Source organism: Caenorhabditis briggsae, assembly GCF_000004555.2.
Source record: "Caenorhabditis briggsae complete genome, chrV, whole genome shotgun sequence".
NCBI classification, from domain to species: Eukaryota; Metazoa; Nematoda; class Chromadorea; order Rhabditida; family Rhabditidae; genus Caenorhabditis; species Caenorhabditis briggsae.
This window is the reverse complement of record NC_013488.2, coordinates 13,446,469-13,516,530: the sequence shown is the minus strand read 5'-3', so window position 1 is coordinate 13,516,530 and position 70,062 is coordinate 13,446,469. Positions and strand designations below refer to the sequence as shown.

Genomic DNA, 70,062 nt, shown 5'->3' with positions numbered 1-70,062 from the left:
TCTCTGGGAAAATAGCAAGATGTCTATGTTACGGTAGTTGTCGTTGTGGGACCTTCGGCCTCGGCCACCAGATTTTCTATTCCACATCTCCAATTTTTTTGCGAACCATAGTGGTTAATAAAATGGACACCAACCTCATGTACAAACTTTTTTGAAGCGTCTCATCATAACAGAAAAAGCATAGAAATCCCCAAATAATGCTGCATACAAATGGAAGAAGAAATGGGAAAAGTTTTCGAGCTCCAGCGAAATATTTATTGCGAAAGTTGCTGGAATAGATTGAAACAGACTGGAAATAAATTGAAAACTTACAAATCTATAGTGCTGTACCGGTAGATAAAGTGACCAGCAAACATTGCCATCGAGAAACCAAAACAAGAACAATAAGCCCATATCAGGAATTTTCCGACCTCATGACTGTATTCATAATTTTTCATATCTTGGAAAACTATAAATCCAGATCCATAGGTATGAACATGTGGACCAGCAAACAAAGTTAAAAACGCATAAATCAGTTCAAATAGCGAAGTATACAACATCAACCATTTGTAGTTTCCAAGTTTTGGCGGGGATTTAAAAATTATAAGAGATGATAACAGAGAATTTACGAACAACGAGAAGATTCCACAGTATCTTTGAGTCAAAATTTCGCCTTTGATCCATTCAGCACTTGGCATATTTTGAGATGATAATTGGGTTGACTGGAAAAAGAAAGTGAAGGCTTTAAGGTTACAAAGAACTACAAGTCTAATGTTAAATGACGAAAATAAGACAGGAGGGTTCAGAAGATGTTTTCAGCCTAATGATTCATTCCAAAAAAGGATACTGATGACGACAAAAAGTAGACCATAAAAAAACAAAAGAATCCGTCATCTACTTTGATCTCTGCTGGAATTTTCCGTTGTTTTTATACTCTTAATCTTAAGAAAGCAAAAACCCAACCAACCAAAAAAAAGTGAGCTGTTTTGTTTTTTTTTCTTGTAGGAATGTTAGTGATTCATGAGAAAGTAACAAGATGGAACGAAAATATGTTGGAAATGAGTAAGATTTGAAATTGAAGTTTGTGGTTTTAGAATTTCTAGCTTCCTGAATGATCATGTGGCACACAAACTATGAAATCAAAGAAATCATTTCAGAAGCAAAACTAATTTCTTCAGCTGGCTCTTTTTAGCGAGAGAATATTCAAACCGAATGTTTTCAATAATTTATATATTCATAACTTTTAGAAACCAGAAATTTCAATAATTCAGAAATTCAGAAAGCCTTCAAATACTCTAAAAATTTTGTGACTTTGGAAACTCCAAAATTCTGAAATTTGAAACTCAAATCTAAGATACAGTAAGTGTAAGCCAGGAAGCTGAGCCCTCGGCAAGGGGCCTAGATCGACTGGTTCAAATTAAAGAAGAAGGCTATACCAGTCACTCTAATAGAAGGACACCTTGCACTTCGAGCTCAATTATCTCAGTTCCTTCAAAAGATATCAGAAATTTTTTCAACTGATAAAATGCTTGTCATAATATCAATAACATTTTATCAGTTAACAAATTTTTTATTTCTTTTGAAGGAACCGAGATAATTTATCTCGAAGTTAACAATTTCGATGAGCTTCTATTAGAGGAAATACGGTACGCCTGAACACAATAGATGGTAATTCTAGAAACATATTTGGAGTTCAAACACAAAGGCTTTAGAAAATTGGTTTTTATAAGATTACTGTAAAGAGTCCACAAGAAAACATTTGATCTCAATTGGAGAGCGACACCTGAAAGTGTGAAACTATGATCAACTGATTTTCTAAATGTATCTGATTTTCATTCTGTCTCGGCGAAAACTTAATTGAATTTTTCTTCAATCCTGACCTTCATAAATTCTGATTCGCCCCAAAATCCAAGATGACGTCACATCCTTCTTTTGAGCAGGTGTTTGTCATGTTCTATGTATTCAATAAGAGCGTCCCCATCACATTATAATATGAATTATGTGCATACATTCTCACACAATCAAAAAAGGAAAACCATTCGAGAACATTCTGAAAATGATTCGTCTATTTCCTTCTGTATTCTTGATTTCACTACAAATCGTATCCGTCTCCAGCCAATGTCGTGACCTCCATCCCTATTGTGACCTATTCAAAACTCTGGATTTGTGCACTGCAGTTGCTTCCCAACAGCCAATTATGAAATACAATTGTGCTCAAACATGTGAATTTTGTGGAAAATCCGCTGGAAGTTGTGTGGATCGTCTCTCGAATTGCGGCGAATACAAATCAACTGGGCTCTGTGAGACTGATGACAAATTAAGAATTGAGTACGCGTGTCCAATGACTTGTGATGTTTGTTCTAAGCCTGTTTGATATTCTTTTATTGAAAACTGAATAAATGAGCATGTACAAAACGAAAATCACTATCCTTAAAATTTTTTAAAGCTTGGCAGTCGATCGGTCTCTCAAGAATCGTCTCAAAATCTTTCCAGCTGCAGACTTTGGAATCTCTTCAATGAACTCAACACCTCCTTCCAGCTGCTTGTAGGGAGACACTTTTGCTGAGAAATAATGCACATAGAGAACATCAACCAGTTATTCTTGCTTACGTTTGACAAAATCTTTGACTTCTTGCTCTGTCAGCGTGTTATCAGCTCTCACAACGAATGCCTTCGGTAGTTCTCCAGCCTTGGCGTCTGGGATTCCAATAACTGCACAGTCGCGAATCTTTGGATGAGAAAGAAGAAGATCTTCAAGTTCAGCAGGTGGTACTTGAAGTCCTTTGACCTTTATGAGTTCCTTGAGTCTGTCTACAATGAAGAGGTTTCCATCTTCGTTAATGTATCCGATATCTCCCGTATGGAGCCATCCATCGATAACAGTGGAAGCTGTGGCTTCTGGTCTTCCGAGGTACCCAAGCATGACAGTAGGTCCACGAACACATATTTCTCCTCTTTGGTTCACTGGTTGCTCTCTGTCAGTTCCTGGTTCCACGATCTGAATTCAATTGAATGATGTTTAGCTGATGAATCAAAAGACGCTCTTACTCTCATGACCAAGTTCGATGCCAATTTTCCAACAGATCCGTATGGTTGATTATTTCTCAAATCTGGAAGATGACTCGCCATCGAACACTCAGTCATTCCGTATCCCTGTTGAATGTACTTCATGTTTGGATACCTCTTCTTCAACTCTTCAATCAAATCTTTTCCGGCAGGAGCGGCACCAGCCATAATCATTTGAATAGAAGACAAATCGAACTTTGCACAAATCGGATGTTTGGCCAAGAACACCATGATTGGGGGAACAAGACAAAGAATTCGGATTTTGTAGTTTTGAACAGCAGTCAAGAAGTTGTTTGGCTCGAAATGACTCATGACAACTCCAGTCATTCCTTTGAGAATACAATGGTTGAGGAGACCGAATCCATAAACATGGTAGAATGGAAGGAAAAGAAGAGCCTTCTCCTTGTAACAATCCCAGTTAGGATCGAGAACATCCAAGTTGTGGGATTTGTCGATTCTGAAAATTTGTGATTTGTTATACAAGTTGTTTGACCTTTTTTGTGATTATCAGCCCTACGTCATACCAGGTTTAAAGTGTTTGCTCTTTGTACCCGATTCTTATCATTAACTCACGCGAGATACATAGAGATCATTGAGGTAAAGTTGTAATGCGAGAGCATGACTCCTTTTGGTGGTCCGGTGGTTCCACTGGAATATGGAAGCACCAATAAATCATTATGCACATCGATTGGGACTTGGGGAAGAGCTGTGACTGGAGTAGAAACGACTTCATGCCAGGAGACAACACCAGATGGAAGAGAAGATCCAACTGGTTTTGGAATTACGATAATCTTTTGGATGTTGGGAGATTGTTTAACTGCCAGAAGAACTTTTGGAAGGAAATCTTCGTAGGTGAGAACAACTTTGGCACGAGAATCCACGAATTGACGTTGAAGTTCGTCTGAAAATAAGAATAGAATAAGATGTATGTCTTTAGAGTAAACTTACAATCAGTGAACAAAGCAGAAGCACCAGACACAGCTCCTCCGTTGATGGAACATCCAATGAAAAAGGAAGCGTAGTGCCAGACATTGGGAAGAACCACTGCGGCGACGTCTTTCTTGAATCCAATGTTATGCAGATAGACTGCCACAGCAAACGCATCTTTACGAAGTTGTTCATAAGAAAGAGAGTAGTTCGGATTGTCTCCGCTTATAAAAGCAATCTTATTCTTTCCCTCTGCAATTGTTTTGTCGATGGAATCCAGTAGCAATTCATGGTACGGACGGACCGGGATCTTAACAGGGGGGTATGGAGACTCATGTGGCATGATTGACGATGACTGGAAAAACAAAAATAATAGTAGAATGGAACAGGGAGATGGGAGAAACACCCTACAGTGTGGCCGACGGTCAAATCAGGAGAAGAAGAAAATAACGATAAGATGATTGATAAAAGTACACAGGCAAACAAGAGTGTCCAGACACATAATGGACCCTCTTTTCGGGTCAACTGTAGTCTATATTTTAAAACTATTCTTTCTTCTCAAAAAAAAGTTGAAAAAAGCATTTGAAAATAGAAAATGATCATATGATAGGGGATCGTCTTTTATCGCGTTTCCTGCACTCATAATCCTAAAGCATTTCGTTTGATTCTTAAAATGGAGAAACAGGAAAGTCTGTCAAGAAAAAGAATGTAAATAGAAAAAAAGGCAGAATTGATAAGGAAAAGTAGAAGGAAACGATTTTTGAGCATATAAAGTTGAAAAAAAAGTTAGAGACTGTTTTTACAAGAAGAACAATTACCTGGGCGATATAGGTCACTGATAAGTTACAGCCAAAACATGGTTTTGTTTTTTGAAACATGAAAAAACACCATTACGTCAGAATGCATACCCTAGCTTCAAAAAAAGCCAAAAATCTCCTGCCCTCCATCTTTTAAGGTCATAATTTGAATCAAAAAAATTTTTATCCTTTCAGTTGTAGACATTATGATGTAATGATGGTTTTTAAAAGATGAAACTAGGATATTTAGAATCGGCCACACCTATATTGATGATTCTTCAGATAGTTCACCTGAAAAAATTAAAGACTAAAATGTTGAAAAATGCTTCACTTGCATATTTGTCTTCTGGTAATTAATAAACTTTGTAATTCTGACAATACTGGGAAAATATCCCTTTTCAGATCTACTTTACCAGAAATTAAGTCGATTGAAAGTCTCCTTTTTAAATGAGACTCCCAGTCGACTTAATTGTTGTGCTTAAAAAGTTTTAAAACTCGCAGTTACTGTGAAACCTGTATTACAAGAGCCAACCGTTCCAAGGTACCTCAGGAGAGCCTTTTTATTACATGGGTTATTCTGTTAATGGGGCTCTTCTAATACAGGTTTTACGGTATAATACAAAATTTCAATAATTTTCAAGCTACTTTTCTGATTATATTTTTAAAAAAAACTCCCGGAGTTTAATCCGGATTGGTCTATCATCGAAAAAAAAAAGAACAAAACATAAGAAATGACTATCGGATCTTCGGCGGCGCGTGTTACACGAGACTTTTGACAGTTATCATCAAAAACGGAATTGTGTTATCAGTTGAAGAGAAAACGACACGATTGCATGTCATTCATTTTGTTGTAAATCAAAAAAAAATTGAAAGAGAATTTAGAATCAATGGGGTAAAAAGACATTCGATTGATCAACCTAAATTGGAAGTGATGTGCGGGGTTGAAGTTCTTATCCAGGCATTCTGATGGTGATTGCGAATCCTCCCTTGACGTTTAGAAGGCATCTGGAAGTTATTATTATTATGAACGATTAAAAGAGTGCCCGTTACTTGGTGTTTGGCTTTATCCGGACCATTGTCTCTGACTTGAGAGCATAGGTGAACCCGCTCTCCTCGACAACTGCGAAAGTGTTTTCCTGAAAACAAACCGCTTGGGTAAAATTAAAATCTTAAGCTCAAAAAATGTACCTGCAACCAAATAATCAACTCTACAGCACCGGCTTCCAAATCATATGACCCCTCGCCAAGCAACATGACTTCCGTTTTGTATTCTGGAGCCCCGTAGATTTTCACCGGACCATTCCTGAATATTTGAAGCATAAGACTTCAATACAAAAAACAATATTACTTGACTTCACTAATATGATCATAAATGAACTCTTTTCTGTTGATTGGAACGGGCAGATCAGTCCATCTCGCCTCGTATGGAGCATTGCATGCAAATGTTCCCTTTCCAGGTTTACCTAATTTTTTTATTTTTAAAGAAATATTCTAATTCTTAAATCGAACCAGTTTTAAATTCATTCGAGTTGTAGAACTCCTTAATCAATGGTGGAAGATCCTTGACGACGTCGGTCAAGAAGAACCATCTTTCAAAAAGTGTCACATTTGAGGAGCCGACAAGAAATCGAACACAATCGAATTCAGTGTTCTTTCGTTCACGCTCAACAACCAGCCCAATGGAGTTGGCGAATCGCTGTGGAGAGTGTTCGACTCTAGCTGGGAGCATGAACATCTCACCTGAAATTTCAAAGTTTATAATGTAAAAATCTTTCTGGTTTAACAAAAGAGCCTCATAAAGGAGTGACATGAAAAATGATGTTCTCGATATTCAGTTCATTTTCCTAAAGTAATTTCAGATGCTGATTACGATTCTGTTTTCAGATTTACAAAAAATGCAGCTTTAAAAAGTTATGAACAGTTTTGGGGGTGGCTTTATACTTACATTACCGGTCAGTAAAATATACAACAACTTTTTCCTCTGAATTTCGGCTATTTTGATCATTTTCAGGAGTCTGGACATCGGATTTCAAGTTTCAAAACATTTTGAAAACTTTGCATTCACAGAATTTTTGAACCGCCGTTTATGTACTGAAAACATAAAAATATATGTCTTTCAGAAATCGGCAAGTAGCTGAAATTAGGATATTTCAAACAGTTTTGTGAATTCAAAGTTTTAAACCTAGGCATCTACATCCTCCAAAGTTTTCAAAGTGATCAGAATCATTACAGCCGAGCTCAAGACTCCTGGAAAGATTAAAATCCACTGAAGAAACGGTTTTTTAAATCTTGTTGACTCGAAAAATCGCCTGTCCCCCATCTCCTTTAAATTAAAATTCTTATATCTGTTACTAAACACATTGAATAATAATAATTTATTGATTCAGGACTATCAGTCAAAACTGATAAAATCAATTTAAAAACTAACCTTGTTTAATGACCAAATCCCGAACCTGTCCTTTCTCGATCACTTTCAGAACCATATCTCCTTTTCTTTGAAAGAAGAACTCTTCTCCTTCCTCCAAATGAAAATCCTTTCTCTGGTTCGGTCCTCCTACATAGAACACCTTCAGCTGATCCGAAAACATGCATTTGTTACAGACAGGCGGCACAAAATCCCCTTGATTATCTTGAATCCATTGTGGAATCTCAATTGCGGTGACACCGGCCATTTGATCCGTTAGTTCTTGTTGTTTTGGTTGTTCTTCCGGTAGAATCTTCAATTGCACTTGCTTCTGATGCTCCTCAGAAACGATCGAAGTTGTTTGAACAACTTGCTCCTGATGGGAAATGAATAGTTTGCTGGTGGAAGTGAAACAGCTCATTCGTACGAAAAGTTTACAGAAAAGGAAGTTCGGGAGAAGAAGAAGGTGGGGAAGGAGAAGGTAGGAAAAATGGATGAATGGCAGAATTCGAAAAGAACTTTCTGACCTCTATAATTATGCGAAATGGTAGAAGAAAATGTAGGAATACAAAGAAACAACAAAACTGAAACTCTTCGAGAAAGTGTGAAAGGAACCGGAAGAAGTAAAGGGATCTCACCTGGAGTTTATATTTCTGAAATAGTTGTTCGTAACTGAGATTCTTCCGATTTCTAGAAGAACACACATTGAAACATTGCATCTCTCCGAAAATCTTCTCTTTTACCTACAAAAATCAAACGAATGATAGGAATGAGATGATCGGACACTATCAATTCTAATTAAAAAAGGGGGAGGAGGGAAAAACCAAAACCGAAGAATTCGTGTGTCTGTGATTAAAACGGGAGCGGTATAAGTGACCGATTAACGCGACGAAATGATAATGTAACATCTTCTTCTTCTTCCTCTTCTTCTTCTTTTCCTTTTCTCGATCTTCTTTATTTTTCTGATATCTGAATCTCCGCCACTTCTCTTATTATTCTTGTATCTCCTTCTTTTGCATTCAACCAAATTCTTCTATACCATTGAAAAAAGAAAATTTATCACACTATCAATAGACGAAACTGGTACCCGTTTATTTCGAAAATGTGAGAATTGTTGGTGAGAGAAAAGAAACAACATAGTTGGAAGTGGAAAGAGAGAAAGAAAATTGATAGAACCTGAGATGCCTAGACCAAGACACGAAGATTTGATGGAAATAAGCAGTTTACATGACCGTCGGAATCGGTGACTTCAAGTTTTTCTTCTTCTTTTCTGTGGGATATACGAAGAACATCGAGAGAAGTGAACCGTCCATACAGAAGAATATAACGTTGGCTAACTACAAATTTCAGAAGTTCAGATAGATAATCCAATTATCCAACTAACCAGCATGTAAAAATCATCAATCCCAATACTGTAAACAATCGCATGGAGCTCCATAACCCATGTGAAGACCACTGGAGCCAGTGGAACGAAGTCTATGCACTTTGACGTGATTGCTTTGTACTGAAAAAAGAACAAAAAGAAATTTGGAGGTATGGGGAATTGAACCCCAGACTTCTCCCATGCGAAGGGAGCGCTCTACCCCTGAGCTATACCCCCGCCGACCAAACACAGAATAACGACTTACTATGAGGTAGGGACAGACGAGAGAACCAGCGATTTGTGCGCCAGATGCAATGCGTCCAGTGAACTGAAAAGAGACGACAGACAGTTAGAGACAGTGGGGCTGGAGAGAGACGCAGACACTTACTTCTTTTCCGTCCTCGTCGTTCAAATTGTCAATGTAGAGGAAGAGCAAAGACATTGCTGCTGCAATTCCAGTCATGAGACGAATCAACTTTCGCTGAAAATTTCGAAATTGATTATTTGACAAATAGTTGCTTGATTAACTCTTTTGGTACGGTAGAAAATAAGGGCAACCACAAAAAATAGTTGCATTGAAACTGCATAAGTTTGCAGAAGAATCAGTTTTGTGTCGCGGAGAAAGACGGAATACCGGAGCCATAACGCTGACCTGAAAGACTATGAATAATGCAATGCACTGGCTTTCCAATTACAGTAATTAAAAGTTCGAAAATTGCACTCATAAAGTAAGCCAGTTCCAGTTCAGAATCGTCGTTTTTCAGTACGTGCCAAATGTGGGTTGGCAAACAGATGCTATCTCGAAAAGAACCGTATTTCTTTTTCCTATTTTCCAAAAAAGAGATCGATCGGAAAATAAAATCGGATATTGGAAGAATAGTTTGATCTGGTTGGATTTTATGGCGGCGCTGAACTATAATGTGGGATGGTTTTTGAAAAGAAAGCTGCTGTTGTTTATTTTCTAGAAAGTTTTAAGGGAAATTTAAGAAATTTAAGGAATTAAGAGAGTTTTAAAAGAATTTTTGAGGAATTCAAAGAAATGTAAACAAAAAAACAAGCTCTTCCAAATCTGTAAAAAATCTAAATTTTATTCCAGTAAGGACAGCTAATATGTTGTTTTTCAATATCTTGTTATTTCTTTTAGTTTTTACTTCTCTTTTAGCCGCGCGCGTTAAATTTTTTTTCTAGAATTCTACAGGGTGGTGCATGAACGGACTAAAGTTTGTACTAGCAGCAAATTGGAGTAAAGCGTTGTTCTGGGCTTAAATTTGGAGTGCAGAAATTCAAATAACTCATTGGTAAAATGACTAAGTTTCAAATTATTTGATCAGCTTTCAGCTGAGTTATCGCTTGTCAAAGTTGCTTCATCTTATGAAAATCACAATGCAATCCATCTTTGGGCAATCATAACGATGCCTAGACTTGAGGAATCGCTTTAAAAATTTTAGTAGTTTTGAATCTAACGTAAAATTATATTTCTACCAATTTTCGTGCTTCCAAGATACCCATGTCTAAAGATGTACTCGTTTTTATAAGTCCGGATAACTCTCCGCCACTCTGTAGTCCCAAAATTATATTACGCTTTACTGGGAGCGCCATAAAATGCTGACAGGAATTAGAAGGTCTGTCCCTTGTTATGTCAAAAAAATATTAAGGAAACTCACCCAATAACTGCACAAATGTATGGTATGGGTGTATCACTGTCGCTGCTTTGTCGTCGAACCCATTTGTAGACTGCTTGGCTGGAATGAAGATTTTCGAATCAACAAGTAATTCATAGTTGCGGCGTTTTTTTTTAGATTTTAGGAACTTTTCGGTGTGTACGTCTTTTAATGGATGATTTGAAGGCAGTTAAGATCATCAATAGTTATGATAACGTTTTCAAATCATTTCAGGCCAAGGCTGTCTGAAAGAGGGCCGCGGATTTTGGTAAAGGTATTTCTGGGGCAGGCTGGTTGGCTAAGTTTATTACCATAAGAACGGATGAGTTGGTCCACAGTAAGCTACACACGGCCCGATTTTTCGACAGAGAGCATCAAACAATCAGTCAATTAATAAAATCAGGATCTTACACAGGACTAGTAATGAGAGCAACTGCATGAAGAGCTGTAGACGTTAAAAATAGGGACCAAACGAGATTTGAGGTGTACATGGCAAACAGCCTTGAGGCGGAGACTGTACCCAAGTCGAGCTCCATCCTGAAAAATCAGAAATTCTTGAAAAAAGATCGAGAAAACGAAACAGAAACAGAGAAATACATGGAAAAACGATGTACTTCTGAATTGCAAATCGACACGACACAGAGAAGGGGCTTTTGGCTTGTTCCCCCTTTTTGAGGCCCAATATCTCAGCTTCGCATCTGAATACTTAGCCGCCAAATGGAAGAAAGAATAAGGAGATGGAAGGGTGGAAAAGAAGAAGGAAGGATGATGGCTAGAAGAAGGGTTGAAGAACAAAATAAGCAAATGAAGAAGAAGAAGAAGGTGAAACGGACATACCAGAAATTGGGAAAGGAGGTGGGACCCGAAAAAATGTATTCAAATGAGTATGTTTATAGGTGGAGGCTATAAAGCTTCCGATGATGTAAAAAGGGAATTACAACAGGTAGACGAAGGACAATTAAAGGGTCTGAAGGTTAATTAAAAGAGATTCGAGAATAGATAACTTCAAATGAAGCCTCTTCTTCGTTAATAAGGTTGAAAGGAACATGATGTTCGATGAAGATACCGTTTTTAAGTAGCTCCTTCTTGGAATTTGTGTATGATCGGTTCGAAATGAAAGTTTCACAGATCATCGCACAATCTGAAGAAGTCAACAAACAGATGAATACTGTTCATTTAGGAAAGATCTCTGATCTTTAAAAGCCTTCGAACTGGAATTCGAATTGAAATTAAGAGTTTTTTGTCTATATAAATGACAGGTACTTTGATGTTGATGTCTGATAAAATGGGAGAAAAGGGTTCCAAGAAGTTTATGAAGTATCAGGAGCAGTTGAGCAGTTCAGAAACCTCGATACGTACAATCGGAAAAAAGAAACATCTGAAAAAACGGATTCGGAATGCAAAATGAAATTCATCTGATTATCCTATCATCGTCTATCCGAACGTTCCGGTTAAGGCTTCCATTCCGTCGAAGTTTAGCCGACCGAACGACCGCCGACCCAGACGATCAGCACCTACTCAACTGACCGATCGGTCGGTGCTTCAATATTCCAGAGAGTGTTTGCGTACACAACATTTTACTTGATGGCGCATGACGCATTTTTCAACTTTTTGAATCAAAAAATGCTGCATACGCAAAAAATCTCTTCCATGTTGATGAAATTCACATGTTTGGTCGGCTGGGTCGGTGGTCGGTCGGCTAAGTTTCCCGACCAAATGGAAGCCTTACTTCCCGGTACTTTGGATAAATTTATAACGTCTTCTATTTCGCATTCTTAAAAATCACGATACATCTTCAAACCTTTCATGTGCGGAATCTTCATCGGAAGTGTCTCCATCCATTTCTTTTTCTATGTACCTTAATCAGTCTTCCAGTTTTCGTCTATAGCTTCTTCTTTTTCTCCGTTTCAGCATTTCGTGATGTTCACTTATCTGATACAGATCCAAATCTACCTTCTGCCGCGTGTTCTGAACTGTTATTTCAAGGTTTTCAAGGTCGGAAGCGGAAAAGGCCTGAAGGCAGAAGCTCCTCATCAAAGCTTCTGCCAAATGAAAACGAAACGATTTGACGACACGTTTTCACTTATTTCCAAAAGAGAAATCGACCACGACATGTCTTATAGGGTAGGAGACGAACGATTCGATAAGGATCTTCTTAGCTACGATCTTCTGATGCGCCCCCTCAAAGCCTCATCTTTCCTCCATTTTTACAAATGAGTGGCAGTGTTGTTTCTTATTTTAATGAGTCATCATCAAAAGTTTACAATGAAAAGACATGTGAAAAAAAGAGGTACAAAAATATTGAATTTTGAAATCCATTAGTGGAAAAGAAGACGACGCATGTTCTCAACGGAGCGGACTTGCTGAAAATTAAAAATTATTATGGTCACTGTACTTATTAAGAGTACTAACGTTCTTGAAAAGAGCATCATCCCAAGATGGGAAAAACTTCTTAAAAGTAGGTGGCTCTTGTCCTTGATAGATCGTGTCGATGCTCGTCTTCTTGTGGCGTGGCAGTTTATCCTTCTCCAAATACGATTTGGCTGTATTCAATGCCTCCTTCTTCTCATTAGGATTGGCATTAGATCCAACCCAGACGTAGATCGAGTTCAACGCATCCAAAATCATAACGTCATCACCATCAAGATCTTCTTGGGTGAAGTTGGCGATTTCTTCAACATGAAGGAGTCCGCTTTCATCAGAAACCTGGAAGAGAAGAGGCTGGAAAGTGTTCTTCTTCTTCTCATCAACCCAGTCACGGAACCATTGCGTGAATTGAGTGGATTCGGCAGTATCCAGAACTCTGGTGACTTGAGTCCACTTTGGAAGGTGCTGAAAACAAAATAATGTTTTCTAATTCTGCATTATCGCTATGTCGCCTACATGCTGCTTCAAATAGTTCTGTCCCCAGATGAGAGCCTTGGACCTTTCCTCAAGAGTGCACTCCCTACCGATCCAAACAAAAATACCTCCATTGATGGCATCAAGAATAAAGGCGTCCTTGGAATCCAATAGCTCCTTCTTCAAGTTCTCTCCCTGCCCAACCATGGTTACTTTGGCGGCTCCGGTGACATCGGAAACCTTCCAAAGAGTGATTTGCTCAGAGAGACGCTTCCAATAGTTGTCATCATCATCCTTGGATTTCGTAACCTTCTTCACTGAAGAAACTCCACCGAAGTAGCTCCAGAATGTTGGGTCGTTATCCCACTCATCATCCAAGATATGAACTTTGGATGCTCCCATTCTCTCAACATCGGCAATATTCTTAGCACGAGCCATTCCCTTAACTCTTTCCAATCTTCCACTGTCTGGTGGCATCCAGATGTAGATATCTTTTCCCAAATCAAGAATGAAGACATCTCCCAAATTGAGAGATCCAACTTCACACTCTACCTTCAAAATTCAATCTTTGTGCTCTGCTCATTTTACGCCCTTCCTCTTACCTCCGTACATCTCACATTACGTTTTCCCTTGCAATGGAACAAATGAGGTTTCCAGTTCTTGAATTGATCCTCGACATGATTGTATCCAGATTCATAACCACCGGCTACGTAGCGGATTCCGTCCGTGAAGTAGGAAAGGAATAGCGGAGATTCGTAGTTTTGAACCTCACGGTGCTGAGTTGGGATTCCTCCGAGGGACTGAAAATGAATTGTTGTGCTGAGAGTTTTTTTTTAAAATTCACCAACATCATCAATTTCTACAGTTTTGATGGCAGCTACTCCAATTTCGTCCGTTGAAGCGTTCTTGCCGAGCCAGAAATGAACATCCCAGCATCCCTCATATTTTTGCTGAAATCAAAATATTGAAGATCCAGAATGATAGGAGATATCTCACATTAAGCACAATGTACGCGTCTCCGATAAAAAAGATTCCATGCTCAGTTTCCGGAACCGGCTCCAATTCGAATTTCTGAAATGTTGAAAAGTTGATGAGTACGTGAGATAGAGAGTAATCTTTTGAAACAGTTGGTACAAACAAGTGCGAGAGAAATATGACACATCTCAAAGTTCAAAGATGTAAGTTTCTAAATATAAGGAGGAAAATTCTAGATAAATTGGATCATTGGAAAATACCGTAAAACCTCAAATGGAAGGGCCCCCACCATGTCAATTTTAAACTCTATTATCTCGGTTCCTGTGAGAGATATAAACATTTTGTCAAATGAAAAATTAGTTATCATAGTAACACCAACATTTCATTAGTTGAAAATTCCATACTCACGTTAATTCTCCAAACCAGAAGACCATTCTTCTTTCCAATTTCAGCCAAAGCCGGGTCAATTGACGTTGGTCTCATTTTCCTCCGCCTTTTCCTCCTTCTTCTTCTCGGATTTCTTGTTGACCACCAGAATCAACAAGCAATGAAATGAGCCGGGAAACGACCCCTTTCCCGCATCTCCATCCCATCGAATCTCCCCATCAGAAAAGTGTAAAAAACGTGTGTTGTCTGGGTGTCTCTCAGGTTTCCAATGCTCTCTCACCAATTACTTTGAGCATTTTACAATGTGAATGAGAATAGTGAAGAGAGATGAAGAAGACACGATTAACTTTCGTGTTTGTCTCTTTTGGATTGTTTAGAATCTTGCGAGGATGTTTTGAGATTCGGATTGACCAACATTCACACGTATGAGGAGACAAAAGTTCGCAAGTTCAGGGGAGCTAGAGTGGGCAAACTAATCTGATCAAACTGACGAGGCATCGGTTTCCATTTTGATTTCTTGATTTGGTAACGACCGTACTATGAAAAACAATCAACAATTGGGGGAGGAGAATCACAGACCTGGACAAAAACATTTTTTTCAGATCAAAAAGACAAGTATGTACAAATTTTTGAGACACCAGGAAATTGGGGCTCTAGTGTGAAATTCTGGTCCTTAAAAAGTGTTCTTGTAATTATATATTTTTCGTCTGAAAATTCCGAATTCGTGAACTTCGTTATTTCAATTTATTTTTAAGATTTTCATGGTAGTCGTTCAAATTTATCGTTCAATAGAATATGAACTGTAATGTAGAATATAAATGTCAGAAAAGTCCTAAATAAAAATGTCAAGCATTTTATAACACACATTTTATCAGTTGACCCCTTTTTGATATCTTTCACAGCAATCGAGATAATTGAGCTCAAAGTGTTTAACTCGTTTTTTTCTTTTTTTTTGGAATTAAAAAGAATTTTCAAAAAATAAAGGAGAATTCATGGGAACTGAGCGTGAAACAAAAAAGAAATATAGAAAACGGTGAAAGTTGATCATTTCCGATGATCTGAAAAATTAGGTCACAGCCTAGATTTTTCAGGTCCTGACCTAGATTTTTTAGGTCACGACCTAGATTTTTTAGGTCATGCCCTAGGTTTTTTTAGGTCTTGACCTAGATTTTTCAGGTCATGACCTAGATTTTTTAGGTCTTGACCTAGATTTTTCAGGTCATGCCCTAGGTTTTTTTAGGTCTTGACCTAGATTTTTCAGGTCATGTTCTAGATTTTTTTAGGTCTTGACCTAGATTTTTTAGGTCATGACAAAATTTTTTTAGCCAATTACCATCTTTTGAAAATTACCTTCTTTTGAATAAAACAATGTTTTGATGTCTACCATAGAAATCTTTTGAAAACAAATTGAAATAACGAAATTCACCGATTTTAGGAAATTTTCAGATGAAAAATATATATTTACATGAACACCGTTTAAGGACCAGCATTTTTTAAGAACCAGAATTTTTTTTAAGGACCAGTATTTTTCTTGAGAACCAGAATTTCATACTAGAGCCGAAATTGGCTACTTTGAAAAAACGTATTTTTCCTCTAATAGAAGCCCACCCAACCCTACAACTTTGAGCTCAATTATCTCGATTCCTGTGGAAGATATCGAAAATCTGTTAACTGATAAAATATTGGTGATATTATGATGATACTTTATCAACTAAAAATGTTTTGATATCTTTCACAGGAACCGAGATAATTGAGCTTAAAGTTGACAATTTAGGTGGGTTTCTATCAGAGGAAATACGGTAGATAGGGATGGCAATGAGCTGTAAAATTTTTAATTTTCTGTTCAATACAACTGAAATGTAAACAAAGAAAAGCAAAAAAATTATAGGCAGTCGTCTTACAGTAATCTCCAACAGCCATATGTTCCCAGTTTGAGAGATTAATGAAATCTCCAAAAAAAAATCAGCAAGGATTTCAGGTGTTCTTTTTCAGATTTCATTTTTGTTTTTTTTTTCTAATTTCATCAAATATGCAAGTCATGAGAACTTCACAAGACCATAGTTCAGAAGAGAACCAGTTTGTTCTATCACATTTTTTCAAGAAGAGAAGACCTATTTTATTTTGGTTTGTTGGATTATTTGAGTATTTATGGGGTGTCTGATGAGTTTTTTGAAGTTCATTTGTCTGATATACATAAACTATTCGGGAAATAATTTCCAGAGAGTAATTGTTCCCGAAAACAGAATGAAAAAACAAGAAATGTTCCAAACATTTCCATATACATATGGAAACCAATCTATTTCATTATTTCCAGATTTAACGAAAACAACATTTTTAAAGGTCACATGTGATTTCTAAGAATCAGACAAATTGATCTTTGAGTGATTGACCAAATGATCAAAGTTCTCTCATTGACAGTCTTCCGGTGAACTCTTATTTTTTCCTCTCTCTCTCTCCCTATAAATACCCGGCATTTTTCTGTCTTGAGTCATAGCTTTTTATTTTTTGAGTTTTGTCTTTTTTTTGTTTTTACAGTTTTCGTTTTCAAACAAAAAATTTTTCGTATGAAAACGCTCATTTTTTAACATTCATGACAGTTGTGAAAACCGATAACCCTTCCACCTTTTTTTTTTCATATTTTGTGTTGAACATTTTTAAACCATTAAAACACTGTTTCAGTCATAAAATAAAGTAGGGAATTCTCCTCTTTTGACCTTTTTCCTGACTCATAGTATTTCGGCATGTGAACGGAACTAGTAGAGTAGTACAGTCTGTAAACAGGGGTGACATAGAAAACTTTTTTTCAAAAAATCATAATTGACACGCTCGTTTAGTACTCGTACTTTGTTTGCATGCAGGTAGGACGGATGATGTTACTATTTGCCCAATTACTTTTCCCCATCGATTTGCTTCTTCTCGTAGAGTCTAGCTTCCCTTCTATCTGATGTCATTCTTTAAACCAATTATCAGCTTTTCATCTTCTTATTTCCTTATCAGTTCTTCTTCTGGTAAAAGGGTCATATGAAGAGGAGGAGTCAATTTGATCCAAATTTTAAAGCCGATTACCGTAATCTTTTGGTTTCCCCCATTTTTCCATGCGACTATTTATTAACGGCCAAAGGGAAGGACAAAAAGGCAAATAATTGTTCGTTGTTGTCGAACTTTTTCTCTCTTTTATACTACTTCCGTTTCCTAACGTATTGATCAGTCGTCCTCATTCGAAATTGTTCGTTTCAGATGAAGTTCCTCTCGCTTATTCTTGCTGTTCTTTTCGTTATGATGGCATCAGTTGTGGTACGGTTTTTTGTTTTTTTAGAAGTTATTTTTTGAAGAAATGTGTTATTCTTGTCCGGCGGCGATATTCAAAGGCGCATCGTCGGCCCTGAAGCTAAAACTGCGAAAGTTCAACAAAATGCATGCACCTTGGATACCGTATCTTGTAATTAATTAAATTCGACCCATTTTTGGCTGTTTTTCTAATTAATAAGGAAATTCGTCTGATTATTCAAGATCATTCACTCAAAAAACCTTTCCCTGTTTTCGCTCAAGTACCGATGACGAGCCTTTAAATAAATGTTCGGTCGTAAGGTTCATCGTTACCGGGCGAGAATAATATTTAAAAAAAAAAGTTAGATATCCATAAAGTATTGTTTCCATTCAATTCAATATTTCCACCCCAAATTTCCAGCAATCCTTTAATGTTCCACCAACCGGATTGTGCTATGTTCCACCAGGAGGAGATTGCTACAGATGTGATTGCAAGAAACCAGCCACTTGCTACAAGGGAACTTGCCGTTAGACATCGTCTTCCTCATAGAATCCCGCAGTGGTTCCATATGCACCAATTGCATAAATTAAATGTTTGTATTGGTCCCAACACGAAATAAACTGGTTATATTGTGAAACATATTGAAACAAAATTTGAAAATCCTTTGGGTTTATTAAATGGTATTCAAAAATTGGACCTGTGGAAGAGAAACGCGGGTGGCTGTGGCCGAAATTCCCACAATTGTGCGACGACAACTACCGTAACCAAATTTTTTTTCATTTCCCGGATTTCATATCTCGTTTTTACCGATTTGCGTCGATTTTCTTGTTATTTTCCCCAAACAAACACAGAAAATTGACTGAAAACGTAAAAAAAACCGAGGAAAACATTTGGAAAATAAAATCACTTTCAGGTTACTGTAGTTTTCGCTGTGGGACCTTCAGCTACGGCCATCGGCGTTTCTCTTTCACAGCTACGATTTTTACATACCAGCATAATAATAAAAAATGTTTTACCCAGGAACTTAGTACCTATGAATCATGGGTTTAGTGTCCCTTAATCACTTTACAAAGTTAAACCGAGATAGAAATTACGGCTCAATAAAAAATAGATTTGTAAGGTTAAAAATCTCTGAAATACAGAAACAACAAATGTTTTTACGTTCTCTATAATCCTCTGTTCCCAACCGGACCGTCTGGGGATTTACATCTCACTATAAAAAGGCAACATGACTTATTTCCCATAAAATAACGCTTCTGAAACGTTTCAAATGAAAATACTACTGATAATATTCTTCCTGTTTTGCTTCTTCGAATCAACGGTGAACAAAATCACTCTTATCACCTTCCTTCTTCCGTTTCAGGCCGGTTTCAAAGTTGCACCTAAAGGGATATGTTACGTGGCATCTGGAGGCAATTGCTACGGATGTGAGTGCAAGAAACCAGCTACTTGCTATAAAGGGACCTGTCGATGAAAACAAAACAATGTATTGTGTTGAACACTAATAAATGATTGAAACAAAACAAAAAATTGAGTGCACGGAGGCAACAAAAATGATACAGATTGATTGCTACGCATTTAGAATCTCGGTCTGACAGCTTGATAAACTCCGTAAGCAATGGCCGTTGCAAAAAGGAACCATCCAAAGTTTTGAACGCGGGGACTGTCGAGACGAGCGATAACCGATTCGGCAACATCGGAAATCATGGCAACGATTTGCGTATTGTTTTCTCTGAAAAATCAAAATTCATATTTCTGAAATCCCCTTATGAAAAATTACTCTTCCGGGATAACAATATCTTGGACAACAGCTTCGACGATTTTCGGTGTCTCTTGTGTGGTGGTTGTCTCAAAGTCAACAACTTCTTCTTCTTCTTCACTTGAGCATTCCTCTATGTCAATAGGAGCGTCTTCTACAAATGGTTCTGGTTCGAGCATGAAAACACTTCCCAGAATAGGCGCTTGTTCCGGAGTCTTGTTGATAATCAGATTACGGAACGCCTGAAAAATGTTGATTTCAATTGAACTAAACCGGATTATAACTGCATTCGCATGACTTTCGCCGCTCAACTAACCTCATTAATGTTTGCTAATTCAACGACACGGCCATCTTCTTCCACGTAAATGCGACCGGAAGACAACTGATACAGTTTTTCAGTGAGTTCTTTGACTCGAACTACTACCAAAAAGCGACTTGGTGGAGCAGCATCACTGCTCGCAGCTACTGGATCTTGTTTTCCGAACACTGGAATGAATTTCACGTCGATGTTTGACATCATCTCGGAAACATCGCGTTTCATGGGCGATACTCCAGTCAGTTGTTTCGGTGGAAGCTGAAAATTGAATTTTGTGAAGGAGATGAAGATTGAATACATACTTTGATCAGAGGTGGCTGAAATTCTCCAGCGACAGCTCTCGAGAGAGCCATTCGGAAAACCACTCGATCGGTAGCCGACATCTCCACTCCAGTGACAGTATTATAGTCGTCAACACCTATACAAATGATCAGATGATGTTTCGAATTAAGAGCAGCACAGATGGATGCTTGCAGTTCGAAGGTTGACATGTCGCCGTAATGATTTTGATCGAAAAGAAGTGTCCAGATTCCTTGAATTTCCGGAAAATGATCTCGATATTTGAAAAATTTTGGCATCTGGCTTTCGTACATCTCATCGAACACACTCGATTTCTCCTCTCCATCTCCACTGCCGTTCAACGGAATTGTCACCTCGGTTGTGACAATATGCGTATCTTCATTTTCAGTAACTGTTTCGACAATTTTATCCTCATCATCATTGTCTTCATCTTTCTCTTTCACTTTTTCCATAACTTCTTGTTGCATTTTGCCAGTGATGAGATTGTAACTGGTACCTGCAGTCACTCTGGAAAATCGAATTTATTTTCGAAATAGTTTTTGTTTCAAACTACCTTCCGTAGCGGAAACTATCTTGTGCGATGTCGTACTCATCGTCTTGAAACACTAATCTGTCGAAGTCTGAAGACGCCGACGCAATGTTAGACCATGCGAACTTTGACTGAAAAATAATGGATAATTTGAAAAAAAATAGTCAATCCCTTACATTTTCTACAAGCCTTCTGAACGAGTCGCTGTCTACTTTGGTGGTTGGTGATGGCAAATCGACGGTCAAAAATCGTTCATTTTTCTGTAAAATTTAAATGATTTCTATATTAAAAATATCGAATCGATTAACGGACCAAATTACTTTCCGAGTCCGAAAAAACTTCATTGTCCGATTCGAAATCGAGAAGCTTCGTTTCTAGGTAGGATTCTGAAAAAAAAATCCGTTTTAGGCGTTTTTCACAATTAGAAAACAAACCTGGGGTATCTCCTTCTTGCGAAAAAATAGTGTCGGTTTCGTACTGTTCTTCCGGTGGAATTTCAATCATTTTTCGATGTCAGTGGAGACGAAGATTGGCTTTTTTGCAGGCGAAAACCGACAAGAAAAAATTGAAAATTAAAAAATTAAAGGCGCACCCATCGGCAAATTTAATGGGTCTCGCAGCGCACAAAAAGTTTACTGTAGTTTTCTCAAGGAATTTGCTTGAATAACATTTCAACATGCTTCGAAGAAACGTCGTTTTCCACAATCGAGTGAAATTTGATGAGAAAACATCATACTTGCTAAATCCCGGCCCGGGTTCCAAAATTTTTCTGTTGATTTTTTGACACATTTTTGTCAAAATAATCATTTTAAAGCACGAAATTTATCCCAGGACCTTTCTTAAAGCTGAAAACAAAGAAATTTTTGATGAAATGTTCCCACAAATCCAGTTTTCTCTCTAAAAATGGCTCTCAAAAGTTTTTGTCTCAAAAACACCAGCCAGCCGGGCCGGGCTAGTGAAAATTCCTCCACCGGCCAGGCCCGCGACATGTATGGAAAACGAAAAAAGTAAATAGTTCCGAATATTTTTATTCAATTTATTGCAAGTGTAACTGAGAATGGTGTGAAGAAAAATATGGAAATTTGCTACTCTCAAAAATAGCTAAAACGAAAAATGATGAAAAGTTTAAAGGAGGCCAGACACAAAAAAAAAGAATTCCTCGATTTCGTCCCCCGAACTGTCCCCCGAAATTTTTGCTGTCTCGCCTCCTTTAACATTTAAATGAGTAATGAGACTGAATGTGTTCGGGAAGCACCCGTTCTGCATCGATGATTATGCGAGAAAAGCATTAAGCGATTTCAATTTGAACGCTCTCGTCATTATCGTCATTTTTGACGGTGAGCACGATGATCGGTGGACGAGCATATCCGTGAAGTTGTTCATAGCAACGGAGACGTCGAGTTGTGTGGACGATGAGGAAGGATAGTAGGGCCCAGATCGCAGGAAGCAAGAATTCACAGACGACGAAGAGCTGAAAAGTGATGTTTTTGTCGATAATAGACCAGATAATAAACAACCTTGTCCTCGTTGGTGGCATGAGTCTTCTCAAGCACGCGATTATAGCTTCTGACCGACCAGACAGCAGCTCTGATGAGCAAGAAAAGGAGCTGAATGGTGGTGCATGGAAGAGTCAATAGAGGTTTTCGTGTCCACATGGCAGCTCCTAATCCGAGAACACATGTGAAGATGTCCGCGAACATTCGAGCAACCAGATAATACAAATCGAAGCTTTTGAATTTTTTATAGAATCTCCATGAGTTCGGATTCTCGTTAGTATCATCCCGAAGGAGATAAGCCCAGTGCATGATGTCAACGAGACACATCAAAACGAATATTATTTTGAGAAGACGGAAGCGAGTGGATGGATTGAAGAAAGGCCATGACTGAAACTTAGAGAGTAATAATAGTTGGGGAAATATCAGAAACCAAACCTGAGTGTTATCAATTCGTCTTCCAGAATTTCCTCCTTCTTCATTAGCTTCTTGATTATTCTGAACGTTTTGCTGATCCTTAGCTCGAACCGACAGATTACGTGGGATCCTCGGCGAGTTACTCATGTCCTGAAAAAAAAAAGAATGTGAACGAAGTTTCAAAGACTTGTAGACACAGTGTTGTGGGTCGTCTGGAAACGTCATTAGACCAAAAGCAGCCGAAATTAGTGGACCGGTGTACCTCATGAATCACTTGGAAGCCGTGAGATCTCAGATTTGAAGGATTTCTTTTTTTTGTTGAAAGTGTTGCAGAAGTGCGTACAATCCTTTTAAAGGTTGGGAGACAAAAAATAAGGTGGTACCTGTGATGATAACTAGGAAAATGATAACTGCCACACTTAAGAACTACAAAAATGAGAACTGCTACTAATAAGAACTCATACATATAAGAACTCGGATAATAAGAACTACTACAAATTATAACTGTTTAAATGATAACTGCTACAGATGAACTCTAAAAATTGGCTGAAAAAATTTCAAAACCTTTTTCGAAAATCTTGAAATATTGAGAGGAACGAGATTATTTCCAAACTAATTTTTACAAAGTGTTAGATCCTGAACTACATATGAGAGCCGTTCAACTACTCACTTCCCAAGTTACCCGATTTCTCCTACCTTCCGAGTTTGAATCCTTAATTTCTTCCAGTATTACCCGTTATTGATATATTTGCTCCCTATTTCTCTTTTTTTTCTACCGGTTACATCTTTCCTGTGTCAATTTTCTAAATTATCCCGTTTCCCCTCCCCTACTCAGATCGGCCTCGTGAGGGGCATCTTTTCTGAGTCTTTCATGTCCTGCTCTCTAATGTTTTACTACACATGATAAATAAATAAGATTAGAACTAGTTCTCTTTTTTTTTACCAGTTTCTTTCCCCGGTTACCATCACTCCTTATTTCTTCAAATCCTTCGAATAAACGAAATATATATGTAAGAGTTCTTATTTGTAGCAGTTCTCGTATCTGCAGTGCTCAAATGTAGCAGTTCTTATTCTCCTAGTTCTCATCCCTGATACCACCAAAAATTACATTCTCATATAGACCTCACGAGGAGTTGAACTTGTGGGGCGAGTATTGAAGGTGCGGCGCCGCTACAGACTGAGCCACGCGGACAAAGCTGGAGCGGGTTGTACGCATAGTGAACACTAAACACTGTACAACGTTACGTCAGAATGTATATCACAACTTCAAAAAAAGTCGAATAAATTTTCTTCTGTAAGCCGTGCTCAACTTACGTCGTTACTCGCCGAGTGCGTTACACTGACGACTTCTCCGTTCACCTTCACCAAAGTATTCTTTCGGGACCGTCCCTCTCCTATCTGGAGGTCAATGGTATTCCGGCGACTGGCGTCTCCTCCGTCCTTCACGTGCACATTGACCTTCGACGGCTTTCGAGAATCGGAGCCAGAGCCTGCCGACGCCTGACTCAGCACTACTTGCTGCTTCGAAGACGACAGTTCTGAAATGTAGAATGTTTTGACTTTGAGAAAATTTAAAATCTTCTCCAGCCATTTCGAAAAAAATTTTACTATAAAGAAGTTAGAAGATTATCTGACTTGTTGGGGAGTAGTTGAAGAAATCTTATGATTATGAAAAGAGGAGTGGAAAAGAAGCGGAGGAGAAAGAGAAGAGGATAAGTAGATGAGATTGAAGCACAAAACTAATAACGGATGCATGTTTCTGGTTGACTAATTTGCATTCCCTCCGTCCTCCTTTTCCACACTTTAACCTCGACGTCTTCAGATATGTCCCCTCCCATTTCGTCATCTATTTTGCACTCCACAATTCTTTGGCAACAAAAAAGACAACGTAGTTTGATTGGTGAGGAAAAGGGCAAAATGAAACCAGGGAGGAGGAAAAAGTTGAAACAAATTGTTAGAAAAATATTGGAAAGATGAAAGGCAGCTATCCGGAGATGAGTGGAAGTGAAAAACGTGATGTTGTAGATGGTGAAGAACGCGAAAAAAAGGAGAAGAGAGGAGCAAAATTGATGGAAAAAAGAGAAATGTATGGACTGGGATTATTTAGATGGATTATTGGCGGAAGAGACGATTAGCGACGGGATGGGCATCAAAAAAAGGTGTGTTGGTTGGAAAAATATGAGCAAGAGAAGATGAAGCAGCAGTATCGAAAATTAGCGGATCAGGAGAGACGAATCAATAGAAGGAAGATGAGGAGGATGGAAAGTGGGGACGGAAAGTGTGAACTCGTAGAGGAAAAAAACGTCATTGAAAACTTCAGGATGTGGAGGAAGAAGACGTGGGTGACGTTCTTAAAATTATCAGAACGAAGAAAATAGGAGATATGCTAGAAGAGTTTCCTGTTTGTTTCAGATCATATCAAGCATTTTTCTTTGCTACATGGATCGGCAGAAACTAAATGAAACGGATAAGCAGATTTATCTGACTATGGGTTTCAAAAACAATCCTTCTGAAAAACAAGGAAAACAATAGAAGCTAGAGAATACTACGTAACTGTCTAGACTGATGAATTCAGGCAGTTACGGTAATCAGAATTCGAAGATCTATAGTTTTAGATAACAGAAGGATTACAGTACCAGTCGAAAGTAGTAGATTATTTCTGCCTTGAAAACTTAGCGTAAACACTCAAATAGAGTGACACCCAAACTTGAAACTTTGAGCCCATATATCTCATTCCCTACAAATGATATGAACAGGTTGTTAACTGATAAAATGTTTAACATAATACCAAAAAAAGTGTCATTTGATCACTTTTTGATATCTTTTACAGGGAATGAGATATATGGGCTCAAAGTCAACGTTTTGGGTGGATAAGTACTGAACATTCTAAAATTTTTTATTAGAAAAAAAACCCTTAGTTCACTTGGAGCTCAATTATCTCGGTTGCCATGAAAGATACAAAAAATTGGTAAACTGATGAAATGTTTGAAATGTTATGATAAACGGTTTACCAGTATTGCTAACTGACCACTATTGCTAACTTTTGAAAGAAACTTTTTTAGTTCAAATAAACTAGGAAAAAAAATTTCGGCAACCTATCTGACTCAACCGTTTCAAGCTATACTAGAATTCATCATTCGAAAAGAAAATCGGTTGAAAAATCTCTCATTCGTCCTCTGAAATCTGGTATGATTATCATAAAAAAGTAGGCTTCTCGTTGTTATCAGCTGATTCAATTCCACTAGGAATCTCTATGGATCTGCACGCTCACGGCTTCTTTTTCTTTTTCTTTCTCTTATTCTTATGCTCATCATCTTCATTATTTTGATGAGAAAAGGAGGAGCACCTGATCCTACCTAATACCCTCCACAACCACCACCAACACCGCCCCAATCTTTTCATTTATAAAAGAAAGGAAAAGAAAAAAAAGAAGAAGAAGAAAAAGAAACGGATACAATTTATTGTAGAACAAAAAAGGCGCTATGTTATGTGCTTCTCTTTCCAATCCCTTTTGATGACATCTCTCCACTCCCCTGCCCTTGTTTTCAAAAATGAGAGGAGCTCGAGGGGAAATGGACTAATCTTCTCTGTCGTTTCCAGTTTTGAGTGCCATGGAAACATAATCGAATATAGAACGAGAAAAAAAGAGGGAATATATTGGTGCAAGATGACAAAATGCAGCTTTGGGACAACCTAGAATTATAGCAAGACACATCCGGTTGTATGGATGAAATATAGATGTACTCTTATGCTTTTTTGTTCCTTTGTTTTCTTTTTTTCTCCATTTGGGGGGGGGGGGGGGGGTTGTGAACGTTTGAAAAGGATAGACGTGGATACGACTAGAGAGGGAATCGGATATATCTTTAGACATAAGTATCCTTGAAACCCGAAAATTGGTTGAAATATAATTTTACATTTGATTCAAAGCTACTGAAATTTTCAAACCGATTCCTCAAGTCTAGGTATTGTTATGATTGTCCAAAGATAAACATCGTAATGATTCTTGTAACTTTCATGAGATGAAGCAACTTTGACTAGCGATAACTCAGCTCAAAGTTGCTCAAATAATTTGAAACTTTGTCAGTTTACTGATGAATTATTTGAATTTCAGCACTCCAAATTTTTGCCCAGTGCAACGCTTTACTCAAATTTTATGCTTGTACAAACTTAAGATCGGGTAATTATGCGTCAAAGGGTTTTGGACTTGGACTACTGTAGAAGAAAGTATGGAATCACTTCTTGAAACATTTTCAAAACAAAACTCAGTAAGTGCAAAGAACACCAAAACTAATTAAGTTTTCAAAAGAAGTAGTTTTTGTTTCCGAAGTTAAGTTTTAATTTTGGTTTGTGACTCCGTTATAGTTAATTAGCTTGCAAAGAGAAACGTGCAAAAAGGTGGGCATTGGAACTTTCAAAAACGTAATTCAAATCTTTTAAGAGCCAATGAACCCTGAAAGAAAAGAAAACAAAGACTTTGAGCTGGTCCAGATAATAAAAAGGTCAATATGTCTGTGTGAATAATTTAGTTGTTATGTGATAGTTTTTTAAGCTCACCTAAAAGTTTGGATGCATCGATTGAAGCTTATTTAGCATTAGTAGGCAAAAGATCCCATGACAGGATGTACGAGTCTAAGAAAAATAAAAATAACTTTTTACAGCGATTGGACTTCTCCATCTTGTTTAGAGGTCATGATCTACCGATCTTCGTAGGTGCATGAAGCATTCTTCAGACTTTTCCAGATAACTCGAGTCATCTTTTAGACCTAATCTAACTATTAGAAATGAATTTGTAACTCTTAGTTCCAAATCCGATTTTGACTAATTCTGATCGATATCTCTATTGGCTTTCAAGTTATGTCCCAGAACATGGGCGGACGTATAAACATGTAGCGATGGCGAGCACCATGAATGATTGATTAAAATCTCTGGTAATCTGGATATTTGGATCTCATGGATTACCAGATGTGTCCAGAACCTCGTGGATTGCTAATCATGGGGATCAGATATGAGATACTTAATCTAACTTCCCTAGTATTTCTCGAAGCTATGGATCTTGATCCCTCTTGCCAGAATTTTATTGAAGATTTCCAAATATTGACTTGTAATCAAATACTTCAATAAAGAAATATCAACTTACCAGAAAACAGGAGTCAGAAGAGAGTATCCAGAAGGCGTCAACTAACGGCGTTGCACCACTTACGACGGCAACTGCAAATGAGTCAAATGGGACGGAGCGAAAGATAAGTGGGTTGGAAATGAAGTTGTTGGAGTTTAGCACAGAAAAAAAGGAGCTTCCTTAAAAACACGAAAAAACCAGGAAAAACGAGGAATAAAACAGACAAGAGGTGGGGTTCTCACAAGAAGGATTTGGTCAGGATTTGTGCCACAAAATCAACGGGGGAAGAAACACGAAAGGATGAAGACGACGGAGGCGGCGAAAGGGAAAAAAACAAGGAAACCTTGTTACGGGGGCCTGAAAAAGATGGAGAAGAAGAAGTCGAAAAGAAACAGGGAGAACGATAGAAGACTGACCGACAAATCGGGTTATGCATACATTGGAAAACGACCACTTGGTTAAACTAGGAGCAAATGTATGTGCTCCGTTTTTAAAAAAAATGATGTGATGGTGGGAAGAGAAGAATAAGAAGAAAAAGAAGGAGGGGGAACAGGAAAAAATAATAACACGAGGTGTTCCGTTCTGAGGAACGGAAATGGGTACAGAATCAAAACATATTACAGAAGGGGACTATTCGTAAGAACTTCCTGGGATAGATCTGGCTATAGACTGGCATGACTATGTGTAAGGCCATTGAACCTATAAATCGTAGTCATACAGAATTTGTAGGATTATGGACTTCTAGACGATGTCTAAAGACACTACGATTTCAGAAGTCTAATTGTAAGATCCATCGGATCGTGAACCTATTGGATGCAAGGTTTATGATCACAGTGTTCCTGAAATTAAAATTTCGGGTCAGAGACATTTCGACACCGGACATTCCAGACTACAAAATAAGTTAGGGGTTTCAAATACAATGTTTGTTTATTTCTCTGATAGGACACATCTTGAGATTCGAAAAAAAAAATCTAAAATTTAGTCTGAAATCTAATATTGTAGTCTGAAATCAATACATTCGCCTGTAATATCACGGTGGCGAAATGTCCCAGAGCCAGTATTTTTTTTTCGGATATTCGGTAGTCTTGAGGATTTTAAAACATGTCCTGCAATGGCAAATAAAATTATGGACACCTGTGGATATCGGTGGTTTAATGGTTTAATCTTTAATAGTGTCAGATTTCCAGGATAACTGATTCCGCGTTTAACGGCTTCTGATACAGTATTCCTCACTGGACATCACAGCCAAAAATTGGAATGAGCTCTGTTTCAAGTTTTCAGAAAACTGGTCAAAAAATATTATAACAACTTACCCCTTACAAGATGTCGCAAAATTACCCGGACTGATAAAAGCGGGTATATCTTTTGACATAAGTATCTTTGAAACACGAAAATTGATAGAAATATAATTATACATTTGATTCAAAACTACTGAAATTTTCAAAGCGATTCCTGAAGTCTAGGCGTCGTTATGATTGCCCAAAGATGAACGGAGTAATATTTTTGGGATTTTCGTCAGATAAAACAACTTTGACAAGCGATAACTTCAGCAGTTGATCAAATAAATTGAAACTTTTCCAGTTTTCTAATGAATTATTTGAATTTGAGCACTCCAAACTTCAACCCAGTACGACGCTATACTCGAATTTTATGCTTGTACAATCTTTAGTCCGGTTTATTATGCGCTACCCTGTACTCCTTTCATACCCTGTTTCATCTATTGACTAATTATATTGATTTGCCAAAAGGTATTTAATTAGCTGCCCAATTAGAAGATCAAGTTTTCTCGAGAGTTTTCTTGACGTCGTCGTCGCTAACTTGTATTCTTCTCAGAAAATCCAATCTTTCACCCCATTCACACCATGTTCAAATTAGCCCATTCTTGAGTCTAAAAAACCAATTTGTTCATCTTCCCAAAGATTGACCCGTATGGACCGTTCCCAGAAGTGTTTTGTCCTTGTTCTGTGTACCGTCTTCTGTTCTTCGCTCTCGCTTCTTAAAAGTCTTGTTTCTGAATTGGTCACGTGACTCTCTCTTGAGGGGGTGTCTACCCAGCAACCAGTCCTTCTTCTAATTTTCTTCTCGAATAAATTACCGCCTACGTGCCGCCCACATCTTTTGACGACCTTCGAGAGATCTGCCGGAAGCGAGATTTTGTAAATCATGTCAGTTGATCTTTATACTTTGGATATACTTTGTGATTAGTGTAGCTACTCGACTATTTGCAAAAAAAACCAATTTATTACCTTAAATAAATAATTAATCCATACATAGAAAAAAACAGGTGAGATCGGTTTAAACAATCGTAAGCGAAGGACGTGTGTTGAAGCACAAAGATCGGATACACAAATAAGAGCAAATGGAAAGAGATGTTGGGAAGGAAGAGGCGGTGATGAGTAATTAGAAGAGAAGTCGTCGAGCCTATTTACGAGCGTCTTCTGCGGAACAAGCTGTTCGATTCGATCGCCTTCTTCTCGTACAATTCGAATCGAGGTGGTCTCTGAAATAAAATCAAGTTGGTTATCAAGTTCAAATCGCCGCCTGGCCAAGTTGCAAAATGACACGGGAAGGAACAGGTTCTTTTTTCATTATTGCAACTTGACCGACCTCCGAAATCATTAAGTGGTGATTAGGAAGGACATTTGTCTGCGTATCACTTACCGTAGTAGTTGTGGTGGTAGATTGAGTCGTTGAAGGAGCGGCGATCCGGCTGATCACTCGATTGTTGCATTTGTACAAAGTGTTAATGTTGCGAATGTCGGATGGAGAGAAGTAGTCTCTCTTTTGCCATGGAACATTTTGGAAGTTGTAGTGCATGATCGAGTTGGCATCATAACCACCCATATAGTACGACTTGGCGCGTTGGTAGATCTTGAAGTTGTAGTGGAAGGCGGATCCTCCGATGCGACGATCACGATCATCTCTCTGGTGCTCATGGTAGAATCCAAGGATGTGCATCAGCTCGTGCATAACAGTTCCCCGTCCATTGTACAGAAGGCAGGTTGGATCGAGTTTCATTCGGGTCTCAACATTTCCAGCTGGAGTTCCGAACAACCAACGGCTGGTTTGGCGGCCGATGTAGGAGAAGCAACGTTCGAGTTGGTAATGTTTGTTGATTTGGAGATAATTTCTGTCTGTGGAACGGCGTGGACGGAAACGAATGCAGGTGACATCCTTGAAAGCATCCATAGCTGACAAAATGGTTGCTCGTTCTGTGGCAGTGTAGTGGGAGGCAATGTCGTATGGAACTTCACCGTTGGGCCAGAGACTGAAAAGAGGAAACAGGTTATATCGAGTGGGTCATTTTCAGGGGTGTTGAAAAGAGAGGCGAGAGAAAAAGGGAACGGTCACTTACTGGGATTCCCATTGCCATGGATGAATGGCGATTCCCCGCTTCTTTCGCATTGGAATCTTCACGGCGACGTCGTCATCCTTCGGTGGTTCGGAGACTGACCGTTTTGTTGGAATCTGAAAAATAAGAGAAAGTGGTAGTGAACAATAGTCTAGAAACCTACCTTCACAGCGACTTGGTCATCTTTCTCAGGTTCAGCAACTTTAGCAAGAACGAGAGCAAGTAGGGAGAACAATAGAATAGATCGGTACATACTGGAGAAGAATAGGAGTGGTTAATGGAAGCACACTGTTTTTTTCAGGCTATTCTCAACCTTTAAGTAGTGGTCATCTGCAGATGCAGATCCCTAGGCTCCGCCCCTTCCGCCCGTTTCCTGAAGATCAGGCGGGCCGTCGTGTCTCCCATCTTATTCCTCTTGTCTCCAACCTCCCAAGTTGCACTTTCCGAACGGCCATGACCACTACAATCAGGTGAATACTAGGCGAGACGTGAGAGGAGGATGGGAAAGGGTACGGTAGACGAAGCGAAAAAATGGGTGAAGTTGAGAAGTGGAGAGCGTGTTTCAATGGATGATTTGAAGGAGACGGCGATAAAGCGATGCTGATTTTTATTGGTGGAGGACGGTGGTGGTGCAGGAAGAAGTCACTGACACCCACGCTATTGTAAGAAAGGAAACATGATTCATGGAGTCAATTGGATCAGATGAGAAGGATCGAAAAGAAGAAGAGGATGTACTTTTAATGAGGTGACTAACAAAGATAAGAGCTGAAGAAGATGGATGTTGAAGATTAGGAGAGTCGAGTCATAAATTCTGGTGAATTCAAAAAAAAAACAAAGAAATTTTAAAATTTTTCAATCTGGGTAGCACGTCGTCTGAATCTGTCTGAAATAAACAAATAAGTGTGAACGTTCTCTGATCGAACAGACTGTTTCCTTCCTTGGTTCCTTGGTGTACACAAAACATTTCCCTTACCTCCACTATTTCAGATTACTGTCATGACCAGACCGGATTGTTGATGGGTAGTAGCAAGCGACAGCATTAGGTCCTACATTTGCACTATTTTTTGAAGATTTTTGCAGTTTTAGGTGGAATGATACAAACAAAACAAATCGCGATTGAATGCAGATGGCACGACTGATGACTTGTAAATCCAAACAAAAAATCATACTACCGGGAAACCTGTAATAGAAGGGCCTCCACACCGTAAAGCTTGGGCTCAATTATAACTAGCTATATAGCTCATGTTAATGTTATATAGCTCAGAATTTTGAGCATATCGTAAAACCTGCAATAGAAGGGCCCCCTAACTTTTAGGTTTGAGATAATTCATCTCAGGTCCTTTCAAAGGTACGAAAAAGTTGTCAACTGATAAATTTTTTATCAGAATATCACTAACATTTTAGCTGTTGACACATTTTTGATATCTGTCATAGGAACCGAGATAATTCAGCTCAAACTTGACAGTAAAGGAGCCCTTCTATTACAGGTTTTACGGAAATTCCTTCTGAAGATTTTTTTGTGAAAAAATCTTCTCTGTTAGAATTTTTTGAAAATGTTTTGATCGCTTATAATTTCTGAATAGACAAACAAATTATTCAGATTGTGTATTGTTCCAATTTGAACATAATTGCCACAAATTATGCTTGAATCTTCAATATTCTGGTCAACTGAAGCCTGTTTCCGTAACCACGTGATCGGCAATATTCCAGATGATGTTTGATATTCTTGAAGGTGTCGTGTCGTAATAGTTACAATAACTTTTGATGCCTTGTTTCGATGTTTCAGATTTTACCCTACCTTTGTCCTCACTTTGTGACATCGGACAGCATATCAAGGCATCCAACACACCTAAATTGATTACAACAAAATGTTCGTACCAACCTCCATCTACCTGCAACCGTTGTTTTTCTGATTCCCCTTCTTTTGTACTTTTTTCCAGGGACTCTTCTCCATCAATCGAACTGCAAAAGTGCAGACACGATGAGATTGATTGCTCAGCTATTTTCAGTTCCTTATCCCCACCGATTGCCTCCTACGTCCCCGTCTATTAATCTTCTCCCTTTTCCTTTTTCTTCTCTATTTTTTTCCTCAGAATCTTTTCCAGAACTTTTGTATTGCCCATCTAGATAACACATAACAAAAGACACACAATTCAATCATGACTAGAAATAACTAGTTTTTTTTCTTTAAATTCTCCCAAGGTTTCGGTTTCCTCAGCCCCATTTGATGCACTTTTTCCGTACTTTCAGGGGAGACGATGCGATTGATGAGAGTGGCAAAAATAATTGATGAAAGGAAAAAAAACACGAGGGAAATGTATTTTCAATACATAAAAAAGTTGATGATGGAATAGATCTATTTTGATTCAAAAAGGGGTGATTGAAGAAAGTTGCAAAAAAGTTTTACGGCTCCGGTTTACGGCGCCTAAACTTTGAGGTATCACGAATCAAAATGGTCACACCGAATACAGTAATTAGGTCAACCAAATCTTCTGGAATAATTTCTACAGTTTGTGCTTTATATGGTGCAATGAGGAAGTTTGAAGATTCAAAAATCGGACAAACCAAAACACGGATTTCAAATTGTTACCGTAAATACATGCACTTTGAAGTCGATTATCGCGGTTCCTATGAGATATATCCAAATTGTGTCAACTGTTGAAATGTTATTCTTGAAATTACCCACGTTTTATTAGTTGACAACTCTTTGTTATTTTAAGGAGGAAGATAATTGAGCTCGAGGTGGTGGGCATCTATCAGAGCATTTACGGTATTCTTCTTCTCTCAGTTTCATAGAACATACTTTGACCGACGACATCAATCCAAGATCATATTATCAGTTTATATCTCTCGTTATCCCATCTTTACTTCCGATCACAAAAGTTATTATGTCTAGGTTTTTGGCGCCAGTGCCTTCGGTGAAAAGGTTCTGACGTAGAGCTGCTGAATGAAGAACGTCTTGTTTATGATAAGCAGTTTGATTTTTTTTTGCAAGAAGTTCTGTTCAAACACCATAAGATCTCAAGGATATCTGTGAATTATTTTTTCAATGGCATGTTATCTCTCGAAAGATACATTTTTGATATCTGCTGGTTGGATTGAAAGTCATATAGGGAAGTTTTGTATTCAAGGAGATTTTGTATTCCAGTGGTAAGGGTAAATAGATTGACGCAAGAGCTGAATCAAAGTAGATTCGAACTATTTGGCTGACTAATGTAAGAAATCTGAAAACTACAACAACGAACTTTCCGGTTTTCTCGACACCCATCTGTGTGGTAACCGGCAAAATTCAGATGACGTCAAGTTCATTGTTTTGAAACATAAGACACCCACTTGTTTCCAGGGATGTTCGGAATATAGAAAATTCCGAGTTTGAACATTTTGAAATTTCGGAATTTCGGAATCTTCGGAATTTTCAAGATTTGATTTTCAAAGTAGAAATTCAACTTTTTCGTCATCATAAACGCGCAAAAAAATTGTGAAAATTGACGATTCCGAAAACGCACAAATCATAACACATGTAATAGAAGGGCCCCCACACTGTCAACTTTGAGCTACTTATCTCAATTCCTATGATATCAAAAATGTGTCAACTGATAAAATATTGGTGATATTATGATTAACAATTTATCAGTTGACACCTTCTTTATATCTACGACAGGAACTGAGAAAAATAGGCTTGAAGTTAAAAGTTAGGGGCCCTTCTATTACAGATTTTACGGAAAGTAATATAAGAAAGTAATATAAAAATATTTCGATCGGAATTTTGAATTCCATTCTGAACATCCCTGCTTGTTTCTTGCTTCAGATGAACACCTGAAGGAGCTCCCCAGAGCCCAGATTTTGCGAGATTATCAAATTGTTATTTTGATATCGAAAGAGATTATGTAGTCACTTTTTTTTATCATCTTCTCCTTTTTTTTCTTTGAAAGACAAAAGTAACAAGCGTGTCATACACAGTGAAGATCCCGGGGCGAGACATCAATCAGGCGTCCCAAGGCTGGTTCTCTCTCCTTTTTTCTTTATCTCCTTCTTTGCGTTTTTTTGTGATTGCCTGTGTTTTTCGTCGCGGATATCGCAAAGAAGGAGGATAATTAAAATAAAAAATAAATCGGATGATTATGATACTGTGTGTGAAAAACACGGTGCAAAACTTTATCAATCGACGGAAGAGAATGAAAAAGAAATCAAGAAGAGATTTGAGAGGGAGGGGATTATTGTATTTTCAGGGAGTGGAAATTAGGATTTTATTAAAAGAAATCATTAATTGTCTGTCATTTGAATGGGGGCTGTTTTTTGGGGGAAAGGGAAACATGGAGAGAGGATGAATCCAAAAATGGAATCAATGAGTCAGGAAAATGATAACAACGATTAAATTAGTGAGCCATGGGGGAAGTCCATCGTCAAAACCAAATCCAGAATCTATCGCCCGAATCTCATGTAGGCCGATTTTCTCTTCATCATGTCGTGATCCTCCTCTTGTCCCATCGATCGCTTTCCGAATCTGGAAAAGCATCATTCTAATCTTCACAATTAGCAATCATCAGCGACCCTAGCGAAGTCCCCATCTGACCAAAATTTATCAAAATTTCACAGATTATTCAAAGAATTCGCGAGATAAGGCTCAAACTTTTTTTTTTTTTTTGAAAATTTGATTTTGAAGTCTTCAGGAGACATTGCTTGGTAAAGAATTCTGAGCGACGAAAACGCGCCGAAGGTGCTCCAGCCAGGTTAGTTATAATTAAGATAAAATAACGGAATCTTGCTAAAAATACGAGATCAAAAGAACGTTTTTTAGTCAGAACATGTTGGGCAACCCCCTTTCTATGTCATCTATAGAATAATTTCCCGCGTCATGTTATTTAGGCGTCAACTTAGAAATTAATAGGGTCGATCAAATGTTTACCCTTCCATCTAACCAACCTCATGTATGCCGATTTTCTCTTGAAGAGGTCGTGGCTCTCGTCTTCAGCGGCCCCATCGATTCCTTCGTTTCCGAGGATTTCCATATCCGACGATCTCTTTCCGAATCTGAAACAATTTCCGCGTTCTTACTCTTTCATAATTCATTCATCAATCGCTCCTCATAATTCCCCTTTTCCCTTGAAAGACTAGAAAGAAGAAATCGCATACCTCATGTAGGCACTTTTTCTCTTCTCCGCACTCATCACGTCCTCCTCTGGAGCGCCCGAGCGTTTTCCGAATCTGCATAGAAAATATTAATGACTTGTTGTGAGGGAGGTCTAGGTGAAAAACCAACCTCATGTAGGCGGACTTTCTCTTCGTCATTTCCATATCATCACCTCCGGCTCCGACTATGTCTTCTTGCTCATCGCCGCTTCTTTTTCCGAAACGCATGTAAGCACTCTTACGCTTCTCCATCTCCATTGGATTTCCACCGTCCGAACGTCCGAAACGCATGTAGGCCGACTTGCGCTTCTCCATCTCTATAATGTTTCTTTGCTTAGGAAAAAGGAAAAAGAACTAGATAGTTTCCAATTTACAGGTAAAAGTATGCTAGGATTGTTTGAAACCGGTCAGGGTGATGAAATTTTTTCTCGAAATTCCGTTCATATGAACACCTTAAAGTGAATTTGTGGAACCACCGCTGGAGGTGCCGTGTCACTACCAGCTGAGCTACGGTAGCTCAAGCTGAAGCGGAAAAACAATGGGCTAGCAACACGCTGTGTGAACACTAATTGTAAGCACTGTACACCATCACATCAGAATTCCTCTCTAATTCCAGGATTTCTAAACTCACCCCGCTCCAAATCACTGTCTTGCTGGGCGACGGCTACAGCGATCACGACGCCAAGCATCAAGATGATCAACCCACGAGAGTTCATTATTCTGGAATGTCAGAGGCTGATTTTCAAAAAAATTTTAAAAGAAAGGTGAGCAATCAGAGATGGAACGAGCCAAGAAGAATCCCAGTTTACCGTAATCTTAATTAATCCACTGAGCAACCATATTCATAATAAGAATTCTCCCAAAAACAAAAGTGTGACAAAAGATATCATAAGTTAACGCGATTTATGAAGGTCAGACTATGCTCAAGAACAGCTTAACATTTCCGAAAATATCACCTGAAGAAGAGATTAGAAGGCGTTGGAGGGGACAGGTGAAGAAAAAACTAGAAAAATAAAAGGATTATAAAGTTATATATTCAGAACTACTTTCATCTCTACAAAAGAGAAAAAAGATCAAAATCTAGAAAAAAAAAGAAAATAAGAAGATGGTGGTGTCAGGCGGGCTCAGTGAGCCTCCGAATGAGACGAGTCTCTCCATTTTTTGAGGGGCGGGAAAAGAAGAAGAAAGTGGGCGGAGCCAAGCTGTTGAAGGTATTCTCTTCTCTCCTACCCGGTGCTCTTCCCCGCCCTTCCATCTTCTCACCGTCTTCCTTGGTTCTAGGGATAATCGAATTAAAAAAAAAAAAGGGAATGACGTCAGGAATTGCAGATGTCTCTGATACTTTTTTTGGGGGGAAAGATGTGTCATGAGTCAACGGAGTTACCATTGGAAATCGTACATGTGATGAAGGCAAAAAGCGAAATGGGGGGAATGGAATAAGATGAATGACTGGGACTGCCAATTGACGGATTCACTTCGAGAGTCGAAGTGACTCTTACGTTTCGATCCGAAAAAAGCGCCGACTCCAAATTTGCATTTGAACTGGAGAAGATGGATTGAGAAAAGAAAATCAGTGAGAAAAGACAGAAAAGCTTAGTAAATGAGTCATGAAAAAGGGAACCTGTTCTGGGAGTTGCACAATCATCCGGAGTGATAAACACGGGTGCACCTTCAGACCTAAGTATCTTGGAAGCACGAAAATCGGTAGAAATATAATTTTCCTTTTGGTTCAAACCTACTGAAGTTTTCAAAGCGGTTCCTCAAGTCTAGGTATTGTTATGATTGTCAAAAGATGAATGGCGTAATTTTTTGTAATTTCCATATTTTGAAGCCACTTTGACAAACGATAATGCAGCTCAAAAGTGATCAAGCAATTTGAAACTTGGCCAGTTTACCGATGAATTGTTTGCATTTTCGCAGTCCGAATTTGAGCCCAGTACAATTCTTTATTCAAATTTTATGCTGACACAAACTTTAGTCCGGGTAGTTATGCGCCACCCTGTATGGTCAGATTTTTTTCTTTTTCAGAACGGAACTGAAAGTTCTGTCATTTCATTTCAAACAACTAATCAATGCTGTGAGAACATTTAAAAATTTTTCGGAATTCTGAAAATCCATCTTCAATCCTGTTGCCGATACTTCTAATTCAAATTTTTTCGTCTATAAGATTCCGAGAAACTTCTAAAACTTCTTCTTCTAATCAAATCATATACAATCTTTGCTCTTTTTATCTCAGATAAGAGGAGATATCAAGTATCCAAACTCTTATCCGGATAAAATATGTTCTTCTCAAAAATATTGTTATTTCGTTCGTATGGACATGCTTAGTATGAAACTAAGACTTCTTTTGCAAAGGTCAATGACGCGAACTTTCTTCCTGTTATTCATCATCTCTAGAGACATGTCTCGACTTACTTTTTTTTGCAGAAAATATATAGCTACTGAACAAAATCTGATAAATAAAAATTTCAGATTTAAATCATCAAATCACAGATTCTCCAATCTTCTTATCTTCCAGATTCCAATCCGATTGGTGGAATACATGGAACGTCGTCCTCAAAGTCTTATCTACTTTGACATCATACAAAATCCTGGTTTCAGTAGAAAGAACTTGTTCTAAAAAAGAAGAAGGCTCAATTTTGTGTTTTTTAGAAAACAGTTCTTGCTTATGATTCATTTGTAATCTTCCATAAATTTTATAGGATTTCAATTCAAAAAATCGAAAGAAAACCCCGCAGAACCAGGAAGAAGCCAGTTTTGCAAAGCGAAAAAAAAACAGAACAATCCTTATAATTTTCGTTTCACATTTTTTGTATGTTCTCCCGGATCTTACAAAAAAAAATAGAGAATAGGAAAATTGAGTTTGAAATTTCGGGTTCCCGATGAGCAATGACGTTTCGACACCCTTTCATTATTTGTTTTTTGGGTTGTACTACTACATCATGAATAATTTTTTGATGGGAAACTGTGTGTCTTGTGATCTTTTTTCAAAGATGATTTTGGGTTTTTGAAAAAGAGGAAAGTGCAAAAAGGGTCGAGGAAGGTAACTGGGTATTTACTGCTCATGGATGTTCGGAACGGGACTCAGAATTTCGAAAAAATTAGGAATATTCTTGAAGCTTTTTTTGGAATCAGAGAATTTTGGACTACGGTATGTTTTCGAAAATGTTAAATTTTCTGCGGTTTTGTGATGGGGAAGTGAAATTTCAAAATACCGAAATTCCGAAATTTTTAAAATCAGAATATTCTGGAAGTTCGAAATTCCGAAACTTTTAAAATTGGAATTCCGAAATTCCGATATTTTCGAAATCGGAATTTTCCCAAATTTTGAAAACCGGAAAATTCCGGAAATTTTCGAATGAGCCATTCCAAAAATCTCTGTTACTGCTTGAACTGCATTGAACTTGCAAAAAACTTTGTAGCAGCATTCATCAATTTCCGAATTCTACAGTACCCAACGATCATCACATCCTAAATATTTTAAGACCAACAATAATTACTTCCGAGCTCCTGAACCAATCAGGCCTCGGAGCTGAAGGCAAAGTTTGTTATTTTCCTGACTTGTCAGGTGTTCCCTAACTTTTGATACTTCAAGGTCAAGACTCTTGATTTCTACCAAACGAGTTTGTTTTCCATTTATATTTTCCCAAACTTTGAGTTTTCGAAATCCGAAAAAACCTTCATAACCCTTGTGACATTTCACCTGAATCCAAATCCCACTATTGTAAGGTTTCAATCATCAAAATATATTTGATATGAAGAGATATTCTGATTACTTCTTATTGAATAATCCCATTCTCCTCCGATGATACCAGAGGGCGGATAGATATTCTTTTATTTGATCCCCGAGTCATGCGTCAAGATGAATGTGAGAACCGATCGAACACCTTCTATGAAAAAAAAGGAAAAAGAAAAACTCAGAAGAAAAAAACCCGAAAAAAAGTTTCGAGATAATCGAAAATGCAAAAATACGTTTTGTGGCACTTTGGGAGTCCACTATTCAATGGAAATTCAATGAAAAAAGAGTGGAAAGAATAGGATGGGAAGTTCTGACGACGGCGACAAAAGACACACAATTCTGACATGTTTGGACCAATCAGACATCATGAGAAATCGCGGTGAAAGAACAGAAAACACACACACACACAGAAAGAAGAACGAATACAATAGGTGTCTGGAAAAGGAAAGAAAACAGGAAAACGGAAGGATTTTCCTTTTGTGCATATAGATATGCAGAAGCCATGCACAAAAAATTGTTAAGAACCGTTCCAGGTATCCATATCTTTTCTGAGAATTAGCATTGATATGATAAGGATGCATGGATAGATGTTTATTCATAAGAAATAAGATCAGAGAACTTTTTCTGAAAAGGCCTCGGTAATAATTCAGCATTTTTCTGGTCTGATCTAAGATATGATAGCTCAAAAGTCAAAACAAAAAATTCTTGCATTCGCCAGATATACCAACTTTGAATCCATATATCCTATTCCCTGTGAAAGATAACAAAAAGTGTCAACTGACAAAATGCTTATCACCAAATCAAAAACACGTTGTCTGTTGACCACTTATTGATATATTTTACAGGGAATGAGATATGCTCATAATTGAAAGTTAGAAGAGGGATCTATCAGAGTGTTTACGATATTTTTCGAACTGCGAAAGATTCAAAAAAGAACAACCAAGTAGACAGAATTTACGACAAACACCACTTTCGAAGTGTGTGGGAACTTAAGAATGCACCTGGGTAGTCCTAGCCACCATTTGCAATTCGTTGTTCTAAATTATTCGGCAGGTGAAAGTCCAAAAGTATTTCAATTTTTAAAATTGTGAAAATTGAAAACACGTCAGAACTGAACAGTAAGGATTCCATTCGGTCAAGAAATTTAGCAGGCCGACCGACCGACCGACAGCCGACCGAATTCGTGCATTTGTGCCTCAGCATGCCAGAGTGTTTGCGTACCCAGAATTTTATTCTACGACACACAATTCAATAAATTCTTCGTGCATCGTAAAATAAAATGCTACATACTAGAGTTCCGTCTCGCGAGCACCGCCCTTCCGTCAAGAACGAGAATTCTTGCAATTCTTGCAATAAATTTTCGGGACTCGCCTCGTCTTGTCTCGTATAAATGCTTGGCTCGTCTCGTTCTCGCAAATGCTCGCAATTTCTCGTTTCACGTGCAAGACTCGCATTTTTCATGCGAGTCTTGCAAGTCTCGCAATTTGTCTTGCATAATAGAGTAGCTGGAAATAGTAACGTTCATAACGTGGAACAAACTTATCCAAAACATGTGAAAACTTTTGTGAAAAGTACAGTAAAGCCACATATGTCCATAATGACTTTTAAAATACGGAATCCGGAAAAATCGATACATCACGGAATCAAAATGTCAATGTCATAAATATCAATGTCAATGTTAGAAATATCAGGAATAACTTTTTTGAGAAACGGAATCCGGAATATAATTCCGGATTCCGGGTTCCGGATTCCGGATTCCTGGTTCCCAGATTCCGGATTCCAGATTCCAGATTCCAGATTTCGGATTCCGGATTCCGGATGCCGGATTCCGTGAAATTTTTATTTGTCCGGATTCCGGATTATGGATTCCGAGAAAATTGTTTCAATCCGGATTCCGTTTGTCAGAAAAGTTATTCCTGATATTCTTTATATTGACATTGATATTTCTGACATTGACATTTTGATTCCGTGAAGTGTCGATTTTTCCGGATTCCGTTATTTAAAAGTCATTCTGGACATACCTGGCTTTACTGTACTTTTCACAAAAATTGTCACATGTTTTGGATAAGTTTGTTCCAAGTTATGAACGTTACTATTTCCAGCTACTCTATTATGCGAGACAAGTGCGAGTCTTGCACGTGAAACGAGAAATTGCGAGCATTTGCGGGAACGAGACGAGCCAAGCATTTGTGCGAGACGAGACGAGACGACGCAAGACAAGACAAAAGCAAGAAATTGCGAGTCTTGCAAGAAATTTCTCGCGAGACGAAACTATACTACATACGCAAACACCGGCACATTGACGCGCAAAACGATCCCAGATTTTCGACCGACCGAGATGGAAGCCTTACTGAAGGAAGGAGAGGAAACTTGAGTTGTTTTTTGAGCAAAACGTTCAGTAGCCGAACAACTCGAACACCGTTCTGATTCCTGAGAACGTTTTTTTTGTTTACCCCAGTCAACCCTGAGATATTTATGGATACCTAATTGACCATTCCATTCAAGAAACCTTCACCGGGGGGATTCCCACCTTACTCATTTTCTCTTTTTAACTAACCGATCTTCTTCTTCGTCTTCCCAACCCCACGTCATCTTAGAAAAGTCTTCTTCCTTCTCTTCTTTTTTCACAATTCTAAGATTTCCACATTCCATTCATCCCACTCTCTTTGAGCGATAAAATTTTAATGGTGGCTTTTTAGTTTTGGAATAGGGAAATACAAAAAGAATGTTTTATAGTCGTGGTACTAAAAGTTGGATTCAGAAATCCCAAAACTAAAACAATAAAAGTACCGTACACCCCTCTAATCGTCCTACGCGTTTTCTTCTTTTTTACGAAGAGCCTCTTTTGGATTTCAAGAGATTATCCCCCGTTGGGAATGGGAGCCGCGGATATTGAGCTCAAAGGATCGGAAGAAACGGAACTCGGGAAAATGCATCAGAGGCTAAATATGGAAATAGAGGAAAATGATTAGTTTCTAATCATCGGTCACTTTATCAGGATTATATCTATTTTCAGATGAGCTCACAAGTTGATATTTTTATGTAAAGCGTTGAAAGTTTGAAATTCCGTGAGCATCGAAATATCAGGTTAGTTTGCTGGTGGATGATAGCTGATGACGAATGGGATAAGAGGAGATTAGAACGGATCGATGAGTCTCCAGGGTTCTGTAACATAAATTACTAGGATTCTTCTGAAACCTGCCAGGATGATTCAAAAATTCCCTTCATATAAGACTCTCGAGGAGTTGAACCCACTTCTGGAAGTGCCGCGCCGATACTAGCTGATCTACGGTAGAGCAAGCTGTGAGGTGGCCGAACGAGTATGGTTTTTTTTATTTGTGATCATTGAAGCTTACAGCGGTTCCACTTTTAATACAATAGGTATTCATTCCATTCTTTGACATTATCAGAATCCATTCTTCCAGATCATCAGTTCCAGTGTATGAATAGGAGGTTAACGAGGTTAATATCGAAACCATTTTTTTCTACATCTTCCATTTCAAGGAGGACCCCCAAATGTTTTTCGAACACAAGTTCTATTTTCTTCTTCCACGTTTCCTTTTTCTTCCTTTTTTATTCTAAACGTCGGTGCCATCATCCGTCCGCCAGAATCACATGAATAAATTAGGTGGGCAGAAAAGAAATAAGAAGAAGATTGAGATTTTTTGTAGGAGTAAAAAGCAAGGATGAACTTTGGCAGAGAGATCTAAGAAGAGTAGGTCCGGAAATTGAATACGGATGGGATGTTTGAAGGGAAAAAATGGAGAAGAGGAAGAAGAAGATATAAGAACCAATTAGGGATAGAAAACGATTAGTAACGGGGAGAGCAAGACGTTTGCAGGAAGTATATTTCGTGGTCAAGATGTTATAGATCAGTTTTTTGGGTGGCATTGGAATTTAGAAATTGAGAGGAAATGTGAATAATGTGTACCAAAAGTTTTTACTTCTGGCGATTTTAACGGAAATGTATCTGATGTGACTGGAAAACACATCAGAAAAAATCACACCGTGGGCAAAAAGCGTGCTGATGTAGAGGTCGAAGTTCCAAGATCGAAGAGAAATGGAAAATTGAAGGAAGAAGAAGTTCAAGCTGATTTAAAGTATATGGTTCAGGTTGGGGTGGTTTTACCGGTCGCAGTTTATCTAGAATATATGCTTACTAAGCCCATACTTGTCGCCGGTCCCGGGTCAGATCCGGAAACTTTCGAATTTTGAAATTTAAAATTCTCAGAAAGTCAGCTACCCAAGCCGAGCGGGCCGGAAGCATTTTTTCGACCCGGCCCTAACCCGGCGCAGCCCGTCCCAGAATTTTACAGGTATGGCTCAGCCAACATAAAATTAGAATTCATATTTTTTATTCTTTTGCAGTTGCCTTCAGAAGTCATCAGTCTAGTCATCATAATGCTGCCACGTCATAGCGATCCCCTTATCCTTGAGAGATATCATTTCAACTGACTAATTGGAAAAAGAGTTCGTAATTTTCAGACAATCCATGATATCATAAGTTAAAGCCTTTTTTCATGCCAAATCTTGTTATCTTCTTATTCGTTGTCATTCATATCCACTTGTTATCCTCCTATTCAAGCTCACTAAATGGTATTATCAAGTGATAAGATTATTCGAGAAAGATGAAGCCGGATGGAGAAGAGTTTTCGGAAAGACGCAAGTGATAGGATGGATTAGTGTCCGATTAATTATGCAGTATTGGATCCTCTCTTCGTCAGAAAAAAACAACATTTTTAGTAAATGTCCGTAGGATGGCGGGGAACGAAACCTGTCAGTTTTCTGGGGGTGGAATGAGAAAGACGAGTTTCTCAGAAATTTGGGATATATGAGGAGAATGTGCAATTTGTGTCGAAAAAAAAGGCGAGAAGGGGGATTGGGGAGATTGTTTTGGTAGGGGGAAAAATAAGAGGAATATGGAAATTCGAGGTTCAGAAGGAAGAAAATTTTATCTTTGGACGAAGAAAACTCAATAACACCAGTTTTTGAGTTTAGTGGGTCTAAAAACTATATTCTTCAAGAAAATGTATCGTGGCTCCTGTGGAAGATATCAATAAGTAGTCATCTGACAAAATGGTTATCATATTATCAAAAATGTTGCATCAGTCAACCACTATCTGCTATCTTCCACAGGAACCGAGATAAATGGGTATTTGACTGTTACGTTCTACTTCACCTGTCTGTTCTTTTTTATAAGAACTTCCATTGATTTATTTTACCAGCTATGCCAATAAATTGATTTTATCGAGTATGGATCAATCGAGTTTTCTGGTATTCTCTGGAAAGTTATAGGAAATCCAACAACGCAGTTGTTTTCTAATTTTCATAACAAAATCTGCGATTAAAATTCTCTTAAGATGCTAGAAAGATTTCCTAGAAGAAGGAACAATAAGATTAATGGACTGTCCATTATTTAGATGATTTCAAAAAAATCCGAATCGAACAAACCGAGGTGGTTTTTCTTCCTGGTTCTCATAATCCAGGAACCTACGAAACCTCCTATTATTATAACCATAGGTTTTTATAGGGTTCGGTGGATCTCTGCCCACCTTCTATAAACGAAATCGAATTTCGAGAACACATTTATATGAATGTGTTGTGGAGTCACGGATGACGAGCACACACACTCACATACATTTCGATTTGGAACCAACCAAAAAAATTGAGGGACGCGCACAAGAAAAATGACGACGATCGCATTTTTTTCTGTTGTGTGAGAGTGTTTGTATACGAAAAAAGGGGTGCCTTCTTCAAGGACAATTTCAAGACGAATTCGAGCATTATTATATGAGAAGAGAGTGTGTGGAGCATGAGAGACGCAGGCACACTTATCGTGAAAATTATCAACAGATGAAGGATGATGTGATGATGGGATGGTGATGATGGGAGAAGGAAGAGAAGGTTCCGCTCGATTGAGCAGGATTTCTATGGGGGAAATACAACGGGAAATGGTCAGAGATCTTGCAGGGAAAAGTTTGAAGTTCTTTTAGAACAAAAAGAGGTTCAAGAAGAGACACCTGCTTAGTTGTTGTGCAATAGACCAAGAAAAAGTCTTGTTTTTAGGTTGAGAAGAGCCACCCACGAAAAGTACGCAAAGAAACTACCATAATACAAGAATCCAACGATATTTGAAAAGAAGTAGATTATGTTATGATGCCTTCAAAGTTCCCAAATCTGAGATTTCTGGGCTCAGATAGCAGTTCAAAGCGAGATTCAGATTCACAAGATTTCCAATTCGCACAGTTCAAACCAGTGCGACCATACACCCCAAGCGTGTTGAGACCTGAAAAAACTCATACAATATTCAGCAGCTTAAAAAATTACTTTTAAAATTCGTTTTTTTTTTTTCAAAAATCCGGTTATAATTTGTTGCGGGTCTCAGCGCTTTAAGAGTGGCACGGTCGCACTGGTTTTGACTATACGAATTGGAAATCTTGGAAATCTGGGCGTCACTTCGGACTGCTTCCTGGACCCGCAAATTTCAGGTTCGGGAGCTTCGGACGCGGCGTAATGGCGCAAAATGGTGTTCTACTCAGATCATACTCTCTTGGAATTCTTGAATTTTCAAAGAAAACTTTTGGAAACAAAGCCAATGTTTGAATAGTCACACCCATCGTCGTAGCCTGGTGACACATTTTTCAGAAATAACTCTTCTCTTTGTTCCTAGATGTTTAGTCATGGCTTTCCCAGAATTTTTTATAAGGTGTTTTATGTCACAGTCCAGTACCACCGAGTTCAGATTCAAAAAAAATTGCCTGCTTGAGCTGACCCTGTTTTAGTTATGCTTTAATTAGGTTACGTTTCATCAAAATCTTTTTTCTAAATCTCTGCACAGATCTGGCAAAACATAAAAGAATCATGCTGCTTTCTTGGAAGTTCTGAAATCCAACGAAGAAAAAGTAAAAATATACATGGTGATCCCCTCTATTTCTAAAAAAGTACTAATTAGTTCTAATCATAATAGGAAGAATGTTATTGAGGGAGGGAATAACTCTTGCTTCGGTTTTTAAAACTCAATTATGAACGAGTCGTGGGTCTGAAGAAGAAAGAAAGCGAAATCGAGTTAAACTTTTGCCTCTTTCACTACGTTTTAGTCGTCATTCTATGGTTACGGTGGAAAAATGAGAAGAATAGAAGGGGAAAATATTGCAATTGACAAGAAGTCGTGAAGACGAGAATCACAGAAAAGTGTTGTTGGAAAGGAAAATAGAAAGGAATCTTCTTCTGTGGAAACTGGAGACAGACTGGAGAGCATGCAAAAATTGGTGGAGTGCTTTGAGGCACGCGATAATACATAGACCAAAATAAGGGTCATGAAATGTAAGAATTTTCGTCTTGAATCAACTTTTGATAGGAAAACATGTGTCATTTTTCATCTGGACTTTGAGAAAATGAAGACACATTTGGAAATTGGGATAATAAGAGGGAAGTTAACAAAATACTGTATTTTCTCTTATAGAAGCCGTCAGCTTTGAGCTCAATTATCTCGATTCCTGGGAATGATATAAAATTGTTGTCAACTGATACATTTTTTATCATAATATCACCAATATTTTATCAGTTGACACATTCTTGATATACTTTGAAAATACCGATATAATTGAGCTCAAGTTTACGGTTGGGTGGGCTTCTAATAGAGGGAATACGGTAGGCGTGCCGTTTAAAGTGTAAAACAATATGATACAAAAAACGATAATGTGACACCTTATTAACTAGATTTCTATTTTTACCAATTAATTCTTTCATATTTCTAAAAATATAATTCTCGTGACCTTGTGCTTTCTCGACCTCCTTCGAAACGTCAGCCACCACGTGTTCCAGCTAACCTAACCGGATATCCCTTTTTGATCCTTGTCCGTAAATTTTCTTTCCGATTGATTTTTCCACCATGCTTGTAGCTAGTGAACGATCTCCAAGCAATGAACCTACTCTAATGATTGGAGACGTTGACCAGAATTTCGACTTCACCCCCGTTCATGATTTTATACAGGTACCCAAATTATAAAACAGCAGTTTCAACAACTAAACGTTTTCAGTCAACGTTCCCATATCCAATCAGAAACAGAAAATCAACGACTGCCAGAAAGGTATACAATCGAAAATCCTTTTTTTTTAATTCCTTCGAATTTCAGACAAATGTCAACTACTTCTTTCAATACTTTTCATTTGAGGATGCTCGAATCGCGCTGAGAAAACTGAATGGGCTCAAGGTTCCTGAAATGGAACCCGAATATCAACTCGCAATGAATTTCACAAGACAAAAAGATGAAGTTTGTGCTCATTTGACAATTTACAATCTGCATCTGGCTCAATTAGAAGTCATGAAATTGTACACTCGGTATCCGTCACTTCTTGGTTTGGCACGATACAATTTTCTTAATGATGAAGGAAAGAGACCCAAAACTGTTTGTTTTATTCGATTTGGTGATAAGGATGATTGTATGGAAGCTGTGAGAGTGAGTCAAAAGAAGACATTTCTTGTTCATAAACCATGAAAGAAAAAGGCCTAAGAATTCGGATTATGACCGTATTTAACTATAGAAATCACTTGTTGATCATAAAATTAAACGATCTTTGAACTTGATATTTTCTTGTTTTTTTTCTAGAAAAAATTCCAAGAAAAAGACAGCCAAAAAAAAATCTCAAAACAGAAACCTTCTAATTTCCAGGAGCTCAATTTGCGTCCTATCGAAAACAGTTGGATCCTTATGACGATTTCTGTGAGATATATGGATGAGTTAAAGGAATATGTAGCAGAAAGGGAAGCAAATAATCGAGCAATCGGGATGCCAGCATTCCATAATTTCTGTATGTTTTGTTGCAAAGTATAGTCATCCATATTATTCTGAGCCATTGAAAGCGGGGGTCCCTGGGATTGATGGATTCGGATGTCAGGATGACGTTTATTCTTCTTTTCTCCATTTCTCCTGAAGAAAAAAAAATGGATTGAAATGAATTTCGTCAATCCGCATAGACCAATTTGTCGCCGGAGTAGATAGGCAAAAAATCCCTATGAAAAGGAGGGAACAAACTAAAAAATGGAGGAGGGCAATTTCGAGATTTTTCTTTTCGAATTCAGATGGGGCTAAGGGAAATTTGTATTGTAGGGAAACTTTCAAAGAAAAGTGTTCCTGCTCTGGCATGCACATTAAAGAGGGAATCCAACCAAATTTTTTATAGTTTTTTGCCTTAAAATATTCCCAATGTTATGTATTTAAATAATATTAATTCGAAGTATGAAAATACATACTTTTGGGAACATTTTAATGCAAAAAAAATTACAGAAAAATATTTTGGTCGGAGTCCCTCTTTAAATATTCTAGAGAGGGGGTTTGAGACTATAAGGGTTTTCAAAATAAATTTAACTTTGATGTTATTCTAATCAGACATTCAGATTTGTTGAACTTACTTTTTAATTCAAAATGCACATTTCAATAGAAAATAAGCACTAACAGAATGCTCGCCGAACCGTCAATTTTGAGCCCACATATCTCATTTCCTGTGAAAGATATAAAAAAGTAATCAACTGACAAAATGTTTATCATAATATCGAAACTATTTTGCAAGTTAATTACTTTTCGATATCTGTTAAAGGAACCGAGATAAATTAGCTCAAAGTTGGAATTAGTACTATTAGAATGTTTACGGTATGTTCACCGACCAAATGGATTTCAAATTTCAGACTATAAGCGGGAATTGAATGTAGACCAATTTAATCAATTGATCATCAACAACACCTACGATCATATCAACGAAATGGAGGCATCCAGATGGTCTCCTGTGGTCTTCCAGACAAAAATTCTTCAAAAAAACTACAACAGACAAATCACAATGGGCTTGTTTGAGAATATGTGATCTAATTATTTGTATCTAATTATTTATGTTTATTGATTTTTAATCGTTATTCAAAATAAACAAAATTACAAGTTATCAAGCAAAAGTAAGGCATCGTCATGAATGATAAAAGTGAAAAAAGGATGGGAAAAAAGGCATTTTAGGGTTTCTCAAAAAGGGAGCAATCAACATTATGAGCATGATAAAAATATTAGTAAGGCGGAAATAAACCGGACATAAAAAACATGGGTAGGGCATTTTAATACAAATTGTTTGATATCAAGTTGAGTGTTTTTCTTTTTCGATGTGTTCGTTCGTTTTGACATGTTCAAGAATAGACGATAAACTAATCTTTTTTAAGCTGAGTACATTCTAGTATTATCACAGAGAGATGATTGGCGGGGGAGGAGGCATCACAATTTATTGTCTGGATGAGAGATTCTCTTTCAGAATTCCGTAGATATTGGCTCCTTTTGGAGTATAATCATTACCAACTGACATGTTGTTTCCGTTGCTTCTGTCATTTGATTTGATACTGAAAAATTGGGAAATTTTGGAATCTTGGGTTGTTCGGGGATACCTGGATACTTGGTTTGGCGCTAGTTTTTCAATCATACGTTCGATGGATCGATCGATCTCACACATAACTATCTTTTTCTGTTCGATAGCCAAAGTCGTATCGTCCTCCACCTGAAATTAACGATTCAGAATTTTATATTTTGTGTTTTTGTCGTTGCTGGAAATCTAATACCGTAAAACCTGTACTCCCAACTTTGGACCAATTTATCTCGGTTCCTGTCAAAGATTTTTAAAAAGTTGTCAACTGATAAATTGTTTCTCATAATATCACAAACATTTTATCAGATGACCACTTTTTAATATCTTGGTCAGGAGCCAAGAAAAACTAGCTCAAACTTGACAGTTTGGGCGCCTATCTATTCCAAGTTTTACGGTAATTATAACAATTCTGAATACTCTAAAACTAAAAATTGAACATTCACAATCGAAGCAACTATAGGTAGTAAGCTGGGCTATAGAGACTATCACAAGGGATTGATAAGGGATAACACTCACCAATTTCTTCGCCTGAAGACTCTTGTCAACGTGAATACGCAGCTGCTCCATACAGTCTTGAACGTGACAAATCAGTGCTGAAAATGGGGAAGTAGAGAGAACAAAGGAATCGGAGAGAGTCGAGACGACGAGAGGAGTTTGGCGTGAGAGCAAACGAATAGAGCGATTCAGAAGGTAACTTACGATTTTTAGTTCCATCTTGAGAGTTCTCCATGAGATTCTGCCACTCGTGCGAGTTAACAGAACTACGTGGAGATTCATCACTTCCGAGATCTGGTCCCTCCATTGATTTGTTCATTTGCTCACTCATCTTGGCCACCAAATAGTTATTTCCAGTTCTTCTTGGAGTACTAGACGAGGATAGACCACTTCTCTGTTGATCGTATAGCCGACGGCTCGATGGAAGACCACTGCCGATTGCTGAAGAGAAAATCTTATTAGGTCATCTATGTCTCTTTAAAAACTTACGTCCGCTTCCCATTGCGAGAGAAGAAGAACCGCGTGATGAGGCAGGAGAGAAATCCGATCCAGTTGTAGATCGATTTCCTGCAGTCAATGCTCTTTTATTGATACTCAAAGGCATCATATCCGAGTTGTTCGAATCACTTTCTTCGGATGTTTGATTTCTTCCAACAACGTTTCCAGTCTTATTTTTGGCACGATATCTCTCCATCTTCTTCTGTACAGCTCCACGGGCCATTCGTTGAGCGAATGGGCTTCCAGTGTCTTCGAATTGTTCTGGAGCCGTGAGATCTGGATTACTAGCCTTTCTCATCATTTGGATAGTATTGGCCATTCGCTGACTCGGACTATTTACATTGGATCCCTCCATTGCAAGTCCATCGTTTAGATTTCCAATACTACGAGCCATCATTCTGGATTGAGCAAGAGAACTTGTGGAGCTGAAATATATATATTGGTAAAAAATGTATTGTTGCACAAAAGGCAGTTAAGAGAATTGAACATACAAAATCAGTTTGCCATTTTCTTCTTATCAGTCTTTTTTATTGTCCTAATACTCCACCCATTTTTTTCCAAATACAAAATCAACAAAATACTCACCCAGACCTCATCCTTGAATCAGCATCAAATGTTTCAAACGATTCCATATTTCCAAGAATTTCTCTATTTCTCAAATTACTGCTACTTCTTGTCCTTGTCTTTGGCGTCGAATAGTTTGAAGCCTCTTCCAGATTTTTCAGAAGTGCCAAGTTCTCTGTGGACTTCCTCAGATTTTCACTTGATTGGTGTAACTTCGATCTGACGGCCATAAGTTTGTTCAGTGCATCCGTGCTCTTTCTCATTTCATCTCTACCACGTGTAGCTGATCGGACGTAGGATACATCTGAATCGCGACGTCGTTGTCCCTGGAGCCCTCTTCCAACTATGGAACTTCCAGCTGTAGATGATGGACTTGATGGTGTGTCTCTAGAGTTGATCATTTGACTTAGAGCCAGCTTGTTCGGGCTTTGGCTTCTACTGCGGAGGGAAGATGCAAAGTTGAGATCATCAGCTGAAAGAAATTCCGTTTAGAATATAAGTTCTGAGTATTTTAAAGTATGGAAAAGTGGTTCCCAAAATTAAATGAATAGGGGACAATGTAAGCGAGTTGGATGTATACTTTTTTGAATCCTTGGTAGTATAGTGGTAAGTATCCGTCACATGCGAGACCCGGGTTCAATTCCCGGTTGGGGAATTTTGGAGAAATTGAGATTAGAAGCAAGAATGGTAAAAAACACAGGGAAGAACAGGGAAGACAAGATGGAGTAAGAAGAACCATGCGACAAAAAGGGAAGGACGCAGAAGTGTTTGCCGTGAAGATGTGTGATAGGCCCAAAAAGAGCTTCCATTTTCACCTCTTTCAGTTTTTCTAGTCCTCGATGCCACACGTCTTCTTGCCACATCAGCATCACGTGTGTCTACAGTTACAGTACTCGGTCGACGATAACCGATTCTAACCCTGGATTTCGGCTCGAAAGTCGTAGAAGTGATAACGTCGTCGTCATCAGAATCGATGACGTCATTATCCAGAGAAATTTCGCGCGTTTGAACAGTTGTCGTAAAACGCAATTTCTGTGGTTGCTTATCTGTGTCTGAAACGGGAGATGTTCGGGATGGAATGAGAGAAATATAGAGGAGAATCAAGAGACGTAGAGATATCGGGAATGAACGAGAGTACTATAGATCATGAGAGACTTAGACAATTAGTTGGGGGGAAATCGGAGAGATTATCGTTTATGTTTTGTTTTCATAACAATCCATTCGTTAATAGCTTTTTTGGAAAGAGATAACTCACGTCGTCTTGACAGATTCGTTGTTGTAGACGGAACTTCAAGATTCGTAGCAGCGAAAAGATTCGAATTACTTCGTCGTGGAGCTCCTGAAGTGGCAAGGGCCGATGAGCTCCACACAGTTTTCGGTTGGGTTCCTCCGTTTTCCAAAAACTTCTTCGAGAGACTGTTTCGATCCATTGACTTTCGTCGGAATGGAGAACTTGCTTGGATTTGTTGGAGTGCTTGTTGGGATGGAGCAGCTGTTAAAACTCTTGATGTAGTACGAGGAGCCAATGGTGGGGGATGGGTGGAGTCTGGCATTGGGTAGGAGGGTCCTAAAAATGGTTTTTTAAATGAGTTCGAAAAAAAACTAGAGAGAAAGTAATCTATTTCTTACGAGGGAACCTTTCAAGTTGTCCGGCTGATTTGTCCAAACCAAGTATACAGAATGAAAGAGCGTATTTCAAAACTTTTGAAACCGTTTTTAAAAGCTGCTCAAGAAACCTCTAAAATGATGGAATTTCAGTTTCAGCACCAAGAAATTTTTTTTCAGTGTAAAATCGGCATTTTTCAAATGTGGTTTTCTCCACTTATGGTAGGTTTCATTGTCAGAACTTAAAATTTTTCAAGAAAAATTTCGAAATATGAAATTCCATATAATTTCAAGTATAACCCAAAATGATTCAAGTTTAAAAACCTCATAGGATTGGAGAAAATCACATTTGAAAATTGCCGATTTTACACAGAAAACGTGATTTTCTGGTACTGAAACGGAAATTCCAGTACTTCAAAGACTTCTTAAGAAGATTTTGAATATGGTTTTAGGTGGTTTGAAAGACGCTCTTTCATTCTGTGGACTAATCACAACTTAAAAGGTTCTCTTGTTAGGATATATCTTAAAGACACCTGGCTGGCAGGTGATGGTAATTTTTTTAAAACTAGCCAGAGATGAGAGAAAAAAAAATTCACCATGATCTCTAGGATATCCTCCATATTGTTGCTGGTGATGGGGCGGAGCCATTGAAGTGGCCATGACTGGTGAAACGCGATGAATATCTACAGTTGAGGATGGATGCCAGTCTGAAAAAAAGCAACACAATTAATTCGTTATTCATGTGAAACTGAAGAAGGGCAGGGTTGGGATGTTTGATGGATGCGCGAAATGTGAGAAAAAAGAATTGGGAGGAGGAAGCGCAGAAAAATGGAATACATCAAGAATTTGGAGAGGTGAGAAAAGTTTGTATAAGGAAAGAGAAAGAAACACACACGAAGGCCAAGAATAAGAAGAAGACGAAGGATGGATGGAGGAAGCATTCGATTTGCCTTCATTTCCGAAATCGGACACCTTCGGAAATAGTACGCGAAATAGAGAGGCGCAGAAAGAAGGCGGCTGATTGAAAAGGACACACACTTTTGAATTGGTGACCCCTGTCTTTTCCGAAAAAGGGGGAAAAGGAAATGACTGTACTGGCTCAAGAAGGGGGAAATTGAAAAGGAGAAATCAATATTATATGTGCATTCCATGTGCTCCTTCCCACTGCGGGGAACACCTGCTATTGTTGTTTGTGACATGAGAAATCGGAAGGTTGTGGGGAGGAGGACGGAAAAGGGTCAAAATGTTTGTCTTGGGAGGAGGGGAAGAGATAGAAATAAGAAATTGCGCTCTATTCAATCTGACTAATTGGAGAATGACTCAACGGACCACTTTTTGTGAGGGTTCGAAAGCTGTGGCCACCGGATGAGGGTGGTTGGGGTTGTGTTGCCATAAAATTTCATAAAGATAGGAACGGAATTGAATAGAGCCAATCTGACTAGTCACAGAAAAGTACTCGGCAATACATACAGTACCAATCATTAAGATGTACAAAAACATAGATTTCAGGTAGTTTTTTTGCCATTTTGACCATTTTTCTGAAGTCTGCAGCTCGGCCGTCAAGTTTCCGATCATTTTGCGAATTTCGGAGGATGTAAAACAGACCTAGATTGAAAACTTTGCATTCAAAAAATATTTTGAAAATTTCTAGTTTCCAGATGATTGCCGATTTCTGAAAGATGTCCCATTTTGACCAGTTTTTGTACTGAAAATGTGAAAAAAGGTTCTTTCAGAAATCGGCAAATAGCTGAAAAATTACGAATTTTTTAAAAATTCTGTGAATGCAAAATTTTTAATCTAGGTCTGTTGTATACCTTCTTCAATTTTCAAAGTAATCGGAAACTTGACAAAATGGTCAAAATGTTCAAAAATAAACTGAAAACTCCATTCTTGTATATTTTAAAGGGCGGTACTGTATGTCGAAAAGACTATCTCAAGAATAACGTTCCGACCCGTCACATGTATGAATTCTAACTACAAAATCAATTTTAACAACTAGCTCTCCAAAAATCTTTGGGTCTTCACTGTTTCGAAACATATTCTCCTCTTGAGCCAATAAAGAACGAAGCACCTAGCAACTCTCCTCCGTATTTTCAAAAAAGAAGCATCACAAAAATATTATTCAGAGTCAAAAGCATATGAAAATGTCTGACCGTTATTGTTGGATGACTGCGGCATATCTCCCCACTTCATTCGTCCAGATGTGTTCGCTGATGACAAGTGGGAAGAGGATCCTGGAAAAGAAATAGGAAAACGATCATAAAAGCAGCTGCGAATGATAATAAAACTCACCAGACTGCGAATTACGTTGTGATGCAATGTGCGACATCATGAGTTCTTTGGCAGTCTGTACTCGGACACCACCGCCCGTTACGTCCCTAGAAAATGATTCAGGTAAAGAGAAATGCGTTATTCAGACAAAAAAAACTTGCTTACCGTAAATTCATCATTGATTTACTACTTTGATATCCTCGGAGATGTTCTGGAGGTACGTACAAAGATGGAGACGCCGAGCGACGAGCGTCGTTCAGAGGAGCTGCCAGGTATTGGCCACTTCCAAGATTCGAGTCTTGATCGTCTTCGTCCGAGAATATACGATTTTTTCTTCTCGATGATACGAAATCCGATTGGGTTTCAGATATATCAGTTTCTGAAATTATATAAATGTATAGTTATTGCATTAACGAAGAATCTACCGTAAAACTTGTGATAGAAGGACCTCTAACTTTTAACTTTGAGCCACTTTTTCTCGATTCCTGTGAAAGATATCAAAAAGTGGTCAACTGATAAAATGTTTATCGTAAATTCAGAAATATTTTATCCGTTAACTATTTTTTGATATCTTTTACAGGGAATGAGATAAATTGATTCAAAATTGAAAGTTGCCGAGATTTCTGTTCGAGTGGTACACGATGGAGGTATTAGTTAATGATTGGTGGATAGAATCTTGTTTTTGGGTTTTCCAGGAACACTACTAGAATGTCGAATGCAAAAGCAAAAACTTACCGTATTGATCGTGCGAGAATAGATTCGTGTGGGTCCGTCGTTCGACAGCTGGCGCAGACTGGACCGCCGGAGAGAAGGAACTGAAATTTACAAAAATTGAAAATTCTAAACTTCAGGTTATCATTTTCTACTATACTAGATTTAACTAACCGAGCACAGATTATCATGGGCATAGCGAATAGAAACAACAAATCATAGAAGAAAAGAACAGAAAAATGAGAAAAGAGGAAGATTCCAAAATTTTTTGTGCAGGAAGAGAATGTCTGCGTCTCGGATAATTAGAAGAAGAGAAAGAAAAACGAAAAGAGAAAAAGAGAAAGAAGCTATCAGTGATTTTATCACTTTCTCTTCATCGTTTTCTTGATTCTACCAATCGTTTTTCGGGAGATATTATGCATGGAAACAGCTGATGATTTGGAAGAGAGAAATGATAAGAATGAGGCGAAGATTATGATAAAGTGGACAACACTATGTCATGTTATATCTCTCGGAGAATTCGGATATTTTATATTGTTTACGTTCTTCTGAAATTCAATCGGAAGAAGAAGAAGAAGAATGTCGAAACCATTTGAAGAAGACGGTCATCCCGTCCACCTAGCAATTATGCAGATTTGCATTCCTTAAACGCGGAGAAAGAAGAAAAGGTCAGAATCAGTTTGATGGGAATGAATGGAAATTCGAGTTGACAAATCAGTTGTGCAAACTAAAGCGAAGAGGCGAGAAGAACTGTTCCAGTTGTTGGGTGCTTAGCAGAAGAGTGTGACGTAGCAGAAAATGGTAGTGAAATTTGAAATCGAATAGAAAAAGGAAATGGAAGAATAGGGGAAGGAAAACGATTCGATTGATGCAAATGTGGGAAAATAAATAGGAAGAGAAGGAGAAAGAGACTTTCAGAAATTTTCCATTTACAGAGAATCAAAAATCGAAACTATAAATGGAGAAAAATGAACCTAAAATATGAATCTATTTTGGGCTTTTGGTCGCTCTGTTGGAAAAAAAAATCGCGAGAATCAGCGAAAATCTCACTTTTTTACTGAAAATATTTCTGGAGTGTTTCGTTTTATTGCTTAAATATATAGGCCTTGGCTGAAACGCCGGAAAAAAACAGTGTTTTAGCCTAAGCCTATAAATTTTAACAAAACGCAAAATATTCCGACAAAAATACAATTTAAAAGTGCTGAAATTCCCAAATATCAGCGAAATTTTTAAATTTTTAAAGAGAAAATTTCACTTTTTTACAGGCTTAGGATTAGGATAAAACGCCTTCATATTTTCTGTAAAAACATTCAAAATGGTGCCAAATTCAAAAAATTTGAGCAGAAACAATGATTCTGTGAAAGTTCTGTCGTTGGTTTTTTGATGTCTTTCAAATTGTGTCATACAAAACAATACTGTCATTTTCAGATCAACTTTTTAATCCGAAAAAACTTTGAAAAGCGTTTCCTGATCAATAACAACCATACTTATGCCATCCTCTCCTTTTTAGGACCATCTTCCCCCCTATCAGTGCTCTCTGATAATAAAACGTCACATTATCACTGATCAAACATGACCTCTGAGAGCTGCTTGTCTTCTTTCCGGATAACTGATAACAGCTGTGTTCAGGTTCAAATGTTCATGATTAATGAATGTGTGTTGTTAACGTGTCAGGAAGAGGAATTCGACAAAAAAAAGAAAAAGAAGAACGAAACTACGAAAAGTCGAAAAATGCGTAGGATGGGAATGTGTATTAAAATTCGGTTTATCAATTGACCTTCTCCGGAATTGACGGAATATTATAAAAGAAACAAACAATTGAAATGATATCGTATAGAGTACAGATGAGGTCCTCCGTTTTCATGATGACAGGCGGAGGAGAAACAGCGGGAAAAGGGAATGCAAAAAGGAAAACAAAGCCCACCGCCAACCGTTCGGCCGCACTACCGCGTGGGAAATCAAGAAAAGTTCGACGGAATCAGTTCCGCCGAAAGTGATTAGTTTCTGGGCAAAGTGACTGGTTCTCAGTGTTCAAGCTTCACTCTTTTTTTGCAGTCTATCTGTTGGCACTGATTGAAATTGAAGTCAAGTGAAACGAATTGAAATTAAATAAGAAGGGAAAAAAGCTAGGAGAATAGAATCTAGGAGAATAAGAACATTCTTGTATTGAAAAGTCAACGAGCCAACGTTGCCTTAATAGAAGCCCACCCAAACCATCAACTTTGAGCTCAATTATCTCGATTTCTATGCAAGATATCAAAAATGTGTCAACTGATAAAATCTTTGTGATATTATGATAAACGATTTATCAGTTGAATACTTTTTTATATCTTTCATAGAAGATAAATCGACTCGAAGTTAAAAGTTGAAGAACCCTTCTATTGCAGGTTTTACGGTAATTTGAAAAGAGTAGGTTAACAATTTGAACCAAATCAACTGATTCTCTAAAATTCAAAAAGGTATACTGTGATCCACTTAGTATATACAACTACATGCATTTAGTCATCCCTCCTTCATTCTTTCGGTTCGTTGAACACGAACAGTTAGTAGTTAAAAGAAAGAGAATGAATGGAATAAAGGAAACTGTACGAAATCCGAATCGTCTTCGAATTTCTTCTTCATCTTCAGAAAAAGTTTCGGTTACAAAAGAAAAAAGAAGGCGAATCGATGAAAAGGTGTGCACTCCATGAAAGAGGGATGAGATCACACGAGAGGACATATAGACAAAATGAGTAGAAATTGGAAAGGAAAAGAAGGAAGAGAGAGCCAAAAACGGGAAGTGTAAATAGAATCGAAATGGAACACCAGCCGGCCAGTCGGCCTCTGTAACGGCTGGTACATATAAAAAAGAGAGAACGATGACATGTACAAACATACTTGGAGCATTTGTTTTGATGGTAACTGGCACTGATTTGATACAATAACCTTTTGATGTTATATGGATAGGGAAAAAGTAGTTTTTAGAAGGGACAAAAGGGTCAAAATATTACAGTTTTTATACCGTAAAACCTGTGACATAGGCACTCCTAATTTCTAACTTTGAGCCTATTTATCTCGGTTCCTGCGAAAGCAATAAAAAAACTAGTCAACTGACAAAATTTTCATTATAATTTCAAAAACATTTTTTCAGTTGACCACTTCTTGATGTCTTTCACAGATAATGAGATATACAAGCTCAACGTTGACGGTAAGGGTGGTCTTCTTTTAGAACCATTTTCGTCCAAAATGTAAAATTTTCTGGGACAGGCATTTAGAGGGAAATTAGGGTAACCACCGGTAGAAAATGTAATTTTTAAAAGGATAAATGGATGTTTGGGTAATTTTCATTGACTTGATACTATTTTCATGAGTTTTAGACTATTTTTCTAAAAATTTCGGCACATTTTTGGGGAAAATTTCGAACTTTCTAGGGCTCCAATTAGAGGGTAAGTACACTAATTTTAAGGTATTTCTAGTGACTCGACCAATTTTTAAACATTTTCGCATTGTCTGGGACATTTATAGGGTAATCAGGCTAATTACGGTGTCAAAAATGTGATTTTTAGAGTGGGAAAATGGGGGTTTGAGTCATTTTTCTAATTTTGAAGCGATTATAAAAAATTACAAAGTTTGCTGCGGCAAAAAATTTGACAGCTTCGAAAAAATTGGAAACCAGACAGAAAAAAGAAGAACCAAACCCATAGAGTTTATGATGGCACTGCGCTGAGACCGATAAGAGCAAAAACAAAACCATCGGCCGGAAAGGAGGAAAAAGCGGCAAGAAGTCCGTCTCTCGAGCATTTAGGCAAATAGATCAACTTCTCTGTCGTCTCTCTGATTGCCACACTCTCTCATCCAACCAAAGTGTTAATTTGCATAAATAACGGTAAACGTTCTACCTATCAAACGCTATTGAGCGAGAGAAAAAAAAAGTAGATACAGTAGTAAAGTGACTACACAGTGACTAGTAGAAGTGGTCACTGAAACATGGATTTTGAAGAGAGAGGAGGTCATCGATGGATTATACAACTAATACCATCAATAATCAGATTCGATAGTGAGTATCTGTGGTCAGAGAAGTGGCTATTGAGAACGAATGTGTATGTGTGAATTTTTATTCTTTCGAAATTTTATGAGGCTGCCACACAATGAGTACGAAATCGCATCAATTTTTTTTGGAATAGGGGGAAAACCCGAAAAAGTTATAGGGTATTAGTCAGGTAGAATTAGCTCAAAAGGACTAAAATGAGCCAGACCTACGGAGCATTTCCAAATCTCATCGTCATTTCCTTTTCCAAAGCGATATTCTGCTTCTGTTTTGAAGGTCCATAGAACAATAAAAACTTCTAGAAGTTCCACTTTAGGTTTTATGGCTATCCATCAAAAGTGTGCTATTCAATTATTCATAGTCTAGCCCCAACGCAGCCGCTTTTCAAAAATCATACGACTTTATGACTTTAAAAAGTTTTTAGGAAGAAAGAAAAATGAAAAAAAAGATATTACAATTTCGACTGACTTTCCGGATTCGAACTGTTCTTTTTGTTGGTCTAAATTCAGTTATGTACCTACCCAGTTGCGACATGTGAACGCCGCGCCCCACGACAAAGAGTTAAGCCTTAAGGGAGGGGGTGCTGAAATGGGAAAAGTTCGAACCCTCTCGGGTTCTACAATTTTTTTCAAGCTTAAAATTTGATTTTTGGGTAAAAAACTAGAAAATTGAGTTGGTGAATGCTCACATCCCACCGTATACGTTCACTTTGAGCTAAATTATCTCGGTTCCTACGAGAGCTATCAAAAATGTGTCAACTGATAAAACATTGATTAGACTATGACAAACATTTTATTAGTTGATAACTTTTTCATATCTTTCACAGGAGGCGAGAAAATTGAGCTCAAAGTGTACGGATAGCGTGTTAGATACCCCAATACAGAGAAATAAAACTAGCGGGGGTGTTTCTCCAAAGAAAAATCGAAAACTTGAACGATAAGTATACTGTATTGGTTGAGAACCAGTGTGTGAAGTGTGTGGGATGAGAGACGAATCACTTTTATATCTAATCGGATTTGCCTCTTCCTCTCAATGTCAACTTCTCGATTAAATGCGCTCAAATCCGCCAAAGAGTTTCGAGTGGAAAAGTATTTGGGAATCTACGAGTAACGAGAAGAAAATACTCCCACCCACTACTTCTTCCGTAACAGTGTCACTTTCAACAACAATACAACCGTTTTATGATATTTTCAAAACGGCGTAAATACGTTTTTGTTGGCACATTGTACATATAAACACCAGGTGTAGAAGAAGGGGAGAAAAAGATGAATATTTTGAGTGTAAAAAGTGAGAAGGAACGGAAGGAATGTATAAAAAATGAAACAAAAAAGAAATAAGAAACGCACCTATCTCCAACACGTGCGTAACTCGAATTTCCAATCAGATGTCCGCCGTTTGGAAGGATTTGTTTCGATCGACTGCTTCGGACTGAAAAATGCATGGTTATTGGTTAATTCAGGAAATACAGTATCGTATAATATAATGTAAAAGACTATTTTCTCAATTGATTTCCGGCGATTTTGACCACTGTCAGGAGTTTGTAGCTCGGCTGTCCAGTGTCAGATCAGTTTGAAAACTTTGGAGGGTGTAAATAAGATCTAGATTGGAGAATTGGAATTTTTTGAAAGTTTCTAGTTTTTCAGATATTCGTTGATTTCAGAAAGCACTTGTTTTTCACATTTACAGTTAAAAACGGGCCGAAAAGGCCGTATTTCAGAAAAAAAGCCGAATAGCTGAAAAATTAGGAATTTTCAAAAAAAACCTGTGAATACAAAGTTTCCAATCTAAGTCTGTGTTACATCCTCCAAAATTTTCAAAGTGATCCCAAACATGACAACCAAGCTTTAGACGGTTGACCTTTACAGCCGAGCTCCAAACTATTGACAGGTTCTGTATATTCAAAAAAATAGGCCAAACTTTTCAAAATTCTACAGTAATCCTATCATAATTTCACGTTAAATTCTCAATGATTCACACGAACAATTAATTAGCTCATACTATGGTGCCAACTCTCTCCAAATCTTTACAGTACAATCAAAGCAACAATCAGTTATATCTAGAAGTACCCTTGCGTAGTGTGAGCAATCGGGAATCTGTCATCGGTAACAGGTGTGTTCAGCTCACATTTTAGAAATTCAAAATCTGTGAAATTTCCAGAAAATGGCAGACACGATGCAAACAAATGGCCGTGCGTGCCTCCTCGGACCAGGCAACAACAATCGTATTTTGACTCGTTCCACTCGTAAAAAGAAGACTACAATGCTTTCACCGAAGAAGTTTTGCGATCATGTGAGGATCTGATTTTCGGAAATTTAGATTCTAATATTTTACTTTCCAGATTCTCGGTAAGACCACAAACAAAAGTTTCGAAGCTGGAATCGCCGAATTGTACAAGGAATGCTACTTAGAGTCGCCCACATTCCTCACCTATTTCAAGGCGCCGAAAGAGAAGAATTTCTCGGAATCTGTCTGGTTGTACGATTCAACTCGTGTCATCGTACCAGAAGTTGAATATTATCACGCTTCCTGGGTGGATGGTTTCAAGCCAAGTGAGCCATAATTAGATGAAAGTTTTAAAACTAGCTTTCAGACCAATACATTCTTGCACAAGCTCCAAAAGATGCTGATGCCGCCAAGGACTTTTTCAAGATCTTGCATCACGTCAAAGCGGAAGGATTGATTATTGCAGAGACTGCTGAGGAATTCTCAACGTAACCTAAAAAATAGAAAAGAGCATGTTCTAATCTATAAACTTTCAGTCACATTTCTACAAAGTTCGAAAAGGGAGCCGGAAAGAAAGGGGGTGAAAAGACAAGTGACGATGTCTCGAGTACTGTCATCAAGGATCATGGACTCAATCTGAAGGCAGTGAAGTTCAATCGTGCCGATCAAATGTCTGCTCAAGATCTCGTTGAAATGTTGGAGAAGGCACGCAAGTATCTGGGATGTCCCCTCAAAGGACCTCTAGTTATTGTATGCAAGGATGGAGCAACCAAGTTGGAGCATTATTCATGTCAACAAAACATTTTTAATTATCATTTTCAGAAGTGGGGTCGTGGCATTCATCGACACGGAATCCGATCGTTTGGCCAAGAATGGGCGTGTCAAGCATACAGACACAATCAAACATATCAGATTGATGAGAAGTAATACTTTCGACTCGTTTGAAATTTACGATCTCGGAATCAATGCAATCATTGAACTGTGCAATAGACATAAAAAGAAATAGGGAGGAACTGAGAACAACTGCTCATTTCAAATAAACTGATTGTATTTGAATTTTTTCTGTTTTTTGTGGGTGCCAATTAGATTCATGAAAATATTTTTGGGAGATTTTAAATTGGGAATAAATTCTTTGAGAGAACTAAATACCGTATTTACTCTAACATAAGCCCATAGCCTATCACCGACTTTGAGCTCAACTATCTCGATTTCTGTGAGAGATATCAAACATTTGTCTACTGATAAAATTTACTGATATTATGATAAATAACTCATCAGTTGACATATTTTTGATATCTTTCCCAGGAATCGAAATAATTGAGCTCGAAACGCACGTATAAAGTTGGGTTTCTGTTAGAGTAAATATGGTAGTTACGACGCCAATTTTGTCTTGATCTACAGAATGACCTACATTTAATCAGTACGACACATTTTGAAAAACAAACTTTTAAACTTACCCGAAGAAGAGAATCTGGTTGAATCGTCGTCGTCAGAATACAGTGATGCTGAACTTCCAGAAAACTCTGGAGCACCAAGTGGTCTGGCAAACGAACTTGAGTCGCCGCTTATAGTTTCGCTTCCACTTCCGAGAAGACTGTCAGGTGTTGAAGTTCTAGAAATATAGAAACAATGGGAACAATTGATTTATTAGTTTTTGGGCGAAAAAGAAGAAGAAGAAGAAGAGATTCCCAATTATTATTGTTATGAAAAACGCATCGAGAGGCGACACGAGAAGCGATCGAAAGTGGAAGTGGAAAAGAAAAGATTGGAATCTATTTTTCTCGAAAAACCGATATAAATCTTTTTGTGTGTCGGTCATTAAAATGGAGGAGGGAATCGATGGCCCAATTTACCTCATGGTTACTTCTTCCATCAATCGAACTTGTGCAGATATCATTCGTTCCGTTAGATTCTTTGCCAGTTGCCAAACGAATATAGCTCCATTTGAAGTTGTCACAACTACATTTTTGAAGTCATCAGTAAACGTGGCATCTGTTGGAGGAGCTCCGAATCCACATAGAACTGCTAGACAACCTCCAGTTCGAAGATCCACAACATACACATATTTATCGGAACAGACAGAAATCGCATAGGATCCAGAATGATCAATGGCAATTTTATGGATCTTTCCACTATGTGCAACGTCATCATCAGTTCCCTTGACTTCTCGAACAGGTTTACCATTGATATCAATTTGTCGGAGCATTCGATCATGCCCTCCGACCACAAACATATCAACGTATTTGATAAATGTCATATCTCCTATACTTGATGTGACTGATAACTGCTGAACTCTTGTGAACTCCGAATGTTGATCACTGAATGAATTCAGCTTCCAGATTATCAGACTCCGATCTGTGGCGGCTGTGTAGAGATGGAGTTGACCATTGTTCTGAAAAAAAACTTTTCCTTGGTACATAACTTTTTTTTTATTTCGAAGTTAGTTCTTCAAAACATCCAGCAAGCCGAACTTAATGATTCATAAAAACGAAAGCTCTCTAGCATCATAAAAATTCAGTTGGCGCTTATCGATTTCCGGATCTACGATTTCATTCTTCCTTTCATTCTCCCGTTCCTATAGGAATTATAATTTCAAATTTTTCTCACCGATGCAAATTTAATGGACTTGATTGCTGCTTGATGACCATCCAAAACTGCACAATGTACGAATTGCGAACTATACGGTACCCTTCGAAAAACATGAACGAATCGATCTCTTCCACCAGATGACAAAAACATTGGTTGATCATGAGAAGATGTAGTCGCATGATCAGAGAAATCAATGGATGTCACATCGTTATCATGAGCATTTATGACATCGATTATCGGAGTGTCCGAGAAGAAAAGATCAATTAGATATAGCATTCCAGTTGCTGTTCCAGCGATCATCATTCTTCCATCATGAGTTACACGTGTACAGAGAACTCCAGAAGGTGATGCTGTCTGATGGTCTTCGTTAGATGGTCCGACAGATTCCACTGAAATTCGTAGTTTTTTGAGAATTCTAAAAATTATGTAAGCAACCCACAATTTCTTTTGTCGAGTAGTAAGTCTGGATTCTCGTCCAAATACACCACTTTCAGTAGAGAAGGGCAAAGAATATTCGCTATTTCTTTTTTGTCTTCACTCTCGGCGCCGAAATTCCAGAATCGAATGGTTCCATCTGATCCTCCGGTAATAAGAGTTCCAGCTGGTAAACAGGGCGAAGAAGATGGGAATGGTTCTATGCAATTTACAGATCCAGTATGTCCCAAACTCGCTCTTCGGAAAGACCATGACTTGTTCTCCCGGGCAAACTCGATCAGCGATCGATCAGCGTAGCCAACTACAAATGTTGGACTGGAAGATGAGGCAACAAGACACCGAGGTTCAGGAAATCTTAAGAGTAAGCAATTTTCGAAACTTTATTCCAAATTTTTAAAACTCACATAGCATCTTCTGGATGATTCTGCAACTGTTGAGTTTCGTAGACGTTTGACGGATCTTGGAAAAGATGAGTTGGTGGTGCAAGATCAGCCAAGAAATCTAGGTCTTCTCCAATCAAACAGAATAATCGAACTAGTCCATCCGAGCATCCGACAAGCAGTCCTTCTGGGATTTTCGCAATGCAAATTGCTTTGAAATCTCCACTTTCTTTCCATGAGTAACACTTGACATACTGAAAAATATTTGAATGAAGAAGACGGAAACCAGAAATATAATTTTGCTCCAAACCTTCTTATTCCCATTGAACTCCAGAAGCTCTCCACTCGACGTCACCGCCACCATTCGATTCGTTGCGTCACAAAACGACGCATCCACAAAATTAACGTTTCTCTTGTCAGCCAAAATAGCTGATCGACTCTGAAAATACGATTTTTCAAAAAATAATTTTCCTTAAAATCTACCGTCAATCCTGTTCGTTTGTTGAGTCCATCTGAAGCCAGAGGTAAAAACCAATACTTGACAGATTTGCTGCCAACAGTCACACACATGCTACTGTCAAATGAAATAGTTAAAGCGTTTACTGGAGACATAAGCTTTCCGATTCCAAGGTCATGTCCATTCCTCCAATCCCATGTGATTATCTGAGCATCGTGTTGACATCCAATGGATATGAGTGTGCTATCATCCGGAGTGAATCGAACTATTGTGATGGATACTGTATGAGCTTGCATGGATCGGACCAGCCGACCCACAAAGTTCCCTTGATCGTCTCGGAGTTGCCAGAGTCGTACTGCTGGTTGGTGTCCGGTCTGGAAACATCAAAAGAAGTATCGTTATTCTCTAATGCTTGCTCCTTTTGAGTTGAAGTAGTGCTATTATCCTGTCACTTCAAGTTTTCACCAGATTGAGAAGTCTATTTCAAAAACTACCCTCAAATATTCTAAAATCAAAAACCACGAACCTCTCCAGTAGCCGCATATCTACCGCATGCTGTCACTGCTACACATGTGAACTGTTGTTTCGTTTGTGAGATGAGATGTCCTTCGAATTTATCATGTCCGGCTGCTGAGCTAACGATGATTGAGCTTCCTGCGACTTGGAGGAGTGTATCAGATGCATGATGAAGAGCGATTCCGTTTACTGTGACTCCACTCCGACCGACAACGTTTTTTAGTCGGGCCTGAAAATTTTCATTTTTGAGATTTTCAGAAATTTCTTCTTTCCTCCTACATCCTTTTAGTTTTTGACTGGATGGTCAGAGTTTCATGTATAAAAATCGTAAACTGTTCTAATAATAGGAGGGCCCCCACACTATGAAGTTTGAGCTAATTTTTCTTGGCTCCTATGAAAGATATCAAAAATGTGTCAACTGATAAAATGTTCGTGACATTATGTTAAACAATTTTTCAGTTGACAACTTTTTTATATCTCATATGAACCTGGATAAATTGGCTCAAAGTTAAGGGCCCTCCCATTACAGATTTTAGGATCACTCGGCTTTCATTTTTTGCTATTTTCAGAAATTCCTTCCCTCTAGATGCTCGACTTAATGTTCAGAGTTTCATGTATATAAAAAACTGAATCTGTTCTCTAATTTTTTGCACTTCACACTTCATGGAACTCGGAATCAAACCAGATGTGTGCCATCTGGAATACATTCTTTGAATTTTCGAACAACGTATAAATTGAGAGAACAATTATAAGATACATTTTTAGGTTCCGATTTCTCCATGTATTGCTCCGCTTCGAGTAAAAAACATCTTCCACCAACCCAATGAATCTAGCAACTAGTTCCCTTCCTCTTCTCATCCACTCCTCATTGTAAATACTAATTACAATGGGGACCGTATACGAATATGCCATCCCCAAACATGGAAGTATGTATGCAAATCAGTTCGTTTCCTCCTTCTTGCGTGGGAACGACGTCTTCTGAAGGACACCAGGATGAAAGGGGGCACACCCCTATCGTGTAATTGCCCTTCTTTAATTTGATTTTTCTGCGGAAGGAAGGAGTTTTTTGTACTTTTTATGTGATTTCAAAAGACGTATTTTACAGTGTGACTCATGATTTGCATTTGTCTGATTCTTTGGAGAAGTTTCTGGTGTCTGGTGTTTTTCAAAGGGAATTTAAAAAAAAGAACTATAATTGCACAGTTTAGGTTTTGGACAAGAAAAAAAATAATATTTTGGCATTTTTGAAATTAAGGGTTTTTTCTGGTTTTGAGCTTACAGTTTCAGGAAATATACAGAAACACAATTATCTCGATTTCTGTTAAACGTATAAAGAACTAGTCAACTGATGAAATATTGGCAGTATTATGATAAACATTTTGTTAGCTGACGATTTTTTGATCTGTTACAAGAACTGAGATGTATATGCTCAAAGGGCAAGTATAGGGAGCCATTCTATTATAGTGTTTACGGATTTATTGGCTTCTGTGAAAATGGTGTACGTTTGTCTTTTTTAAGCTCATAGCTTCACAAATCATTATTTTAGACAAATTAACTCCCCAATGAATACAGTAACTTCTAAGGTGTGTTACAGTACCCTTTCCCAGTCCCTATAAACCATTTGACCTTCTCCAAAGTGTTTTTCCAATTGTAATGCAAATTTTGATAGAATCCTACTCTCTTTCATCTCTCGTATAGTTAGCATAGTTCCCATTCAGCCCGATTTGATATCTCTGCGCGATATCACCTTTTCCATATAAAACGAAAGCGACGCAATCATCTCTTTTTTCAATTCCTAACACCTTTGGCGAAAGTGTCTCTGCCGGTCAAACTATTTTAAAAGCTATGAAGATGATGACCCGAACAGAGAACGGACAAAAATTAGCAGGTTTCTTTTCTTATTGGTTCTCGGTCGAAATAAATTGAGGAACGAGGAGGGAACAATCAACAGGTTATAAACACTCCGGTCATTCCGAATGACCTGGTTCAGTTTTTTATGAAGAAGTCGTCATCCGACAATCCTCCTCATCAATTTAACGGGGGTATGTCTTTTGTCGGGTAAGAAATTCTAGGAACGGGGCATTTAAGGAGAAGAAGAGGACATGGCGATTAAGGAGATGATGGATAATGGCATTTCGGAAGATGGCGACGAAGGACACGTGGCAGTTAACATAGTGTTGCAATAAAAATTGACCTTGGGCATGGATGAAGAAGAAGAAAATGAGGATTAAAAGGACACCTAGAGTAATTAATATTAGGATGAGGAGAACGTTGAGAAAGTTGAGATGCATATAACGGAGGGATTCTCGAAATTAGTTTTGAAAAAGGCTAACAACTTTTTGCCAAATTTAACTTTTAGCATTTTACATTTTTGGGTTCCATTGACGTACAAAATAACTGTATTTCCTCTATTAGAAACCACCCAAAGTGTCAAATTTAAGATCAATTATCTCGGTTCTTTCACAAGATATCAAACTGTTGCCAACTAACAAATTGTTTATCATAATATCATCAACTTTTAATCGGTTGACACATTTTTGATATATTTTACAAGAATCGAAACAATTGAGCTCAAAATTGGGTGGGCGTCTCTTCTTATAGGGTACTCATCAGTTTTCAAGCTTTCTCCGATTTTTTCTTCCCGGGTCCACAAGTACCGACGTAATCCAAACCAACCCCATCACTTTCCATCCAAAAGTTCACCTCATAAATAACACAGAGAGCCCTAGTGAGAGAGCACACCACATTGGATGTTTTCTCATCGCTTTTCTTTAAATTAATGGGATTTTTACAAATGAACAACTGTTGAGAAATGGAGCAAAACTCACATAGGAAGTCGTTTCATTTTTCATTCTTATTTCAGCCGATTCGATTTCGTCGTCGTTTTCGTCGTGTTGAATTTGTTTGAAATGAGAGGAGGATGGCACCCAGCAATCGCAACCACTGTTACGGTAGCTTTTGGGTGTGGTTTTTCGAAAATCTGAGGATAAGGAATTGAAAAGGGCGGTGGTGGTGGTGGATGAGGGAGAAGAAGATGCCGATGTCAGACTGGCATCGAGATCTGAATTTGAGATAGT

The 70,062-nt window shown here is 38.1% G+C and overlaps 14 protein-coding genes and 1 non-coding gene across 15 annotated transcripts in view; 3 read left to right on the top strand and 12 right to left on the bottom strand.

Moving 5' to 3' along the window:
- Positions 1-677, bottom strand: part of CBG19291 — a gene marked incomplete at both ends in the record, with an annotated part of 1,719 nt that extends 1,042 nt beyond the window's left edge. Inside the window, 2 exons of the mRNA XM_002637512.1 lie at positions 134-269; positions 313-677. Of these exons, the coding sequence (XP_002637558.1) occupies positions 134-269; positions 313-677 (501 nt within the window). The remainder of the gene's footprint in view (positions 1-133; positions 270-312) is intronic.
- A 1,742-nt stretch (positions 678-2,419) lies between these two features.
- On the bottom strand, positions 2,420-4,315 carry CBG19289 (the record flags this gene model as incomplete). The annotated part of the gene is made up of 5 exons (XM_002637511.1): positions 2,420-2,541; positions 2,590-2,977; positions 3,028-3,502; positions 3,619-3,946; positions 3,994-4,315. 5 exons carry the CDS (start codon positions 4,313-4,315, stop codon positions 2,420-2,422), a joined length of 1,635 nt encoding a protein of 544 aa, XP_002637557.1.
- A 1,404-nt stretch (positions 4,316-5,719) lies between these two features.
- Cbr-haao-1 lies at positions 5,720-7,441 on the bottom strand (the record flags this gene model as incomplete). The annotated part of the gene is made up of 6 exons (XM_002637510.2): positions 5,720-5,774; positions 5,820-5,905; positions 5,958-6,072; positions 6,118-6,232; positions 6,279-6,509; positions 7,198-7,441. 6 exons carry the CDS (start codon positions 7,439-7,441, stop codon positions 5,720-5,722), a joined length of 846 nt encoding a protein of 281 aa, XP_002637556.2.
- A 955-nt stretch (positions 7,442-8,396) lies between these two features.
- Positions 8,397-10,733, bottom strand: Cbr-swt-5 (the record flags this gene model as incomplete). Its single annotated transcript, XM_002637509.1, has 7 exons — positions 8,397-8,510; positions 8,558-8,677; positions 8,802-8,864; positions 8,925-9,017; positions 9,065-9,188; positions 10,201-10,278; positions 10,609-10,733. The coding sequence occupies 7 exons, from the start codon at positions 10,731-10,733 to the stop codon at positions 8,397-8,399; spliced, it is 717 nt and encodes a 238-aa protein (XP_002637555.1).
- On the bottom strand, positions 8,702-8,773 carry CBG28774. Its single transcript has one exon. It is a non-coding gene (tRNA).
- A 1,782-nt stretch (positions 10,734-12,515) lies between the features above and the next one.
- On the bottom strand, positions 12,516-14,496 carry Cbr-gsnl-1 (the record flags this gene model as incomplete). Its single annotated transcript, XM_002637508.1, has 7 exons — positions 12,516-12,560; positions 12,610-13,029; positions 13,081-13,590; positions 13,641-13,838; positions 13,887-13,988; positions 14,035-14,109; positions 14,422-14,496. 7 exons carry the CDS (start codon positions 14,494-14,496, stop codon positions 12,516-12,518), a joined length of 1,425 nt encoding a protein of 474 aa, XP_002637554.1.
- Positions 14,497-17,637: 3,141 nt separating this feature from the next.
- Positions 17,638-18,199, top strand: CBG19285 (the record flags this gene model as incomplete). The annotated part of the gene is made up of 2 exons (XM_002637507.1): positions 17,638-17,694; positions 18,089-18,199. 2 exons carry the CDS (start codon positions 17,638-17,640, stop codon positions 18,197-18,199), a joined length of 168 nt encoding a protein of 55 aa, XP_002637553.1.
- Positions 18,200-19,246: 1,047 nt separating this feature from the next.
- Positions 19,247-21,076, bottom strand: CBG19284 (the record flags this gene model as incomplete). Its single annotated transcript, XM_002637506.1, has 8 exons — positions 19,247-19,400; positions 19,449-19,669; positions 19,744-20,001; positions 20,046-20,550; positions 20,597-20,703; positions 20,749-20,832; positions 20,885-20,958; positions 21,007-21,076. 8 exons carry the CDS (start codon positions 21,074-21,076, stop codon positions 19,247-19,249), a joined length of 1,473 nt encoding a protein of 490 aa, XP_002637552.1.
- A 784-nt stretch (positions 21,077-21,860) lies between these two features.
- Positions 21,861-25,802, bottom strand: CBG19283 (the record flags this gene model as incomplete). The annotated part of the gene is made up of 5 exons (XM_002637505.1): positions 21,861-22,043; positions 22,090-22,455; positions 22,504-22,632; positions 23,797-24,020; positions 25,754-25,802. The coding sequence occupies 5 exons, from the start codon at positions 25,800-25,802 to the stop codon at positions 21,861-21,863; spliced, it is 951 nt and encodes a 316-aa protein (XP_002637551.1).
- Positions 25,803-30,023: 4,221 nt separating this feature from the next.
- Positions 30,024-31,203, bottom strand: Cbr-nas-3 (the record flags this gene model as incomplete). The annotated part of the gene is made up of 4 exons (XM_045237995.1): positions 30,024-30,098; positions 30,239-30,866; positions 30,954-31,066; positions 31,114-31,203. 4 exons carry the CDS (start codon positions 31,201-31,203, stop codon positions 30,024-30,026), a joined length of 906 nt encoding a protein of 301 aa, XP_045096738.1.
- A 4,169-nt stretch (positions 31,204-35,372) lies between these two features.
- Cbr-flp-6 lies at positions 35,373-36,796 on the bottom strand (the record flags this gene model as incomplete). The annotated part of the gene is made up of 5 exons (XM_002637503.1): positions 35,373-35,454; positions 35,874-35,981; positions 36,084-36,155; positions 36,211-36,397; positions 36,712-36,796. 5 exons carry the CDS (start codon positions 36,794-36,796, stop codon positions 35,373-35,375), a joined length of 534 nt encoding a protein of 177 aa, XP_002637549.1.
- A 664-nt stretch (positions 36,797-37,460) lies between these two features.
- On the bottom strand, positions 37,461-37,481 carry CBG27192 (the record flags this gene model as incomplete). Its single annotated transcript, XM_045237994.1, has 1 exon — positions 37,461-37,481. The coding sequence occupies one exon, from the start codon at positions 37,479-37,481 to the stop codon at positions 37,461-37,463; it is 21 nt and encodes a 6-aa protein (XP_045100214.1).
- A 10,229-nt stretch (positions 37,482-47,710) lies between these two features.
- Positions 47,711-49,677, top strand: CBG19280 (the record flags this gene model as incomplete). The annotated part of the gene is made up of 5 exons (XM_002637502.1): positions 47,711-47,812; positions 47,859-47,909; positions 47,955-48,278; positions 48,492-48,630; positions 49,505-49,677. 5 exons carry the CDS (start codon positions 47,711-47,713, stop codon positions 49,675-49,677), a joined length of 789 nt encoding a protein of 262 aa, XP_002637548.1.
- Positions 49,678-50,076: 399 nt separating this feature from the next.
- On the bottom strand, positions 50,077-67,681 carry CBG19278 (the record flags this gene model as incomplete). The annotated part of the gene is made up of 22 exons (XM_045237993.1): positions 50,077-50,346; positions 50,725-50,807; positions 50,914-51,150; positions 51,199-51,632; positions 51,793-52,243; positions 52,587-52,823; positions 53,027-53,338; positions 53,973-54,083; positions 55,530-55,610; positions 55,669-55,754; positions 55,813-56,026; positions 56,383-56,462; positions 61,732-61,813; positions 64,066-64,220; positions 64,462-65,000; positions 65,216-65,586; positions 65,637-65,986; positions 66,037-66,266; positions 66,299-66,451; positions 66,496-66,843; positions 66,996-67,214; positions 67,646-67,681. The coding sequence occupies 22 exons, from the start codon at positions 67,679-67,681 to the stop codon at positions 50,077-50,079; spliced, it is 5,079 nt and encodes a 1,692-aa protein (XP_045096737.1).
- CBG19279 lies at positions 62,546-63,614 on the top strand (the record flags this gene model as incomplete). Its single annotated transcript, XM_002637501.1, has 5 exons — positions 62,546-62,674; positions 62,724-62,934; positions 62,976-63,096; positions 63,145-63,381; positions 63,431-63,614. The coding sequence occupies 5 exons, from the start codon at positions 62,546-62,548 to the stop codon at positions 63,612-63,614; spliced, it is 882 nt and encodes a 293-aa protein (XP_002637547.1).
- Positions 67,682-70,062: the final 2,381 nt, after the last annotated feature.